The following is a 69,629-nucleotide window of genomic DNA, read 5'->3' as shown; positions in this document are numbered from 1 at the left end:
GGGAGAATAGGATCTGCTGTTTAAGGGGTCAACAAAATAAAAGGACTTTGAGGACACTAAAGAATCACTCACCAATGCACCTGAACTAGGACTCCCTGACCTCACAAAGCCTTGTTCCTGTATGTCCATGAATGGTATGGAATAGCTGTAGGGGTCCTGACTCAAATGCTGGGAACATGGCACATCCAGTGGCCTATCTATCTAATCAGCTGGACTCTGTATATAGACCAAGGCTGGCCACCTTGCTTATGGGACCTTGCAGCCATGGCCCTACTGGTGTTGGATGTTAATAAACTGGTTATGAAACAAGAATTAGGTGTCCATGTTCCTCATTAATTTTCACATTATCAGAGTAAAAAGGATAATATTGGCTGAATAATGGAAGAATGGTCAGATACCAGGGCGTGTTCTATGAAAATCCACATAGCCATGTGTAAGTTGTCTGGCACTCTAAACCCAGCAACTCTGATGCCTATCGGAGCAGGACAACCTATTACAACTGCACGGATGTCATGGGTGAAGTGTTCTCCAGCAGACCAGACCTGACAGACAAGAGCCTATTAACCATGATGCAGAATACTTCAGAATTGAAAGCAGATGGAGACAGCCCTGAGCTTATACTCAGAAACCTGTGGTGGCTCTGAGGACCAAGGACACATTGTGGAAGTCCCTGGCCACCACTGTGACAACGGGAATGTCCCATAAGTTCAATGACACACTGGGCAAGACACTAATCCCCACTGAGTCATTAATGAAGGCCGTTAGTTATCTAGAATACTGTAGAAGAATCTAAACCCCACCAGATATTTTGAAGAGTCCTTAAACCTGCTGAAATAGAAAGGAAGACCCTAGTTCTCACTATTACTCTTGGGAAGGTCCTGACATAAAATCAAATCCTGGAGAACAGCTGAGCACAACTGTGATGCTGGAAATGGCACTCAGATCCACAGAGACTCTAGGCAATTCCCTGGGATTCAATGAGAAACTCTGAAAAACCCTGAACCTACCGTTTGCTTGGGAAAGATTCAGAGACTAGCTCTGAGGCTGGGAGAAGCAGTGAGCATCACTGAGATCCCAAGAATAGCACTGAGCCTCATAGAGAAGGTGTTAAAGAGCCTTAAAGAGAAGGGGATTCTGAGAATGGTTCTCAAACTCAGTGAGCCCCTAGAGAAACCAATAGCACCTATTGAGAACCTTCAGGAAGGCCCAGAGCTCTTACAGACCTTGGGAATGGTGCTGTGCTTCACTGAGAATCTGGAAAGGCAATGAGACACTGAGATTTTGGGGAAGGCCATGCATACATCTGTCAACCTAAGGAAGACCCTGAGCCCCCTAATACTCTGAGTAGATTTTGAACACTATTGAGTCAATAGTAAATGAACTTCACCCCTCTGAGATTTTGTAGGACTTTAGCCTATTCTAAAACCTGGGCAATAATCTGAGTACCATGAAGACCATGAGGACCTTTCTAAACATGATTGAAATTCTGGAGAATTCCTTGGGTCCTCCTGAGGCTTTTGGATAGGCCCTGATCTACTTAAGTGCTAGGGTTGGCCATGAGACTCACTCATGCTGACAAAAGACCTAAGCTACTTAGATACCCTAAAGAAAAACCTGAGCATCATGAAGGGTCAGTGGCAGGCACTAAGCATGACTGTGAACGTGGCAATGTTGCTAAGCTCCAATGACTGTGTGAGAAGGCAAAGAAACCAGTAAAACAATGAAGAACCTGGTGCACACATCTATGAACTGCGAAAGGTCCTGAGACTTAAGGGAACAAAAGGAGAGGGAAGCAAGATGCAGAGGCAAAATGGCTGCTTGTCTAAGTAGCTGTCTTTATACTGATAGGTTACAGTAGCTCACTGCACCATTAGTACATTATTGTTCATTATATCATTAAGTCAGATACACTGGGTTATAATGGAAGATATTCTTGTTAATAATCAGATAAGAGTTCTGGCCAAGCATGCATTAGTTATGTTAATAGTGTCTGGGAGAAACTGCAGAATGTTCCAGCTGTGGGAAATAAGATACCTCTTATTCTCCCCGAGTTTGCTCACCAGAGACATTTGCTGCTTAGCACATTTCCACAGTCAGAACCTTTACACTCCTCCTTTTTTGTTTTGTGTGGCCTTTTGGATAGATAACATTTGGGGGTTTTGGGGGGGGGTGTTGTTGTTGTTTTGTTTTGTTTTGTTTAATATTGGTGAAGGTAAAAAATAGGTTAGGCATCAAATCAACAACAACAAACACAAAAGAATGATCCTAGTATTTGTAAACACTCACCTATGACTAGTTGTTTAAGCCAAGTAATATTGGGTAACCATGAGGTTAACCAATCTAATAAATCTAAACTTCCATAATCCTGTTGGACCTTTTAATGATGTCTTTAAGGTAATCTAACTCTTTTGAAATGGAGTTACTATTGTCACTTAAATTAAACCAACACATATTGTTAAGTTCATTATAGCCTTTATGATGTACTAATGATAAATAATCAACTTCAGCCCAATTAGCATATTGATTTCCATAGAGTTATGATTCATATTTTTCACCCTATCAGAGGCCAATTTCATACTTTGTTTGTAAGCTGTGACAGTCAATCAATGAGTACAAAATTATGCAAAAGCATAGGACATATATGAAGGGGCATATATTTTAAAAACGAATACATTTTTAAATGAGTAGGTTTGCCCATAGTGGCAAAGCAGAGTAATAAATGAGAAATGCAAACAGGTACCTTTTTACACCTATGGGCACTGGCTCAAATGAACCCAGAATGAGTCTTAATGGAAACATGGAGAAAGGAATAAGGATGAAAAGGAGGGAAATGGATAATGTCCATTTCCCAAAGTGCATTAGACTGTAGGCCCCGTGGATTTACAGATTCCCACATGGTGTCCCAGAAGGGCATACAGTGAGAACAGTTATTGACAATGGCACAGCCTGTTGGGGAAAAAAATGGAGTACATCTTCATTAGTGAGCAAGGGTTTTTATGAAAATATCCATGAGATTCTTCAGCATCTGAAAATAAAGAATAAAAGGATCTCACAACTGCATCTTGTGTGTTACCTTCCATCAGAGGTCCAGGAATTTGTCAATTTAATAAAAATAGACACTACCCACTTTGCTTACCTCCATCTGTATACAACATCAACCCAGGTACAAATCAAATGGTAGAAATCGAGAAAGAGGGGGAATGTGTAACCTGACATAATAAGACACTCACCCATCATGAGACATGTGAAAAGCAATCAGTGCTAAAAAAAAAAAAATCTGTTAATACAACTTGATAGTAGGAGAAAAATTGTAAGTATTGGGGATATAGAATTTTTCCATAAGTAAGATATAAAACATGAAAGTCCATGCCTGTTAAAGATAAAATTTTAGTGCAACCATCAGCAGTTAATTATGCATATATATCAGCAAAAGGCAGAACATTCCAGCCTGAAAACTGAGGAGAGTGTAACCATTCTGATATACACAATCCTTGATTATGAGTAGCAATTACTGCTATAAAGGCATAAAGTTTTCCAACAAAAATTACCAATGATAATGGCAATTAGATAAAGGAAATCAACTCACCATTACTGTCAACAATTTTCTTGTTAAATTTGTAGCTTGAAGAAGGCAGTGTAGTGTTGTTTCTTTAACAAGTAGGAAAAAGTGAGAGAGCATATCAATAGTTAATGAAATATAAGAACATGCCCAATTTAAATGTTCTAGAAATTTCTGTAAATGAACCAAGGAAAATTTAGCAAAAAGGGTCAAATTTGAGATGTAAAGAATTGAATATTTTTGAAGTAATGTATTTCTCAAGTATCTGAGAAGAAGTTAATGTTTAATTTTTTTCTGTTACAACATGGAGTCCTGATCATAATAACACTTCCTGTAATGCTTGTAGAATTTCATCTGTGATGTTTCATCCTATAAGCAATATATCATCCATATGATGATGATAAAGAAGTAAATGAGAAAATTTCTGACCACAAGAGAGCAAGGCTGTATTAACAAAATATTGACATCATGTTTGGCTATTTAGCATTCCTTGTGGGAGAACTTTCCAATGCAATCTATTAGTAGGCTTATGATGGTTAAAAATGGGGACAGTAAAAGCAAATTTTTTTCTGATCATCAGGAAATAGAGGAATAGTTTTAAAACATTGTTTTAAGTCAATGACATATAAAGAAAAATCCTGAGGAATTAAGTTTGTATTTGGTGATCCTCATTGGAGCAGACCCATGGGTTTATACATTTATTAATTTCTCTTAAATCTTGTAATAATCTCCATTTTCCTGATTTTAGTTTTATAACAAAAATTGGCATATTCCAAGGGCTAGTAGAAGGTTCAATATGTCCCAATTGTAGCAGTTCTTGAATAAGGGCCTCTGCAGCTCCACATTTTCCTTTGACAATGGCCATTATTCAACCCACAATGGAGTGGGGGATTTCCACTGTAGTGACAAGGCAGTCAGATCTGCAAAGATCCCAATAAAAAGGTGATTCTGCAGACATCTAGAGTTTACGTAGAATGTCTCTGCCCCATATAGGAAAAGGTATTGCCATCACATATGGCTGCACATGAGTGATGATTTGTGTTGGGTTGGAAGGGGCAGAGCATTGTGACCACAGGGAGCTCTTAGACACCCTTTCATTATTGCCTTCTATGCCCCAAACCAGAGTTGCCCTTTGAAGGGGCCATGTTTGAGGCCATACCAAAAAAGGTATGACAGTGACACTAGCACCTGTGTCCAATAATCCCATAATTGGTTGTTCATTTAAGTAAAGAGTCAATTTAGGTCTACTTTCAGTGACCAGTAAACATGCTCCCATGACAGTAGAGACAAACCTTGCATTTCCTCTTTTGTTTAAAGGTATTGAGCTGTAACATAAGGAATCACAATTAATTGAACAATAGAGGATCCTTTGGGGAGGCTTAAGAGCATATGGGACCACATTAGGACATATATTATACTGCTATAATCAGAATCAATTACCTCTGGGATAACAAATTTTCCTCTGTAACACTATGAGAATGAGGGGGGGGAAATCCAAAAGCATTTTTGGGTAAAGTCTTCTGAATTTTTTTAATTGCTTTTATTTTTTAAATACATGACAGTGGAATGCACCACAATTCTTATTACACACACACATAGAACACAATTTTTCATCTCTGTTTGTATATAACGTCTGTTCATACCAATTTATGTCTTCATACATGTATTTTGGATAATGATGTCCATCACTTTCTACCATCATTGCCAACCCCCTGTCTCCTCCCTGCCCCTCCCACCCCTCTGCCCTATCTAGAGTTTGTCTATTCCTCCCAAGCTCCCTCTCCCTACCCCACTATGAGTCAGTCACCTTATATAAGAGAAAACATTCGCCATATTTTTGGGGGGATTGGCTAAGTTCACTTATCATTATCTTCTCCAACTGCATCCATTTACCTGCAAATGCCATGATTTTATTCTCTTTTATTGCTGAGTGATATTCCATTGTGTATATATGCCACACTTTTTTAATTCATTCATCTACTGAAGTCTCCTGAATTTGAGTGGCAATTTTATATACTTCCTCAGGAAGCCACACTTGGACTTCTTCAGTAGTAATTAAATCTATGCCAGTGCTTCCTCTAGGGGCATGAAAGGATTTCTGGAAGGATGCTCTGTTTGAACTGGCAGAGACGGCTGTGTCTTGACTAGGGACTTTTGTGTCATGGGATCTTGAGGGGACTGGAAAAAATGGATTCCCCTCCTTTTGCCACTTTCCAAAACAATACATAAAAATTCTTATTTATTTATTTTTTAATTTATGTATTTTTAAATTTTTTTTATAAGTTGCTCAAAACATTACAACGATCTTGACATATCGTACATTTGATTCAAGTGGGGTATGAATTCTTTTTTTTCCACGTGTAAAGATTGCAGTATCACATTGGTTTTACAGCCACGTTTATACATACAGCCATATTAGTGTCTATTGTATTCTGCTACCCTTCCTATTCCCCCCTCCTCTCCCTTCCCCTCCCATCACCTCTCTCTACCCCACTCTATGACACTTTTCTCTCTCTCTCTCTCTCTCTTTTTTTCTTCCTCACACCATCTTATATGTAATTTTGCATAACAGTGGAGGTCTCCTTCCATCTTCCGTGCGATTCCCCTTCTCTCTCCCTTTCCCATGCATCTCTCATCCCTATTTAATGGTAATCTTCTTCTCATGCTCTTCCTCCTGCTCTGTTTTGAGTCGCCCCCCTTATGTTACATAAATATGAAAGCAGAATGCATTTTGATTCATTATACAGTACTGCAGCACAACTTCACATTTCTCTGGTTGTACACAATGTAGCATTGTACCGTATGTGCAGTCATACATGTACCTAGGGTAATGATGTCCATCTCATTCCACCAGCAATTCTTTTTTTTAATTTTTAAATTTGTTTTAATTAGTTATACATGACATCAGAATGCATTTATGTAGCAAAAGGCAATTGCTTATGCTCTGGCTGGCCAGTGGGATCTACCCTAATAGGACAAGCAGTTAAGGTATGAGTTTCTCTCTTCTCCTTCACTTGCTGTAAAAAATTTAACCAAACAAGATCTAACCAGTGGTGGTGGTAGAGGAGAAGGAGGTGGTGAAGGCAGAGGGAACACCTCCATAAAGAATGTCTGGATCACAAGTGGCAGGTGGGTGGTAGCAGACAGAGGAGGAGGTGTTTGCTGGGAGACAAATAGCACTGGACAAAGATGACAAGCATGTAATCGGAGCTCACACCTTCTCATGAGCTTCTTACCTACATCTTCCCAATCTTCTCCACTTAAATAACGACTTTCTGGGTACCAAGAGCAACAAGAACTTACTTCTGCCAGCAAAGCAGCAAGGTCAGCATTACATATGGCATGTCCAGCCTTGTAAAATAAATAGGAGAACTCAGCCCAGTGACATCGTTGAGCGTCAGATAGGTAATTTCCCATAGCTTACCAATGGGGATTAGTACCAGCTGATGAAAGTCATGCATCAGCCTGCTCCAGGTGATAAGCTACTCCCTTCCCCATTAACACGTCCAGAAGGGTCCCTGTTTCAGATGTTCAGACACCACATGGGCACCAGCTGTAAGAAAACAAATGAAAATGAAAGCAAGATGCAGATGCGAAATGGCTGCTTGTCTGGGCAGCTGTCTTTATTTATACCATTAGGTTACAGTAGCTCACTGCACCATTAGTACATTATTGTTCATTATATCACTAAGTCGGATACATTGGGTTATAATGTAAGATGTTCTTGTTAATGATCAGATAGGAGTTCTGGCATAAGACACCTAGTATTTTCTGGGAGTTTGCTCACCAGACAAATTTTCTGTCTTCTACATTTCCACAGTCAGAACCCTTACATGAGACTCAGCAAGAATCTTCAGAGGCACTAGGTCCCTAGGAAATGGCCTGAGACTCAGTAAGATGCTGAGGAGGCCCCAAGAAACACTGTGATCCTGGGAATGACACCAAACTCAACTGAGAACCTGGGAAAAGTGCTGAGAGTTATTGAGACTCAGTAACTGAATAGTGTGTCCTTGGGGAACTATCTGAGCCCTACTGAGACTCTGGCAATAGCACTGGACGTGACTGAGACACTGCAAAAGGCCCTGAGAAAAAGAGAAATCTTGGTAAAGGCCATTTCCACACCCATCCAGAGTGGAAGGCTGAACTAAGGTCATTTGAGTGAATTTGGGGTGATGTAAAATAAAACACAGACACAAATTACCTTTACACAAGCTTCAGTATAGCTTTCCCCAGCCCTCAGCCTCAAGCTCCCCAAAAAGGGAGAGCAAGAGAAAATTACAAGAGGCTGAAGAGAGAGAGGGAAGCAGGTTTGGAAGTGGACTTTTATATTTGGTGGGGATGCTGTTTTCAGAAAGTTCTGTCCAAAAAAGGGCAGAAGGGATAGGACTGCAAGGGAGCAGGTGAGTGTACCTCAACCCCAGCAGGTGCCACTACACCTGAAGCCACACCTTGCTCTCTGAGGAGGGACAACACCCAAGTCACTATGAAATGTGGTAACTGGTCAGAGCCCCCTGCCTCAGGACTGGAAGGTGTGTCCATTCGGAGTGACTTCCCACAGGCCATGAGTCCCACTGAGGCCCTGGGCAAAACCAGCAGCTTCTTGAAAACCTGGGGAATATCCTGAGCCACACTGAGATGCTGGGAATGTCCAAGAATTCCATCAAATGCCCAGGAAAAGAAAGGGTAACACTAAACTCATGGGAATCATATTTGTGAGACCAGAGGAGACCATGAAACTTATTGAGACGCTTGGGGAGGCCTCACAATCCATGAAATCAGAACAAGAGAGCTTGAGCCTCATTAGGGACCTGGAGAATCCCTGAAACCCAATGGTACACTGAAAAAAGAACAGAACACAACTTGGAAACCTTGGAAGCCCTGAAACCCAAGAGACACTTTTGAAGAACTTCACAGTATACAAACTCATGAAAATGATCTGAACACGCCTGAAATATGGTGGACAACCCTGAGCCACAGTGAAATCGTGGGAAAGGAGCTCCGAGACTTACTGATATCTTGGGGAAAGTACTGAGGCCCACAAAGAAAATACGGAAAAGCCACGAAACACACTATTGACTTGGAAAGCACTGGAACACAACATAAACTGGGAAATATCTACAGTTAACATAGACACTGGTGGAGGCCCTAAAACCCACTGAGGAGATACTGAAGACCTTTAGCCCAGCAGAAGCTCTCTGGGAGAATCTGAGACACAATCATACCTAAGAACCACCCCCCCGACCCCACCGCCCAAAAAAAAAAAGACCCTAGAGGATGCCCTGAGCCACTATAATCCAATTGGAAAAGCACTGAAGCAGACTAAGACCCTGGAGTAATCCCTGAGTTCACACTCAGAAACTTGGGGTGGCCCTGAGTGCTGCTGACACAGAAGGGAAGGCCCAGAGCTCCACTAGGACAATGGGAATATCCCTGAGTATCAATGACACACTGAGCAAGGTACTATTTCCCTTTGAGACACTAGAGAAGGCCATTATTTTCCCAGAATACTGTGGGAGAATCTAAGCACCACTGGGTATTTTGCAGAGTCCTTAAACCCACTGAAATAATAGGCTAGGCCCTAGGCCTATTCAAGTCTCTTGGGAAGACCCTGACATAAAATCACACTCTGGGGAAGATGCTGAGGAACACTGTGATGTGGGGAAGGACACTGAGCTCCACACAGACCCTGGGTGAGGCCTGGGATTCAGTGAGAAACCCTGAAAGGCCCTGAAACCACTATTTTGTTGGGAGCAACTCAGAGGCTAGCTCTGAGTCTAGGAGAAGTGGTGAGCATTACTGAGACCCTAAGAATAGCACTGAGCCTCATGGAGAGGCTGGAAAAGACCCTGAAAGAGAATGAGACTCTGAGGATGGATCTGAAACTCAGTGAGCCTCTGGAAAAAGTAAAGAGACCTGTTGAGAGCCTCAGGAAAGTCCAAGTACTTGCTGACCTTGGGAGTGGAGTGGAGATGCACAGCGATCCTGGGAATAAAATGAGACCACTAAGACTCTTGAGAATGTTGTGCAAACATTTGTCAACCTAAGGAAGGTCCTTGGATTTCTGAAGTCTCTGAAGAAGATTTTGAATATCATTGAGACAACTGTGAGTGAACTTAACCTCTCTGACACTGTTACTGAGGACTTTAGCCTCTTTTAAACACTGGGAAATATGTTGATGACCACAAACAGCATGTGGAACTTTCTAAACAAGACTGAAATTCTGGGAAAGCCTCTAGCCCTCCTGAGACTCTAAGGTAGGACTGAGTCCCACTGACACTGGGAAAAAACCCTGAAACCCTCTAATGCCCTGAAGAAGGCCTTCAGGATCACTAAGACTCTGGGGCAAGCCCTGATCACCAGCAGAACCCGGAAAGAATATAATTTCCCTGAGTGCCTAGGAAGGTTGTGAAGCCACTAAGATACTGGAGAAGGCCCTGGCACCATTGTGGCCCTGTGGAATGCCCTGAGACTCAGGGCATTGGCTCTTTGAAAAGCTGGGGAATATTCTGCACCTCATTGAGGTGCTGGGGATGTCCAAGAGCTCAACTGAATGCACGAGGAAGGGAAGGAAAACACCAGGACACTGGGGGATGACCCTGAGCACAACTGTGAGACAGGAGGAGACCATGAAACTCAGTGAGACCCTGGGCAAGGACCCACAATCCACTGAATCAGTACCACAGTTCATGAGCCTCCTTAGTGACCTACAAACCCCTGAATTCAAGCTATACACTGAGAAAGTCCCAAACACCAGTTAGACACCAGTGAAGTTCCTGAATGCCAACAGGCACTTTTGAAGACCTTTGAATCACACAAACTCCTGGAAGGCATCTGAACTCCAATGACATACTATGATCAGCCCTCAGCCACACTGAAACCCTGGAGCAGGTCCTGAGAACTGCAGATACACCCTGGAAGCACTGAGGCCCACGAGAGCCCATGGGAAATCCTTGAGGTCATTGTCAATCTGGAAAAGCTCTGAGACACCAGGATATTCAGGGAAGGGTCCACGATCCCGCCTAGACCCTGGTGGAAGACCCGAAACACACTGAGAAGCTTCTGAAGGTCTTCAGTCTCACCAAAGTTCTACAGAGAAGCCTGAGACCCAATCAAACCTGAGATTACAAAAAATAACCTAGAGAATTCCCTGAGACTCTGTAAGCCTTTGGGGAGAGCTCTGAGCCAGACTGCAACCCTGGAGAAAGCCCTGAGCTTACACTCAGAATCATGGGTTGGCCTTGACTGCTGCTGACACAGAGCACCACTGTGACAATAGGAATAACCCTGACTTTCTTTTTCTTTAAAGAGAGAGAGAGAGAGAGAGAGAGAAAGAGAGAGAGAGAGAGAGAATTTTTTAATATTTTTTTTTAGTTTTAGGCAGACACAACATCTTTTGTTTGTATGTGGTGCTGAGGATCGAACCCGGGCTGCACGCATGCCAGGCGAGCGTGCTACCACATCCCCAGCCCCCCTGAGTTTCAATGACAAGCTGTGCAAGGCACTATTTATTCCCCTTTGAGAATCTAGTGAAGGCCATTATTTTCCCAGAATATCGCAGGAGAATCTCAGCACCACCTGTAGAGTGCAGAGTTCTTAAACCCACTGAAATAGACAGGTAGAACCTAGGACGGACTAAGACTCTTGGGAAGTACCTGACACACAATCCAACTCTTGGGAAGATGCTGAGCATGGATGACCAGGAAAATCCCTGAGACCCAGCGAGATACTGGGAATGGCCTTGAACCCAATTTAGATCCCAGTAAAGGTCCTAAAACCCACTGAGACTCTAGTAAAGGCCTTCAGTGTCACAAAAACACTATGAGAAAATCTATGCCCAGTTTGGATTCCATAAAATCTCCGAGTCTGACTGAAAATATTGGGAAGGCTCTTGAGCCCCACTGATACTCAAAAAAAAAAATCCTCGTTACCAGTGAGACCCTAGGGAATGCCATGAGCCTCCAGAAGACTTATGAAAAGTCCAGAGCCAGCAGAGATCCTGGGGAATGCACTGAGCACCAGTAGATTTTAGTGAAGGCTTTAGCCCTCTAGATACACGGAGGAAGATTCTGACCCTTGCTAGATTTTGTAGAGAGCCCCAAGCTTACTGAAATTCTGGAGAAGGCCTTGAGACCCACTCATAAACTAGGAAGGCCTTGAACTGACTGAAAACCTTGGCTAAGAGCCCCACTGATGATCTAGAAAAGCCCTGAGACCCAGCGAGACACTGGGAAAGTACTAAACCCATTGAGAACTCAGTGAAGGCCATGAACACAACAGGCCCTCTAGTGAGTGCCTCTAGCTTTGTGGAAAAACTGGGATAAGAATTCCAGCCCCACTGACATCCTGTGGACAACCTGAGCCTCACAGAAATTATGCAAAATGTCCCCAGCCACAATGCTACTCTTGGGGGGAAGTCCTGTATTCAATGACAGTCCAGGGAATGTCCTGAGCCCCTGTGAGAACTTGGGGAAGGCCCTAAGCCCCACAGAGACAGAGGTTAGAAACATGAGCCCCACTTGAAACCTCTGGACACCATGATCTCCACTGAAAACCTAACTTAATGAGCTTCAGTGAGACCACAAGAAAGGCTACAAACTTCCTGAAATATGGAGAAAGCCCTGAGCACTAGAGAGACTATAGGCAAAGCCCACAGACTCACTGAGACCAATGAAGGTCCCGAGGCCACTGAGAGACTAGGCAAGCACCTGAGACCCACTGAAACCCTGGACAAGGAACTGAGCCACTCTGACACCCTGGAGTAGACTCAGAGCCACCACTGATGCCCTGCGGAAGGCACTGAGCGCCATCGCGACCTGGGAATGGTGCCGGGTGCCACTGAGAACCTGGGAATAGCCCTGAGCCTCACTGAGACACTAGGGAAGGCCCGAAACCCAGTGAGTGTTTGGCAAAGTTTCTGATCCTCCCTGAGATTCTGGTCATATCACTGAGCATCATTGAAAAACTGTAAAATTTCATGAGAAAATCTGAGACCCTGGGGATTGCTTGAGTCCCACTGAGACCCTGGGGAAGGCCATGAGATTCACTGAGACCCTGGCAATGTCCTGAACCCAGTGGTTCCTTGGGGAATATTCTGGATTCCACTGAGAAACTGGGAATAGCCCTGAGCCTCACCGAGACACTGGGGAAGGCCCTGATCTCCTCTGACAGGCTGGACAAGGTCACGTGACACACTGAGAACCTGGGGAAGTGGTTCAGCCTGAGGGAGATTCTGGGGAAGGCCCTGAATCCCGTAGACACTATTTCAGAATATGAGCCTCATGAAACTATGGAAAATATTCTGAGCTTCACTGAGACCTCGGGAAAGGCCATAAAACTTCCTGAGCTACTTCCAGTCTCACTGGTCCTGAGCACCAGTGAGACTCTGGGCAAGGCCCTTAGACCCAATGGGACATTAGGCAAGGCCGTAAGACCAACTGAGATGCTGGGCAAGGACATGAGCCACACTGAGGCCCTGGGGAGACAGAGAGCCACATGGGTACCCTGGGGAAGGCCCTGACACCCAGTCATATACTGGGGAAGGCCTTGAGCCCCCACTCTGACCTGAAATGGTGCTTGTCTCCAAAGCATACCTGGCCAAGGCCCTGGGATTCACTGAGACACTGAAAAAGGACCTGAACCCGGTACCGAGCCCACCTGAGATTCTGGGAAGAGCCCTGAGCCACGTTGAAACACTGAAAAATATCCTGAGGCAATCCAAGACTCTGTAGGTGGCTGCAAGTCTCACTGAGATCCTGGGCCAATCACTGAGACACTTTGAGGACCTAGGGAATGTTCTGAACCCCGGAAAGACACTGAGAATCACCATGAGCCTCACTGAGGTCCTATGGAAGACTGAGTCTACTCCAGTTCTAGAGAAGGCTCTGAGCACCATTGTCACCCTGGGGAAGACCATGAGTCCTGTGAAACACGTGTGGATACCATGAGAGGTCTTGTGTTCTGGAAAAGCTCTGAGACACAGTGAGACTCTGGGAAAGGCCTCGATCCCCATTTAGACACCAGTGAAGGCCCTGAACACCACTGAGAGTCTAGGTAAGGACTTTAGCCACACAGAAATTGTGGGGAAGAATCTCAGCCCAACTATGATGCTGAAAACATCCTGGAGCCTCTCTGATATTCCGCATAAGGCCCTGAACCACAATGTCACTCTGGAGAAATCCCTGCACTTAAAGACACCCTGGGGAAAGCCCTGAGCCTCTGTGAGACTTTGGAGAACTCCCTGAGCCCCAGCAAGTCCCTGTGGAAGGCCTGAGCACCACCGTGACTGGGAATGGTACTAGGCTCCACTGAGACCCACCAATGCTGGGCAAGGTTTGGAGCCCCCAACCGCCACTGGGTTTGGGGAAAAGCTTCTGAGTTCCCAGCGATTCTGAGACTAGCACCGAGCCCTATTGAAACAGTGCATAGTTTCCTGAGAGAACTGATATGTGGGGGAAGGGCATGAGTCCAATGGAGACTCTTGCCAAGGTTCTGAGGACCCTTGAGTACATATGGAATGTTCTAAGACCTCTTGAGACACTGAGAATGATCATGAGCCTCAGTGAGGGTCTGACTGCAGCTATGAGTCTACTATAACATAGAGAGGACCCTGAGCCTGATGGTGACCCTAGGGAAGGCTGTGAACCCCACTGAAACACCCACAAAGGGACCCACTGAGGATCTGGAGAAGCTCTAAGACGCACTGAGGAACTGGGAAAGGCCCTAAACCAAATTCAGACCCCAGTGAAAGGCCTGAAACCCCCTGAGACTCTAGTGAAGGCCTTTAGCCTCACAGAAGTACTGGGGAAGAAATCTCTGCCCCACTAAAATCCTGTGGGCACTCCGAACCCCACTGAAAACCTCGGATGGCCCTGAGCCCCAGTGATACCTAGCCAAAGGTCCTGATTCCCAGTGAGACCTTAGGAAAGACTTGAGCCCAACTGAGACCCTGGGGAAAGGCCTGAGCACCACTGTGACACTGGGAAAGACCTTGAGTCCCCCTGAAACACTCAGAACATCGATGAGTCCTGTTGATGTCCTTGAAAATCTCTGAGACAAAATGACATGCTGTGAAAGTCTCTGAACCCCATTTAGACCCCAGTTCAACCCCTGAATCCCATTGAGGTTCTAGTGAAGGCCATCAGCCAGACAAAAACACTGGGGAAGATTCTGACCCCTGCTAAGATTTTGCAGAAAGCCCTGATCCCTGCTGAAATTCTAGAGCAGGCCCTGAGCACCACTGTCACCATGGGGAAGATCATAAACCCATTGAAACACTCAGAAGGACCATGAGGGCCAGAGCATGGTGGTACATACCTGTAATTCCTGTGGCTCGGGAGGCTGAGATAGGAGAATCACAAGATCAAAGCCAGCCTCAGTGAGGCCCTGACTCTAAATAAAATACAAAAAAAAAAAAAAGGCTTAGGGTGTGTTTCAGTAGTTAAGTGCCCCTGGGTTCACTCCCCAGTACCAAAAAGGAACGAAGGGAGGGAGGGAGGGAGGAAGGGAGGGAGAGAATAAAAGACCATAAGGCCCACTGCTGTCCAGGAAAAGCTCTGACACGTGAGTCTGCGATCCTGGATAAGGCCCTGAGTCCCAGTGAGATTCTGGGGAAGTCTTGCGTCCCACAGAGATACTTCTTGAAAATATGAGCCCCACTGAGAACTTCTGGACACCTTCAGCCTCGTGAAACTATGGGGAATATCATGAGCTCCACTGAGACCACGGGGAAACTATAAAAACTCCAGAGATACAGGGAGAAAAGCTGAGCATCACTGATACCTGGGCAAGATCTAGGACCTACCCCAACCCCTGGAGGGCCCTGCGCCACCCTGAAATTTTGGAGAAGTAACTGAGCCCCAATGAGAACCTGGGCAAAACTCTGAGAAACTGTGATGTACTGTGAGAGACACTGAATCCTTACCAATAGCCTGGGGAAGGCCATGAGCCCCACTGTGAGCCTGGGGAAGGCCATGAGCCCCACTGAGGGCCTGGGGAAGGCCATGAGGCCCACTGTGAGCCTGGGGAAGGCCATGAGGCCCACTGTGAGCCTGGGGAAGGCCATGAGCCCCACTGTGAGCCTGGGGAAGGCCATGAGGCCCACTGTGAGCCTGGGTAAGACCATGAGCCCCACTGTGAGCCTGGGGAAGGCCATGAGGCCCACTGTGAGCCTGGGGAAGGCCATGAGGCCCACTGTGAGCCTGGGGAAGGCCATGAGGCCCACTGAGGGCCTGGGGAAGGCCATGAGGCCCACTGTGAGCCTGGGGAAGGCCATGAGGCCCACTGTGAGCCTGGGGAAGACCATGAGCCGTACTGAGGGCCTGGGGAAGGCCATGAGGCCCACTGTGAGCCTGGGGAAGGCCATGAGCCCCACAGTGAGCCTGGGGAAGGCCATGAGCCCCACAGTGAGCCTGGGGAAGGCCATGAGCCCCACAGTGAGCCTGGGGAAGGCCATGAGGCCCACTGTGAGCCTGGGGAAGGCCATGAGCCCCACAGTGAGCCTGGGGAAGGCCATGAGCCCCACAGTGAGCCTGGGGAAGGCCATGAGGCCCACTGAAAGACTTGGAAAATTCACAAGAAACATTGATGACCTGCAAGAGTCCTGAGACCCAGGGATACTGGGAAAGGCTCTAAACCCAAGGTACACCTCAGTGAAGTCCCCGAATACCACTGGGATGCTAGTGAAGGCCTTTTGCTTCCCAGAAACACTGGGGAAGGATCTGTGCCCAACTAAGATCTTGTAGGTAAACCAAGTCCCACTGAAAATGTGGGGAAGGTCCTGAATCCCAGTGATACTTAGAGGAAGGTCTTGATCTACAGTGAGAACCTAGGAATACCATGAACCCCTATGAGACCTTGTGGAAGACCCTGGAAAAGGCCCTGAGCACTGCTGTGACACTGGAGATGACCCTGACCCTCACTGAAACCCAGGAAACTCCATGACCCCAATGATATCCTGGAAAATCTCTGAGATCAATGAGATGCTGTGAAAAGCCCTGAAACCAATTTAGGTCCCAATGAAGGCCCCGAACCCCACCAAGACAATAGTGAAGGCCTTTAGCTGCACAGAACAACTGGGAAGATTCTGAGACTCTCAATAATTTTTTGGACAGCTCTGATATCTATTAAAATTCTGGGGAAGGTCTTAATCCTAATAATGGCCATGAGCCCCATTAATGACATAGAAAAGCCCTGAAACCCAATGAAAAACTGAGAAATGCCCTGAAATCCATTGAGACCCCAGTGAAGGCCAAACACAACTGACATGCTAGTGAAGACTTTAGCACAGAAACATTGGAAAATAATTGCAGCCCCATGAAAATCCTGTGGACAATAGTGAGCCTCATTAAAATTTCTCATAAACCCCCAAATCCCAGTAATAATTTGGGGAACATCTAGTACTTATTGACACTCTAGACAATGTTCTGATCCCCTATGAGAGCTGGGGCAAGGCTCAGAGCTCCAGTAAGACACTGGGCAAGATCCTGAGCTCAACTTAGACACTGTGCAAGGGAATGAGCCCCATTCAGACACTGAAAAAGGTCCTGGCATCACCGTAACACAGGGGATGGCCCTGAGTTCCAATAAGGCTCTGGGAAGGGGCGGGGATTTACTTAGACTCTGGCAAGCTTTGGAATCCAGTAGTTGCTTTGGGAATTTTATGAACCCTCTGACACTGAGAATAATACAGAGACCCTAGGAATGGCCTTGAGATACAATATGACACTGGGGAAGGACGTAAGCCCCATTAAGTTCCTGAAGAAGGTCATTAACCCCACTGACAAGCTGGACAAGGTTGTGAGACCTGCTGAGACCTTGAGGAAGGTCTGAGTTCCACAGAGACACTGGTTAAGAATATAAAGCCAACTGAGAACTTCTAGGCATCCTGAGTCCCACTGCAACTACGGGAAAGATCATGAGCTCCGCTGAGATCACGGGAAATGTTTAAAACTTGCTGAAATAATGGAGAAATCCCTGAGCATCAGTGAGACTTTAGGCAAGTCCTTGAGATTCCACTGAGAACCTAGGGAGGGCCTGAGCCCACCTGAAATGCTAGGGAAGGCTCAGAGTCTGCTGAAACCCTAGGCAAAGATCTGGGCCTCGCTGAGACTCTAGAAAAAAAAGAAAAGAAACCCTTTAGGAGACCTAGAGCCTTCAGTGAATTTCTGGGAAGTCCCTAGACCCCACCGATACCCTGAGGAAGGCCTAGAGCCTCACTAAGACTGTAAGGAAGACCCTGAGCTCAACTGTGACCCTGGGAATAGTGCTGGGCCCCACTGAGAAACTGGACAAGGTCCTGCATTCACGAATGCTAGCAAAGGTCTTGAATCCATGGGCTTGGGACAAAGCTTCTGGGCTTCCCTGAGATTCTGTGAAGCACTGAACCACATTGAAAGGCTAGAATATTTACTGAGAAAACTCGAGATTCTGAGGATGGCTGTGAATCCCACTGAGACCCTGGGAAAGGCTCTGAGCCCCCATAGAAGACCTAAGGAATGCCCTGAACTCCACTGAGACAGAATGGCCCTGAGCCCACTGAGTGCTCCTCAGAAGGCTAAGAGTCCACTAAGATGCTAGAGAAGGCCATGAGCACTACCGTCACCCTGGGGAAGGTCATGAACCCACTGAAACACTCAGAGAGGCCATGAAACTTACTGATGACATGGGAAAGCCCTCAGATCCAGTGAGACACTGGGAAAGGCCCCGATGTCCACTGAGAACACTGTGAAGTCCAGGAACACCACTGACCTTCTAGTGAAGGCCTTAGGCCTCACAGAAACACGAGAAGACAATCTTGACCCCACTAAAATCCTGTGGTCAGCTCCAAGCCTCACTCAATTCTGCATAAAGTCCTGAGCGATAGCGATACTCTGGGGAATATCCTCAGCTCTGTGACACTCTGGGGAAAGTCCTGAGATCATGAGAGTTCTTGGAGAAAGCCCTTAGCACCACTGAAACCCTGCGGAAGGCCCTGAGGTTTACTGAGACACTGGATAAGGGACTGGGCCCCACTCAGACCCTAAGAAAGACTGTGAGCCCCAATAAGACAATGGAGAATTTCCTGAGCCCCACCAAGGACCTGGAGGATGCTATGAATTTATAGGATTCTAGAGAAGGCCACTGTGGCCCTGGGGAAGATCCTGTGCCCCACTGAAACACTTGGAGAAGCTATGAGCCCCATTGAGACAATGGAGAACTTCTTCAGCCCCTCCTAGTACCTGGGGAAGACCATTAGTTTATAAGGTTCCAGAGAAGACCGTGACAACTGCTGTGACACCTGTGGGCCATTGACCCCCTGAATGGCCAAGAGCCCCAATGCTCACCTGAAAAAGCCGTGAGACACACTGATACACTGGTAAAGACCCTGAACCCATTTAGACCTCAGTGAAGGCCCTGAACCCAACTGAGACTCTAGTGAAGGCCTTTGGCCCACAGAAACACTTGGAAAGGATCTCAGCCGCTCTAAGATTCTGTGGTCAGTTCTGATTTCCACTGAAATTATGGGGATAGCCTTGAGCCCCACTGATACTCGGGGAAAGGCCATGAACCCCAGTGATGACCTGGGAAATCCCTGAGCCCCAGTGAGGCACTGGGGAATGATCTGGGTCTCACTAAAACACTGAGGAAGGCCCTGAGCCCCACCTTGACACTGGGACCATACCGAGTCTCACAAAGACCCTGGCAATGCTATGGGAATCAATGAGACCCTGGCGAAGACTACAAACCCAGTGGATCCTTGGGGGAAGTTTCTGAGCTCCACCAAGACACTGGAATAACACTGAGACCCATTGAGACCCTGGGAAAGGCCCCAAGTGCCAATGCGACCCTGAGGAAGATTCTGAGTCCCACTGAGACCCTATTGAAGACCCTGAGACCCACTGAGACTCTGGGAGAGGTATTAGGATCCATTAAGATCACGGGGAAGGCCCTGAGTCCCAGTGAGATTCTGGGGAATTCCCTGAGTCCAGAGACACTTCTTAAGAATATGAGGCCCACTAAGAACTTCTCGACTCCCTGAGCCCCACTGAAACTATGGAACTATCGTGAGCTCCACTGAAACCTTGAGAAAAGCTACATGGCTTTCTGATATGCAGGGGGAAAGCCTGGGCACCAGTGAGACTCCAAGCAAGGCTTAGGATCCACTAAGACCCTTGGAGGGCCCTACGCCCCACTATAATGTTTAGGCAGTTACTCATCCCCCACTGAAAACCTGGGCAAGGATCTGAGCAGCAGTGTGATGCTGCAGGAGACCCTGAGCCCCCTCTGATACACTGGGGAAAACTCTGAGCCCCATGGTAACCCTGGAGAAGGCCATGAGGCCCACTGTGGGCCTGGGGAACATCATGAGCCTCGCTGTGACCCTAGGGAAAACCATAAGGCTGACTATGACCCTGGAGAAGTCCAGGAGCCCCACTATGACCCTGGAGAAGGCCATGAGGCCCACTGTGACCCTGGAGAAGATCATTAGCCCCACTGTGGGCCTGGGGAAGGCCATAAGCCCTACTGTGGGCCTGGGGAAGGCCATAAGCCCTACTGTGGGCCTGGGGAAGGCCATGATCCTCACTGTGGGCCTAGGGAACTTGAAAAATCTGTGTCAACTATTGATGACCTGCAAGAGTACTAAGACCCAGTGAAATACTGGGAAAGGCCCTGAACCCAAGGTCTACCCCAGTGAAGACCTTGAAGCCCACCGAGGATCTAATGAAGGCCTTTAGTCTCACAGAAACACTGGGTAAGAAATACGTGTCCCACCAAGATCCTGTGGGAAACCAAGCCTTCCTGAAAATCTTGGGAAGGCCTGAGTCCAGCGAAACTCTTGGCAAGGTTCTGATCCCCAGTGAGACCCAAGAGGAAGCCTTGAGCCTCAAGGAGAACTTATGGAAGGCCCTGAGCCTGACTGAGACCTTGGAGAATGTTCTGGGACTACTTTGATCCTGGGTAAAGCCCCGAGCCACACAGAGCCACTTGGAAAGGCCATGAGCTGCAGTGATGACCTGAGAAAACCCTGAGACCCGGTGAGAAGCGGGGAAAGGCCCTGGACCCCATTCAGACCCCAGTGAAGGCCCTGAACACTGCTGAGAGTCCAGTGAGGGCCTTTACCTCACAGAAACGCTGGGAAAGGATTTCAGCCCCACCACGATCCTAGGGAAAACCCTGAACTTCTATGAGACCTTTGTGAGTTCCCAGAACCCAGGAAGACCCTGCAAAAGGCTTTTAGGTCAACTGAGATATTGGGGAAGGCCCTGAGCAGCACTGTGAAAGGGGTTAACCTGAACCATTCCCATCCTGGAGAAGACCCTGATCCTCACTGTGACTCTGGGAATGGCACTGAGCAACTCAGAACTTGGACAAGGCCCCTGAATTCACCAAGACCCTGGCATAGGCTTTGAACCCTCTGGGTCCTTGGGAAAGTTTCTGAACCCCACTGAGACTTTGGGAATAGCACTGAGCCCTACTGAGGTGCCGGGGAAAGTCCTGAGCACCCTGGGGAAGACGCTGAGTCCCTCTGAGACCCTTGGGAAGAACCTCAGCCACACTGAGATTCTGGGGAATGTCTTAGTCTGACTGACACCTGAGCAACACTGAGAAACTGGGGGTTCCCTAAGCTTCACTAGATCTTAGGGTGGGCTGTGTGAGCCATTGAGAGGTCCTGTGTCCCAACAAGTCCTGGAAAAAGGACATGAGCCCTACTGAAGTTTGGGGGCATGCTGTGAACTCCATGAGACCCTGGTGAAGGCTCTTAGGCCTAGGGAGACCCTGGGAATTTCTGTAAGCCCCACCGAGTCCCTGGGTCAGGCTTTGAGCCCTATTGGACCCAGAGGAAGAGGTGAATCTCACTGAAAATCTGGAGAAGACCCTGAGCAACACTGAGAATTTGCAAATGGCTGAGACCCTCACTGAGACTGTGGGAAATGCTGCAGGCACCAGTGAGAAAATTGCATCAGTTTTGTGCTACTCTAAAGCACTTGGGAAGAACGTGAGTTTCACTGAGGCCCTTGGGATGGCCAGGAGTCACAGTGAGGGCCTCAGGAGGGTCTAAAACCAACTAAAACCCCATGGCAAGGGCAAGAGAACCACTGGGACCCTGGAGTAGGATGTAAACCCCATTGAGACCCTAGGAAAGCCCTGAGCCCCAGAGAGGCCTGGGAAAGGCTCTGAGTTCCACTGTGTGGAGAGCAGTCTGCACTTTTTCTGAGTGACTCCATGGTGTGTACAACAGCAGTCCTCAGGCTGCGCCTGCCCTGAGTGACTCCATGGTGTGTAGAACAGCAGTCCTCAGGCTGTGCCTGCCCTAGTGACTCCATGGTGTAGAACAGCAGTCCTCAGGCTGTGCCTGCCCTGGTGACTCCATGGTGTGCAGAACAGCAGTCCTCAGGCTGTGCCTGCCCTGAGTGACTCCATGGTGTGTAGAACAGCCGTCCTCAGGCTGTGCCTGCCCTGAGTGACTCCATGGCATACAGGATAGCAGCTCTCAGGCTGTTTGTCCCCAGTCACTCCACATTGTAACGCAGTAATTTGCCTTGAGCTTCTCCACTTTGAGTTTAAGTGCTGAGGTGGATGATTCTACACCTTGTTTGTACAATTAAACAACCACCATCTGCCTGGCACAACTGTAAGGCACAAACTGATAAATAAATTAAGTGTGCTAATTAAAATGACCACCTGTGGACTTACCAAATTATCAGAAGCACGTGGTGGATGGATGGGCATATCCAACTGTGTCAGGAAAACTGGGCCCACACACTTATCAAACCCACCAGGCACTGAATGAAGCAACCTCCTCCCTTAAACCCCTCAAAGAAGGAGCATCATGACTGGACACAGTGGCACCCTGACCTTATCATCTAGTCACTTGTCACAATCCTTGCCCAAGAGAATCGCCCTAGGAACAAACCTCCAAATCCCTGTCCTTGGGCTTCACAGGAGCGGGGTTTCTCCTGTCCATGATGCCCACCCTGGGCCCCACTTCCAGCTGTCACCTGGAGTTGCCATTCCAGGCTGATGCTGTGAAATTGCGGACCCTGTGCTTTGACCACTCAGGACTGTGTACTCACCTACCTACTGGTCACCTCAGTGGCTGTGCTCCCATCCCTTTTTTCCTTGTGCTCCTGGCTCAGCACCTGAAACCCTGTGGCCGTCTTAGCTCTTTCTTCGTGTTCTGTGATCTCCTTCTATGTCACTGAGTGAAGTTTGACGTGTGACTTGAGCATTATCGATATGAGAAATTGATATTGGAATAAAAAACCCTGTGATTGTGTGACTTATGACTACCAGGTGTCCCACGAGTGAACTGCCACGGTGGAAGTGGGGCAGCCTGTGAATTTATTGTTATTCAATAAATTCTGACACTGCAGAAAGACACAGATGGGTTTGGTTCATGTTAAGGTCATAGCTCACTAACGAAACACTGGGATCCTGGGGATGGCCTTGAAGGAGATCTGAGGCCCACTGAGACCCTGATGATGTCCCTGAGCCCCACTTGACCCTGGGGATGGACCTGTGCCTCACTGACACACCAAGGAAGACCATGAACCCTATTGAGAAACTGGGAGCAGGTAATTCTTTTGGAGACTCCATGGTATACAGCAAACTGAACTGAGACCAAAAGCCTTAAGCTCCTCTGAGACCCTCAATAAGGCCTTCAGTGCCCTTGAGACCCTGGGATAGGGTCTGAGCTTCACTGAGAAAGCTATGCACCCCATTTAGACCCTTGGGAAAGCTCCAGGCTCCACTGAGCCCCTGGGGACAACCCGGAACCCTTAGGAGCTCCAGCCGACTGTGAGCCCAGTGAGGTCCTGGGCAAGGCTCGTGCTCCTCCTGCCTCCCTGGCCCTCCCTGTCTGAGGGCTCCTCTCCCCACTGCAGCAGGCACACTGAGCACCAAGTGTCCTCAGTGGCTAGGTCAGGAATGCCACAGCACTACAGAGCCCCCACAGAGAGCGCCACCTGGTGGAGGATGGGGCTCATGACCAGGGTGGGGCAGGGGCAGCAGGGTCAGGAGGTAGGACAAGGGATGCCCCAACTCTTTAGGCTGTGCAGGCTGTGAGGGAAAAGTGTGTCCTGCAGCAGAAGAGGTGTGCAGACAGCAGGCAGAGGGCCTCAGGGTCTGTACACCACCCAGTAGAGTCTGGCTGAGTCCTCTTTGGGGTTGAGCACTGCATGGGGGTGCACCACAAGGTCTCTGCCCAGCTGAGCTCCAAGGGAGCAATGGGGCAGTAGCCTGGCCTGAAGGGGAGGACAGGCAGGGGCTCTCGAAGGAGGGGGAGGGAGGAAAGGGGCCTGGGCTGGGCCGGCGGGGACTCTGTTGCCCTCACATTGAAGATGGACAACGGGCCCCACCCCAGGGCCATGCTGCTGGGTCCTAAGGGGCTGGGGGCCTTAGTCCTAGGGTGGGGTGAGGAGTAGGCAGGCAGCATGGAGTGGACACTCCTGGCTCCCCCATCCCCATGACCCTGGCCACCCACTGGGGACTAAACAGGAGTTCCAGGGCAAAGGCACAGGCCCTCAGCAGCTGCCAGCCCTGCTGAACTAGTGTGGAAAACACTCAGCCTGGTCCCCTGGGCTCTGCTCTCCTGGAGACCTCGGCCCCCAGCTGCGCGCAGGGCCAGCTGCGCCATCACGCCCTCGTTAAGACTAATGAACCCAGGGCCTGAGCGGAGGTGCTGGTGATCAAAGCGCTCTTCCTGCAGACCCAGCACCAGGGAAATGATCCAGAAGTTGCCACCTCAGCCCCCTCCCGGCCATCTGCCGACCTCCCTGCACCCCTAATGGGCCAGGTGGCAGGGGCAGGGGACGGGGGAGGTGAACTTGGGGCTATAAAGCAGGAAGGGAGCCAGCCATCCTCACCCCTGCAGGAGCAGCTGCATTCTGAGGCGGTCAGTACTCAGGTCCGTGTCCCCCATGCTGGGCCCAGAGCTGCCTAACTGGGGCTCCAGGGTGGCTAGGAGGATGAGGGGGGTCCCTTGGCCTGCCTTAACGTTGCCTGTCCCCCAGGTCATCGTCTCTCCACCATGGCCCTGTGGACACGCCTGCTGCCCCTGCTGACCCTGCTGGCCCTCTTGGGGCCTGACCCTGCCCGGGCCTTTGTCAACCAGCACCTCTGTGGCTCTCACCTGGTGGAGGCACTCTACCTGGTGTGCGGGGAGCGCGGCTTCTTCTACACACCCAAGTCCCGCCGGGAGGTGGAAGAACAGCAAGGTCAGCCCCCGTCGCACTCCTGTTGACCCTGCCCTGGTAGGACAGAGGTGGGCAGAAAGCTGCTGTCTAGGGGGTGTCCGTGGACTTGCTGGAAGGAAAAAGGAGGCTCTCCTGGTCACTTCCTAGGGGGAACCAGCTCGTTGCGGAAGGCTCAGGGTGGAGGAGTGCTGACCAAGGCCTTTGGGCCACACGTCTCCCCTGCTCCTCAGGTGAACGTGCACCCACAGCCCCTTGCTCGGCCCTTCTAAGACGATGTCAGCTCAGGGACAGATTTTATTGACTAGATCATATCCTGGGAGCTGAGGTCTCAGGGGCCCTGGAGGGTGTGGAGTGCCTGTCCACCTGTCTGCCAGCACCAACCCTTGGGCTCATACAGGAGTCCTGCCCCAGGGCCCCTGGGCTGTGGGGACTCAGGATGTGTGGGCAGGCCCTGGGCGGGAACCCAGGGGCAGGCCTGTGTGCCACTGCCCTGGGACCAGAGAACAGCTGCAGAATGTGTAGACTCCAGAACCCTGTGTCCATACCCAGAGGCCTGTCCCCATGGACAGTCCTTCTGCCTGGGCCCAGCTCAGGTGGGGATGGGGTGACCCAGGGGTGGGGCACGCTGCTGCTTCTGACTGGGTGGTCCCGTGTCTTTCTCACCTCGCTGCTGCCTCTGCTGCCCCTGACAGGAGGACAAATGGAGCTGGGCGGGGGTCCCGGGGCAGGCCTCCCACAACCCTTGGCGCTGGAGATGGCCCTGCAGAAGCGCGGCATCGTGGAGCAGTGCTGCACCAGCATCTGCTCCCTCTACCAGCTGGAGAACTACTGCAACTAGGGCCGCCGGCCGCCCGCCCGCTGCCCACATGCACCGTCCAATAAACCTGCACCGAGCCCTGAGTGTCCGTGGTGTGTCGGGGAGCCGGCTGGCGGGGTGGGTCCACGCGGCGTGCCTGGGCCGTGATGTCCCTCCCCCTGTGGCCTAGGTGTAGGAGGAGCACCCCTCCTCCCCTGTGGGATCTCTGGGAGGCCGAGGTGATAGGCAGCAAGGAGCTGCCTCCTCCGGCTATATAGCCTGGGACCTGGAGGTCCCCAGAGAGCATCTGGAAGACAGTGGACAAGGACATTCTGGCAACTGCTCCACCCAGCCCTCCCAGGCTATTTTCAGAGACATTTTGGATGAAGTCCCTGTGAAGGAAAGCAGTTGGGCCAGGGTTGGGGTCCTGCAGAGTGAGGATAGACAGGGTCAAAAAGCTATAGAGGCCAGGCCTGGTGGTGCACACCTGTAAGCCCAGGGCTCGGGAGGCTGAGGCAGGAGGATCGCGAATTCAGAGCCAGCTTCAGCAAAAGCAACTCAGTGAGACCCGGTCTCTAAACAAAATACAAAATAGGCCTGGGGCTGGGGTTCAGAGGTTACTGGCCCTGAGTTCCATCTTGACACCAAAAAAAAAAATAAGACGTTATAGAGGCTGGGCCTCCCTCTGGACACCATCAGACACCCTAAGGGAGACCCCAGAGCCTTGGAGGGAGCAGGGTAAGCCAGGTGGCCCCACGGGCAAAGGACAGACTGAAGGACCTCTTGGCACCAGGCAGGGCCTCAGAAGCCCACTCCTTGAGGTGCCCCCACTGCAAGGCCATGAGATCGCCTGCCCCTGGGCCCATGCTTCCCTCTGAGGACACAAGGTCATGCTGTCAGTGCACTCTCCACACTCCTTTTGCAAAGACCTGGCCGTCACCCCTAGAAGTACCCCCAGGCCCCAAGGACAAGGCCACACTGGTTCTAGGTTTTCTAGGGGCCCCTCCTCAGAACCCTCAGTACCACGGGCTCCATCAGACTTCCAGTCTGGGTGCCACCTATTGGTCAGATAAGAACCTAGGGGCTGCTGGGTCTGGCAGTGTCCTGGAAGGTCAGCTGGTGTCCCTGGCCACCCGAAGGCCTGGAGAGCCTGCCTGCCACCCAGGCCAAACCAATCTGTACCTGACCTGAGAGCTCCGCCCAGCAGGCTCAGATGGCTGGGCCTGGGCCTCTGGCTGCAGACCACCTGGGGGCCGGCCGCAGGGCTGGGAGCAGACCCCTCCAGGGTGCCAGGCCTGCTAGCTCCTCCCCCTGCAGCCCTGAGGATCCTTCCCAGGTGGTCCTTCTCTTCATGACCCCACCAGCACCCCCACCTAGAGGAGACATCCTGGGCCCCCAGCAAGCCCCGCCCCTGGAGTGGGAGCCAGGACTGGACAGGCGGGTGGACGGCTGGACACTGGACCCGGAAGAGGAGGGGAGGAGGAGGCTGGGATCTGTCCGTGGGAATACCCCGCTGTCCCTTTCGCACGGCTAGAGGCAGGGGCGTCCTGTGGAGTCGAGGTATGTGGGATGGCTGCTGGGGCGGGCAGCCAAAGCTGGACAGGAAGGGGGCTGGCTGAGTGTGCCTGCTCTCCAGCCAGCCCCTGGTCATGTTGGCCTGGACCTTGAGGGTTGATGGGCAGATGCCCCCCCCCCAGGTGCCAACAACCTCCCTAGAGGGGATATGAGTCAGGGTGCAGAGAACCCTTGAGGGTGCCAGGTCTCCTGGGGCCAGTCCAGCTCTGTGGGATACCTATTGTGGCCAGTCCCAGGTGGATGCAAGGCTCAGAAACCTGGTTTCAGGGCCCAGATGTCCTGCGACCTGGGTGCCACCTGGGGGAACTCTGGTCTGAGGCCTCAATTCCCATGTGGTGCGCGACCCTCAGCCCGGCCTGAGCTGGCCGTCGCCCTCTCCCTTCCCGAAACCTGCCCCATCTCCAAGACACAGGACCGTCCTCCCTGAGGCCTGCCACCCAGCCCCTTGCTCCCTGAGTGCGCCCTTGAAAAGGTCGGGGAGGGAGACCAGACAGATGAGCAGGCACCTCTCGACCCTGCCCTGGGCATGTATGAGAAATTTCTACCCAAGGTGACCCAGGGTCCAGGTGTTCAGAGGCAAGATCACACCACTCTCTTCAGCACCATCCTGGGGGCTGACCCAGACGTCCCATCTGGGGACAGGGGGTATGGACACTCCCTGGAGCCCCCAGGTCAATCCAACTAGGCCAAGCCCACAGACCTGGGCTTCACAATTCCCATGGGGCCTTGTGCCTCTGGGAACCTGGGCTCCTGGCAGGGGTGGTCAGCTGCGTCCAGCCTTAGCGTCAGCCTGGCTTTGGGGTTTGGGTCAGCCCAAATGCTCCTCAACTGGAGTCCCCACCCTGCTGGCCCCCTGACCCCCTAGCAGCCTCTTCCAGTGTCACCAAGAGCAGCCCACACACCTGCCCGGTACTCAGCCTGGTCTGATTGGTGTCCCACCTGCCCACACTCAGGTGGGAACTGTTGTACCATGCTGAGAGGGGAGACTGAGTCCTGGAGCTGCACAGGTGGCCCTGCGTGGGCACACAGCGCCGTCCTTCCCCACCAGGGGCCTTCCGTCAGTGAGGCTGCCTTCAAGCTGGCTCCCAGATTGCGTCTGCTCCTGGCACAGACTGGCTGGCACCTCTGCCTGGCCCTGGGGCAGTATTTGCCTTCTCCTGTCAGCAGTAAATATTTACTGTCCTCTCTGCTATCCAGGCCTGAGCAGACCCTGAGGGGCACAAGACATGGACACAGGGAGGCCAAGGTGGACCCCTTGTCCTGAGGTCCGTGTGCCCAATAAGGGTCCTGCCCAAGATCAAGGATCGAGTCAGGACCGGGCGGCCTTTGAACCTGGGCTTCCAGAAGAGGCTCGAATTCTTACCAGGGCCAAATGCTGGGCAAAAAAATCTTCAGACAGCCTGAGAGGGGAGGGGCGGGTGCTGCCCCCAGACCCTGCAGGGCCGCCCACACCCTGGTAGCTCTTCCCCTGCAGAAACCTGTGGGCTCTGGACAATGGGGCCAGGAGCAGTCATTGCAGACACAGCCAGCAGATGGCACCAAAGCCTCATTCTTGAGGTGCTCCCGTCTGCAGGTCCCACTTCTGTCCACTGAGTTTGGGGCTGCTTTCTGCCTGGACACCACCCCGCAAGGGGTTCCCTGGCAGGCTTGCCACCCTGGACTCTGGGCCATGAGGTAGAGCGGGGAGAGAGGCTTCTGTGCTGGCCGTCCAGAGGTACAGGGGGCAGCTGAGAAAATATCAGGCCTCCGATATTCTGAGGGTGCCTCCAGATAGAGTCTGGCCCCCGTTTCCTGCCCCCCAGAGTCTTGGAGACCTAGAGGAGACTTCAGGATGTCGCCTTCCACCCACACCCCCATGTCGAGGCTGAGTGAACCAGAGGGGTGGGGGGTGAACTGTGCACGCCCAGCTAGGACCTTGAGGAGGGTCTCCGGGGACCGGGGGAGGCTGAGGCTGGGGACTAGTGGGGGTTCCATGTCCCTGTCAGTCCACTGAAGCCTGAAGGCTGTGTCCTCGTGCACAGGGAGGTGGGGGCTTCAGGGACCCCAGGGTGTAGGAGGCCTCAAGCGGGGCCAGCTGGGTCAGGGCAGTCCCTTCCCATGTCCACATTCCGCCCAGTGCTGAGAGGAGAGGGAGGTCAACTCCGCAAAGAACGTTAGGGGGTGGGGGTGGCCGGGTCTGGGAAAGCAGAGAGGACAGCCAGACACAGTGCTGTCCCCTCCTGCTCCCACTATTGTTTCTGGCCTGGACTGCAGGAACAGCAAGGCAGAGTCCTTCGAAAGTGCAGCCGGCCGGAGGCGGCCTCCCCATCGTCCCCGTGTGGCCCAGTCACGCTGTGCTGGCGCCAGGCACCCTGCAGGCCCTCCCACCCGCTCCTGGGCGTCCTTGGCTCCCTCCCCTACTTCCAGGTGGCCCCTCACCCCACCCACCTCGGTGCAGACTCCCCACTTCCTCCATCTGTGCCTATGGGACCCTGTCCCTGTCACCAGGCTGCCCCTGGCAGTTGGGCCTAGTCTGAGTCAAAGGGGCCCCACAAGCTCCACTCAGCAAGGAAGGGTGAGAGAAGGGGTCTCAAGGTGCCCCTGTGCTTGCAACCTGTCCCCAGAGCTGAGTGCCCGCCAGTCAGGGGCCCTCAGGTGGCAGTGCAGACCCCTCCTTTCCCAGAGATGCTCAAACGTCTGGATCCAGGTGGCTGACCCCGGGCCAAGGTCACAAGAGCTGGCCAAGCCCCACGGCCACACCTGGCTCCCTGTCTTGTGCCCCTCTGAGGTGTCTTTCCCAGCCACAGGGAAAATCCCGAGGCTCCCCAGCCTGGAGGTCTGCAGACCCTCGGGCTTCTAGGAGGCCTGTGGCCCCTTCACCCAGTGGAGGCCTCGGAACCTGGCCCAGCACCGGCCCACATTCCACACAGCCTCCTCTGACCTCCACGGTCCATCTGTGTTTGTGGAAACAGCCGGAGCCGGCGGCCCAGGCGCCTGCGGCTATTCACGCTGAGAGTCAAGGCACAGCCCTCTGTTCTTCAAAGTCCACCCTCGCTCAGAACTCGGTCCCACTCCAGCCCAGCCTCCAGCCCCGACCTCCTGCCCACCCCAAGGCCCAGCATGGCCCGGGTACCTGAGGGACTCTGGGAAGTCCCCTTACCCTTTGTGGGCTTCAGGTCCTGGGCACCAGTCAGCCACATATGGGGGCCCAGCGGTGGGTCCTGGGTGGACTGAGTCCCCTGAATCTAGCTCTGGCAATGGCTGCCCAGCCCTCCCAAGGCCTGACCTTGAAGGAAAGCGTCACCTGGCAGAGATGGGAGCCGCAGAAGGCGGGTTTCCTCCGGCCACGGAGGGTCCCAGCCCAGGCCCTGCTGCGGGAATGTGGGACGGAGGCCATGCAGTGGGGGAACAGCTGGCCGAGAAACAGCTGGGCGCCAGCCGTGGATGCAGCGGAACTCAGGACCCAGGAGCAGAAGTGGGTAGGCTGGGAAGCTTCCCTGGTCCCACAGGTCCCATGGCCTTAGGAACGTGGGGCCACACGGCAGGCCTAGCCAGGGGTCCCCGAGGGTCACTGCAGCCAGGCCACCCTCACCAGGACATAACAGAGCAGGGCTTATGTGGAGCTGTGTCCTTCCCCATGGCTGGGCACAGCTGGACCTGACAAAAAGCAAGGGTGGCCACGGTCCAGGGTCTGCAATGGGCTGTGTCCTGGGGTGCCAAGTGACAGGCCTCACCTCCCAGTGCACCCCGACATTCCTGGAGCCAGTAGCGTGTCCCCACTGGGCCAGTGCAGGGCTGAAGGCTGCGAGCTGGGGCAGGCGGGTGGGGCTCTCGCCCTGGCTCTGCTGCTCATGGCTGTGTGGCCTTGGGAAAGTGACTGGGGTCAGAAGGGAACAAAAGGAGGCCCTGCCCCCTGGCTGGTCATGTCCAGGCTTGGGCATGGAGCCCCTGCAGGCCAGCACCATGGTTATCACAGGGCCCACCCTCTGTGCCCCTAGCATCCTCCTTGGGGGACCGGGGAGCCAAGCTTCAGCCCAGCCTCCCTTCCCTCCCAGGCAGGGACAGGAAGAGGCCACAGGGTAGGTCAGCTGGGTGTCCCCAGGAAGCTGGTTACCTTTCAGGTCTCGGCCTTGTCTCCAGAGCTAAGTGCCCCTCCCTCCTGGACCTACCCAGAGAGCCTCAGGCCAGGAAGGTCCCTGGCACGGGGCTGTCCTCCCCAACTAAGGCCACACAACACGGTCGTCCTGTGGGCCAGTCCACCTGGGTAGGAGGAGGGGCTTCACGTGTGTCTGAAGCGCAGGAGAGGGAGGCCGCCACCCTTGCATGCCCTGTCCGGGCTCTGTGCCCCTTTCCTGGGTGTCTCCAGCAAGCAGCCTTCCCTCTCTGGGCCTTTGCTGCGTGGGGACAGTGCCTCGAGTCTGGGTTCTGTCCGGCTTTGGCTTTGTCCATGCATCTTCCCTTCCGGGCAGCAGCAGTCCCCACGGCTCCCAGGGAAGGCCAAGGGCAGGTGGGAGGCCAAGGTGGCCAAGCATGGAGGCCTAGGCAGGTGCTCAGTGAGGGTGGGCGGCCACCTGGGAGGGGCCTTCATGGCTCTTCATGGCACCCCAGGCCAGGGGAGACTCCCAGGACTCCCCGCAGAGCCCGTGCCCCTGAGCCTCATCCACTCTCTGGCCTAGCTGTTCTTCCTTCAGAAAGCCCAGCACCCTCTCAGGTGTCGGGTTTTACCTGAGCAGGTTGAGGAGACTTTAAGACAGGTCCCCAGGGCATGTAGCTGTGGACGGTCCAGACTGTATTTCTGTCTTCTGATGCAGCAACCAGGGGAGACAGGACCAAAAACAGCCTCCCAGCGAGCAGGGTGTGAAGTGGAGCATTCACTAGCAGTCACTGGTGCCTGTGCTCCTCCCTGGGGCTCTCACACCTCATGCTGGACCTGGACGGCCAGCAGGGAAAGAAGGCCACTGCCCAAGGTTCATTGGCAGAGCAGGGACTTGAACCAGGCCAGCTCCCAGCCCCTGGTCTGAAGGCCTAGTGGTGTGAGCTGAACAGAACTGGCCCCTGGGCCCTGCAGGAGAGGGCTTCCCAAGTCCTGTGCTGCGTCCTTGTATACCTGAGGGGATAGCCTCACCCTGCCAGGATGCCACAGTGGAGGTCACTGGGCCATCTCGTACCCCAATGACTTGGGGCCCGAGGGAAAAAAAATGGTTCATGCAGGAAGTAAGTACGAACCACTCCTCCTCTTCTCTCAATTCCCAAGGCTTGGTGAAGGGCCCTGCGGTCACACCAAGGACAATACAAATTTGGGGGAAAGCAAGACATTTAATGAAGCTTTGGGTGCAATTTATCAAATGGCCACAAGGTGGCAGGCTTGTGCTAGATTTAGAAATTCCCACTTTGTGTTTTTAATTTTTTAAATTTGTTCTAATTAGTTATACATGACAGTAAAATGCATTTGGACACATTGTACACAAATAGAGCACAACTTCTCGTTCCTCTAGCTGTACATGGTGCAGAGTCACAGGAGTCTTGGAGCCATACACTTATAGAGGGTAACAATGTCTGTCTGTCTCATTCTACCACCCTCCCATGCCCCCAGTCCCTCCCCTCCCCTCACTCCCCTCTGTACAATCCCAACTTCCTTCATTCTTCCCTACCCACACCTCTCATATGGATCAGTATCTGCTCATCAGAAAAACATTCAGCCTTAGGTTTGGGGGAACTGGCTTATTATATGATGTCTTTAGTTCCCTCCATTTACTTGCAAATGACATAATTTCATTCTTCTTTAAGGCTGAATGATGTTACATTGTATGTGTACCACATTTCCTTTATCCATTCTTCTGTTAAAGGGCATCTAGATTGGCTCCATAGTTTAGCTCTTGTGAAATGGGGTGCTATAAACATTGATGGATCTATGTCACTGTAGTGTGCTGATTTTAAGTCCTTATAAACTGAGGAGTAGGATAACTGAGTCAAATTGTGGTTCCATTCCAAGTTTTCTGAAGAATCTCCATACAGCTTTCCAGAGTGGTTGCACCAGTTTGCAGTCCCACCAGCAATGTATCCCCAAATCCTTGCCAATGTTTATTATTGCCTGTATTCTTGATAAATGCTCTTCTGACTGGGTTGAGATGAAATTGTAGAGTAGTTTTGATTTTCATTTCTCTAATTGCTAGAGACGATGAACATTTTTTCATATGTTTGTTGATTGATTGTGTTTCTTCTTCTGTGAAGTGTCTGTTCAGTTCCTTGGCCCATTTGTTGATTTGTTGTTGTTGTTGTTGAGTTTTTTTGAGTTTGTTTGTTTTGGTTTTGAGGGGTTTTTTGTTTGTTTGTTTGTTTGTTTTTTGAAGGGGGGCTGTTTTTGTTTTTGTTTTTGGTACCAGGGATTGAACTCAGAGGAACTCAACCACTGAGCCATACCCCCAGCCCTATTTTGTATTTTATTTAGAGTCAGGGTCTCACCGAGTTGCTTAGTGGCTTGCGTTCACTGAGGCTGACTTTGAACTCGCAATCGTCCTGCCTCAGGCTCTCAAGCCGCGGGGATTAAGGTGTGCGCCACCACGCCCGGCTTGAGTTCTTTATATACCTGGAGATTAGTGTTCTATCTGTGGTGCATACAGTAAAGATTTTCTCCCATTCTCTAGGCTGTCCTTCATGTTATTGATTGTTTTCTTTGCTGAGAAGAAGCTTTTTACGTTGAATCCATCCCATTTATTGATTCTTAATTTTACTTCTTTCACTTTAGGGGTCTTTTAAGGAAGTCAGATCCTAGGCCAATAGGGTGAAGATTTGGACCTGTTTTTTTCTTCTATTAGGCACAAGGTCTCTGTTCTAGTGCCTAAGTCTTTGATCCATTTTGAGTTGATTTTTTGTGCAGGGTGAGAGTCAGAGGTTTAATTTCATTTTGCTACATATGGATTTCTAGTTTTGCCATTTGTTGAGTAGGATACCTTTTCTCTAATGATTGCTTTTGGTGCCTTTGTCTAGTATGACATAACCATATTTATGTGGGTTTGTCTGTGTTTTTGTTTTGTACCACTGGTCTATGTGTCTGTTTTGTATCAATACCACGCCATTTGTGTTACTGTAGCTCTGTAGCAGTTTAAGGTCTGGTACTGTGACGCTCCTGCTTCACTCTTCTTGCTGAGGACTGCCCTGGCTACTCTGGGTCATTCTCTTATTTTTCCAGATGAATTTCATGATGGCTTTTTCTAGTTCTATAAAGAATATCATTGGGATTATAATAGGAACTGTATTAAATCTGTTTAACAGTTTTGGTAGTATGGCCATTTTGACAATATGAATTCTGCCTATCCAAGAGCATGGGAGGACTTTCCGTCTTCTAAGGTCTTCTTCAATTTCTGCCCTTAATGTTCTGTAGTTTTCATTGAAGAGGTCTTTCACCTTTTCACCTCTTTTGTTAGATTAATTCCCAAGTTGTTTTTTTGTTTTTGTTTTTGTTTGTTTGTTTGTTGTTTTTGAGGCTACTGTGAATGGGGTAGTTTTTCTAATTTCTCTTGCAGTGGATTCCTCACTATGCATAGAAATGCATTTGATATGTGGATATTGATTTTATATTCTGCTATTTTGATGAATTCATTTATTAGTTCTAGAAATTTTCTGATGGAATTTTTGGGACTTTTCTAAATACAGAATCATGTCATCAGCAAATGGTGATAGTTTGAGTTCTTTTTTCCTATTTGTATCCTTTTAATTTCTTTCAACTGTCTAATTGCTCTGGCTAGAGTTTTAAGGATGATGTTGAATGGATGTGGTGAGAGAGGGCATCCCTGTCTTATTCCAATGTTTTCAATTTTTCTCCATTTGAAATGATGTTGGCCTTGGGTTTAGCATATACAGCTTTTACAATGTTGAGATATGTTCCTACTATCCCTAGTTTTTCTAGTGTTTTGGACATGAAGGGTTAGGGCAGGCTGCCACAGTGAAGGTTACTGAGCCATCTGGTACTCCAGTGATTTGGGGTCCTAGGGACAAAGTTGGTTAGTGCAGGAAGTGAGTATGGAGGACTCCTCCTCTTCTCTCAACTCCCAAGGCTTGTGTGGTGGAGATCCCTGCAGTTACACCAAGAACAATACAATTGGGGTGGGGGTGGAGCAAGATACTTCTATGCTAATGATGCAATTTCTGAAGTGTCCACAGGGTGACAGGCTTGTGCCAGATTTGGAAATTCCCATTTTGGAAATGGAACCTCACAAATGGGACCCTGCTTCTGAATGGAGGTTTCAACACTCAACTCCATGTCCTGTTGATAATTTATCAAATTTTATTTTTATATAAACATAATAGATTTACCTCCCTCAGAACAAAATGGATGCTTCAGGAAAGCATTTTAGTTTAATATGTGGCTCTGGGTGCCCATGATGCCACCCCTGGGATCAGAGAACACCAAAAGGGAGTTGTCCCCACCCAAGTTCTGTGACGCCAGGAGAGCAGCAGAAAAGAGCCTCAGACCCAACACAAGGTTTCGGACTCTAACCATACCACAACACTGCAGGGCCTCTCTCCTGTCAGGGGTAGGGTCCCAACTTCGCTCCCTGCCCACCAGCATCCTCCAAGAGCACTGTAACTTCCCACAAGGAAGAGTGTAAGAGCTTTGGGTTGTGCCACTGTAATTCTAAACAAGGCCACAAGGTGTCAGCATAAGGCCACTTAAACAGACAAATGGAGAAAATCTGGCACTGGGGATTTCTGGGCTACCTCAATTCTTTCCTGCATAAAAGAGGATCTGACCAGATTCCAGGATTGGCCTACTCTGCCAGGCCTGAGAGACGGAGACATAATGAGGTTTTGCCATGTCGTGTCCCTCAGCCCTGCATCCCAGTTTTTGTTCCTATGGTCCCTCCCACCTATGGGCCCTATAGACTTTGTCTCCTTGTGGAAGACCCGTGGAATGTAGGGCTGGAGATCCCAGTCCTCACACCCAGCTCACCAACGTCCAATGCCTCTAGTACTATCTAAGTGGCACCATGGCGTAGCTGGTTTCAATTGGAACCTTCCTACCCTGGCTTCCTTTCCTTGCCCCCCTCTTGCTTAAACACCCTGGGTTACAAGATGCTGATGGAATAGAATGACCTTGAACCTGTCCAGGTGTGGGAATATACTTCAGGGCACAGATGCACTCATTGGGGAGGCTCCATGTTTCCGGGGTTTTGATCTAAGGAATGTGGGCTCCTTTCCTTTCAAACCTTAGCAGCAGACCTCCTCAAACTGAGGGCATCCCCTTTGGCAGTCCTACCATGGAATCTTGACTGGTTTGGGGTAAGTCCTTCAACCTCTCTATTCCTACTTCAGCTTGGAAAGTCTCCGTCAATATCAGCAGATGACCCTGAAAGTAGCTCCTTGCAACTTTCAGCATTTTGCAGCAGACAGTAGGAGGAGGCACATGCTGCAGAGCCTCTAGCCCATAAAGTCCCAAAGCAGAGCAAGAGTCATCATGAAAAAATGCCTGTTACACCCTAATAAGTGTGGGATACTTCATGCACATCACATGGGAACCTGAGGCCTCTATGTGCCCCAGACCTGAATCAGAGTCACTAGCATCTCTGCAGCCCTCCTCATCCAAAACAATTCCCACCTGCCCTCCAACCATGGGATAGTTTGGCTCTAAAGAATCTATATCTTTTTGGGACCCCTTCCCTTCACTTTTGAGTTATCCTCAAGTCTGAGTCTCTTCCCTGCTGAAAGCCCCATTCTCTCCACATATGTACTCTATCCTTCCCATTTAAAAAGGAGTTCAGGCAAGGGCTTGGAAAGATAAAGGGAGAGGGGAGAATTAAATCCCAACATGAGCTAAAAAATCTGGGTAAAATAAATACCCAAGGAGCGAGGGGCTGGACTGTTGGAGTGTAGGGAGGGTGGACTGGTGGTTCTCTGGGGAGTGCATATGTCTTTACCTCTTTGGAAGTCTTTGCTCTGCTTCCTGCTCTCCATCAAGGCTATTAGCAGAGGTTTCAAGTTCCCACTGAGACTTAGTCTAATCAGGCAGAATATCTGCTGCCAGCTCTGAGTTGGTGCTGTGATTGGTGTTTCAGCCAGGCTTTAAAGACTGTGAGTCTGGCCAGTCATCCTACCCAGAAGTCCCTGTGAGTGGCCAGTGCTGACAGCATGTCACTTGCAGCCATGTGCTTAGTGCCTAGCACCATATATGGGGGGTAGGGGGTAGGTTAAATATGACCAGTGAATGTGAAAAAAAACTCCCATATGAGTCCTCTGCCAAAATAATATGAAAAAAAAATGACTACACTGTGCCACACGTGTGCTGGGAACGATTGAAAAGTCATTTTATTATCATTTTTTTAACCTTTTTTTTCCCCACTTAGGCCACGCCCCCTTTTTACCAGTGCCACGCCCACAGACATTCCAGGGTGTCAAGTGACTGCCAAGTGTCACTCCAGTCAAGCCACACCCCCTCCTCACCCCCTACACGCAGTCTCCACCTTCTAGCTAAAAAGGAGCACTTCCGGCTTATGCCCACACCCACATACGTCCTTCCGTCCTTCCACTGGGTCAGGGATGGGCCAAAGTCCCACCCCCCAATGCACCCATGCCCTAGTGTGGACAAGTGCCATAGTCAGCTGCCCCAATACTACTGAGCTGGCGCAAGGATTCCCAAATTTGGAGGGGCTTGGAGAAAGGCGTGGAGGGGACGAGGAGGTGAGGGCAAAGCCAGTTTCAGTTGAGCAGGCGCTGTGCTCAACAGTGGAGAGGCTACCCCACTTCTAGGGGCCCCTTTATCATGCACTCTCTAAAAAAGCGCTTCACCATTTCTCCAGCCTCAGCCTCGTCCCCTTCCACCTCCTCCTCCTCCACGTCGACCCGGCTGGAGGGTCTGGGCACCACAACCAGAGCACCCCCTGCTTTGGCGGCAACTGCTAATATTGGCCCAGCCAGCGGATCATCGTCCGGGCAGTTTCGGCAGAGAGTCTTGGGCACCAGTGATTCCCCGGTCCTCTTTATCCACCGTCCGGGAGCTGCGGGGACTACGCAGCGACTAGAGTACAGGTAACTGGCCTCCCCTCCCTTGTGCTGCACCCTCTGTGTGGGGGAAAGCTGCATTTGTAATGTGCAGGCCTGGGTGGGCTGGGGGCTTCAGACAGCCAGGAGCCTAGTCTCTAAAAGAGGGAAGACCTTCTTTTACTGGAGGGCCCAGCAGAGCAAGCTTCCTAAGAGTAGCCTCAACTTTGGAGAGGACAGGAAAAACAGTTGGAGAGGGGACCCTTATAAGGCTGCACAAAGGCACAGAGCCTTTTGCAGGAAAATAGGTTTTCCTTCTAATCTTCCAGGCCAAGCAGGAGGGGCAGGGGAGGAAGGCAGTGCTGCTCTTCCCAGCAGGGATGCACAACTGTTTCTCCAAGTGTAAAAGGCAGGGTTCTTCTGCCTGAGTTTTCTCTTGCTGAATCCTCCCACCCCACATGTAGTCCCAAAGACCACCAGGACACTGTGTGGAGGGGCCAGGTCCTGAGATTCGGAAGCTGTTTCTCTTTTTTATACCACTTTAAAATTAAGCTTCCCACTGCTTGCTCCCTACACCTCTGAACACCACCGAGAACTTGGAGTGAGAAGGACCCTGAAAGGACAATGCCCTCTATCTCCCCAAAAAGGGTTTTAAAAGGGAAAGCTGCTTTTATCCTGATGGCATGTCCAGCTCCCCTGCCACCCTCAGCCTCCCCTGTCCACAGAGTCAGTGTGGGGCATGTTCGTGTGTGAAGTCTTGCCCCTGTATGCTGGATCCCAGGAAACTCAATCCACCCAGTGTGGTGTTTATGGGAAGGGGGTCCATTTCCCCAGAGAAGCCCAGACCTCCCCCACCATGTCCTCCCCCCACCTTCCCAGAAGTCCCCTTCCCCCTCCCCTAGTGGCCCTCCAAATGCAGAGCCTTTGTCCTTCCATTTTTGCCCCCTCATGGGGTGGGGGTCTTCACTTCCATTCAAGTGGTTGTGTGGGAAGTGGAGGGGAGACCTTCATGTTTTGTGTTGTGGCCTCTAAGGCAGATCCTCTGTGTGCAACCCCCAGCCAGTGCCCAGGCAGAAGCCTACCCACAGCCAGGAACTGGGCTGCCCACCCAGCAGGGGGGTCTCCTGCTTTTCCATCACAGTTGACAGACTTGGCAAAGTTTCCTCTTGCCACTTTCTCCCTCCCTTGTGCTTTGAAAAGGGGGAGATAGACAGCCAAAGGGACAGGAGGGAGAGACAGTGATCAAACCCTCACAAGATGACCCTCAGCAACCCCCCACCCTACAGCAGCCAGGGCAGAAGAAGGGGCCCCATGCTCTGGCTAGAGAAAGATTTGCAAATATAAATAGTAAAAAGGGCTGGGGTATAGCTCAGAGGTACAGCATAACTGGGTTCACTACCTAGCACTTGGGGGGGAAAGTCATCTTAAAAATATCATTTTGCTTTTCTCTAGGGGCCGAATAATCACCACTGAGCTCGTGAAGGAGGAGGTGGATCCCAGTCCCCAGCCCCAGGATCCCAGTCCCCAGCCCCAGGAACCCGCATCTCCTCCGGCTGTGCCCCCTGCTCAGCCTACCCCTCAGCCTGAGCCCCAGCAGGTCAGGGCAGCCAGAGAGCCCAGTACAGAGGTGAGCTGCTGTGGCCTCTGGTCCAGGAGATCTCCTCACTCCCAGAACTGAAGCCAGCTGGCTGCCAGCACCAGCCCCTAAGAGGTAAGTGTGCTGGCATCTTGGGTAGGGCAGAGGCGTCCACTGGTACAGCTCTCCTTACATCAGGGGTCCCCTTGAAGAGCTGCACCCCCAGGCACAGATGTCAATCCCCCCATTTCACAGTCAGTCAAGGTTGGAAGGTCCATTCGAAGTCACACTGCTGGTGTCTGGAAGTCAGGTGGTGGTAGGCTCCAGGTGCCTCTCTGCCTTGGGAGCTCAGGTGTGGGCAAAGCAGGTTCCCCCGCAGTCTCTGAAGCAGGCTCTGCAGCACGGAGGTCCTTGGAGACTCCTGAGAGGAGAATGGCAAAAATGGGCAGGAGTCAGAGGGAGAGGGCAGGCAGCACAGGGGCAGGCAGTGTTCCAAGTGAGCCCAGATTTGAGAAGGGGGGAAGAAAACCGAAGGGGAAAAAGAAAAAAATCTCCAGCTGGGAGACACTGGGAGAGCCAAGGAAAGCTGGGGGGTGTGAGGCCGGTGTTCTGCCTCTTGGAGCTGCCAGGCTGTAGGGCCACCAGCAGTGGCTTGACCTCTCTCTACCCACTGGTCAAAGTATGCTTCCAGCCTCCTGGCTGCATGGTGAACAGCAAATGAGACAATGACCAGAGGCATTCTGAGCACCGTGAGGGGCCTTACAAGTGGCAGTGTCATGATTCCATTGTGTTCTGGAGGCCAGCAGGGCTTCCTGTGAGTGAGTGGGGGCTGGGGGGCGGGTGGCTAGAAACAGCCTGGGGCCAGAGCCGCCTGCCTCTGACTCTGCCGGAGCAAGCTGGGTGGTGGCCACCACTTCATTGTTCAGGTACTGGGGTGGGTGGTGGGGGAAGGGCCTGGGTCCTGGGCACCATTGGAGGTGGGGGGCACAAGGGTCTGTTTCCTTGTGTCTGACTGGCAAGGGACACAGGCCTCCTTCTCCTCTGACTCTGCCGGAGCAAGCTGGGTGGTGGCCACCACTTCATTGTTCAGGTACTGGGGGGGGGGGGGAAGGGCCTGGGTCCTGGGAATCATTGGAGGTGGGGGGCACAAGGGTCTGTGTCCTTGTGCCTGACTGGCAAGGGACACAGGCCTCTTTCCAGAGCCTGCAGGGAGGGACCCAGCCAGTGACCCCTTCCAGGCCGCTTTGCCCATCTCAGAGAGAAGCCAAGAATGTTCTTTTAAAGGTATCTTTTTAGTTCAGACACTACATGAAATAGTCACGAAGTGGTGTAGCAGGTCCTTCCCCACAGCACTGCTCCCTCCCCGGCAGCCCCAGCCCTGGCCACCCCACACAGATCCAGACCTACCCGACAGGGGCTTCAGCTTTTGTCTTGTAGATCAGCTGCTGGGTAGTTGGTCCCAGGTGTTGATGGTTCCAGTGGGCCTGGGTCCCTGGGCCAGGCTGGCGGGGGTGACACCTGGGTCCTTGGCTTCCCAGGCTGGCAGGGATGACACCAGCTGCGTCCTCTCAGAGCAGAAGGTCTGCGCCTGTGCCCCCTGTGCCAGTGCCCTGCAGGGATGAGGGAGGGCGCTCAGGGGACCCTTGAGATCCGAGCTGGGTTTGTAAAATGCTGGGCTTGGTCCCAGGGCGAAGGGGAGCAGGCACCTCAGAGCTTGAGCCGGGGAGTGAGAAAGGCCCACAGCAGGCCGGCAGGAGCGCGAGGCCGGGCAGCACTGAGCCAGTGGGGCCGCAGGCAGAGGACACCAGCCGGGCTCAGGCTTGGTGGGCTGAGTGGAATCTGTGAGCCCAGGAGACCAGCCCTGCTTTGGTGCCTGAGCAGTCGCAGGTGGGGGTCGCCTCCGGGGGGCTGAAGTTACTGCCGGCCACACTCTTCTGGCACCAGGATATTCTCAGGCTGCTGGTAGGACCCTTCCTACCTTGGGGAGCCGGAAGTAGGGGCAAGGAGAGGGCTGTAGGGGAGAACCCAGTCGCTGTCCTAGCTGGGGGCAGGGCTGGCGATCTTTTTGAGCTTCAGGGTGACCCGGCCTCCCGCCTGTCCCTTCAACCACACTTTTGACTAAATAAGGCTAGGCGGAGGCTCTCTGAGCAGTCCCGTGGGGGAGGGAGAACATGCGTGCCCCCCACTGGCCTGGCATGGCCCCAGGGCCCTGGTGGCTCTACAGTGGGCATCCCAAGGTGACCTCAGCTTCCTTCCTACCTCTGAAGAGTCCGAGCTGCGCGTTTGAGTGCGGTGGGTGGCTCCTCCAACAGGCACTTCTTTCTGCCAGGGCAGAAAGCAGAGGGTGGGTCTCCAAATGCACCACTGATGTGACTGTCCCCCAAGCATCCCCCAAAAGGAAGAAAGCCCACCTCTGAAATGGAGTTTCACCCCAGAGCCTTGCCTATTCCCAACTTGGGAAGCAGGCCTGAGGAATGGTGGAAAGCCCCTAGCGGAGCCAAAGGGAGCCCTGGGTTTGTCCTTAATAGAGACCCTCAGCAAGGATTTGAAATCCAGGCTGGTCTTGCAGGGATTGGGGAGTGCAAAGAGACTTTTTAAAAAATGCTCCCCATCCCCAAATTTACAAGTCTGTCTAGAGTGGGGAACTCTCCCGCATGCAGTACCGGGCATGCTCCTGTCTATAGGCACACCCGTGACAGGCCAGAAGGCCTGGGACAGGAGACAGCAGGAGGCTGGTGGGAAGGGGAAGGGGGGCAGTGGTGGGTGGGGGGAGACAGGCCAGATGTTCCTGGAATGGGACACAGGGGTGATTGATGTGGACTGGAATCTGAAAGGGGAACATTCCCCACGTGCCTCGTGCTCTGCGTGGAAATGGGCTGCCTTTCTTGGGGGTGGGGGCCTCCCTGTCTTGCCAAGCTTATGTGAAGATGCCTAGGCCCTGCCTGGGTCCCCACACCAGTCCGGTGTCATTGACCCCTGCCTCCCCCGAGTGTCAGGCTTGGGGATGCCCCCCTCTCTATTCCGGGTCTTTCAGCAGGGTGACAGTAGGGAGGAGAAATGCCTGCTGTTCTGGCACCCAGGATTCCTACATCCTGCTGCCCCCAGCAGTGCACCCACTCTGGCACCCCCACCAACAAGCCCCGCTAGGGTCTCTGCCCCTCACTTCCAACATGGCCCAGTGCTGAGGGGGTGGCCTTGTTCGCAGCAGCACCATGTACCTGCCTGTGGGTTCAATATTTGCCTGTAAGGAGCTGGACTCTTCCCAGCCGGGGTGAGAGGCTTGTGAAAATTCTCTTTGAGAAAACGAAAGGAGAGCTCTAGCTCTCCCAGCCACCATACAGTTCTGCGCCCCCCTGCTCTTCCCCCCATTTTCTCCTTTGCTTCCCCGTTTTCTCTCCTCTTTCTCGTTGACCAAACAAAGCTGGTTTCGCCCTGGTTTGGGGGCTGGCGAAGGCCGAACGGCGCGCGGGGAGCGCCGGGGCAGGAGGGGGGTGAACGCCTGGGGTGCTCCGGGCCCCCAAGCCGAGCCAGGGACGAGCCTGCCCCCGCGGCGGCCGGGCCGCGGCTTCGCCTAGGCTCGCAGCGCGGAAGCGCGTGGGGCGCAGTGGTGGCGGGGAGCCTGCAGGCCTCCTCCGCGGCGGCCGAGCCGGGAGCCGGGAGCCCTGGGAGCACGCGGGGAGCCGCGCCCCGGCCGCTCGTCCGCAGCCCTCGAGGTTCTCCGTTTCACACAGTCTCGGGCTCAGATCAGGCGCCACGGAAGCCCCCTCCGTGACGAGAAGCGAAAAGAACGAAAAGCTCATTCCCTCGGCCGTGCGTTCCAGAGCGCCCAGGGCTACCTGCCCGCGCCACCCGCGCCCGGGTTCCCGAGCCGCCGCGGTGCGGCCGGCGCTCGCGTCCCCCCCGGGAGGGCGCCACTGCTCCGCGCGCGCGTCCCTGGGCGCGGTGGGTCGGGCCGCGCTCCTTCCCGCGCCGCAGCTTGGCTTCTCAGATGCAGCCTCAGATCTCCAGGGTCCCAGTGCTCGGAACAATTTCCCTGCTTTCCCCGAACTCCACCATTACTTTTTCTGGGATCCTCCAAATTTAAACATTGCTCCCCGGGGCCTGTAGATTCAGCATTTTCACAGCTCACAATAATTTTTTGAACTTTAATTTCCAAACATTAAAAAAAAAAAAAAAAGACCCTGCTGGCTTCCCCAGAGGTACACTGCGTGGTTGAAGCCCCAAAATTTGTTTTCTCTGAGGTTCTTAACAATTTTACATACACCCGCCCCAAGATCCTAGAGCAACCCGGATCCCCCAAATTTCAACTGGAACCCCTTGGTCCTGTGGTAATGCTGACAAAATCTCCTGGCCCTCCAGGATGTGGACAGCATTCTCCCAAAACAAGTAGAATGTTTCCGTGTCCCTAAATTTTGAAATATTAATTCTAGGGTTTCCTAAATTGACTGTTCTGACTTCCCTGTATTTCAGCCCTATTCCTGATTCACTACCGTCTGGAACACTATCCACCGAATTCTACAATCTTTTGTCCCCAACCTTTTCCCCTAAATTTTACACGTGGAATCTCAGGTCTACTCAACCCTCTGAGCAATTTTCCTAAACCCCTCAAAGATTGAACATTGTTTCCTATGCCTTCTCCCAAGTTTAGGCATCATACCCAAAGCCCCTTCTGAATAATCTAATTCTGATTTCCTGATCTCCATAAAATTAAATAACTCTTTCACCAATAATCCCCCAGACTCATTGAGCAGCACCCTCCCACACACCACCACCATGGGCCACAAGGATTTGGGACCTTCATTTCCAAGGCTATACAAGCTTCCTGGCCACTAATCAGATTCTTTGCAATGTAGCCACTGTGACCCAGGCACCAAAAAACAGGCTGAATGATTACCTAAGATGTGATCAAGTGTGAAAGAGGGTCTTCCACCCTCTCCCAAATCCCAAATACGTGGAGGCCCACCTATTGTGGTCACAATGTGTATAAAATCAACCTTGAGCAGAGCCTATTTCTTGTTCTTCCAGGCTTTCTTGAATGTCCCCGTTTCCCCAAACATTCTGAGCTTTCTCTCTGCATCCACAACATTTTAAATATTAAAAAAACTCCCTGGGTCCTCCTAGTTTACTGACAAGAATCGGGTTTTCTAAAACTCCAATACCAATCCCAAATCCCAGGGTGACACTGGACCCTTTTCCTCATGTTTGCACATTCTGAGCTCCCTCAAATATTAGGTGATGCCCTCCAGCCCCCAAACACACTCAGTATTATCCTTGAGTTACAGGAAGGTATAGATCTCCCGGCAGAAAAGTATCCACATTTAAGCAATATTTTCAGCAAACGCACTGCACACTGCCTACAGATCACAAGTTTTGGACATCAACTCTCCAGGCTCTATAACTTAGAATTTCTTAATCCCTGTTCCTCAAATCAGATATTGACCCCCAAGTCGTCCAAGGATCCTGAGCAACTTCCATGAATTATTGGATTGAAAAATTATTTTCCAAAGATCTCCAAATTGAAGTACTTAAAACAAATTGAGATTTTTTTTTACCTTCACAGAACAACTGAGATTTTATTAAATTTTAATAAACTTTATGCCCCATGCCCTGAGTCCCCCTAAGTTTAAGCAATATTCCATGGGCCCCCGAAGCACACCAGAAAATATCCCTGGTCCCACAAATCCTAGAATTTAGAGGTCTGTGTTGTATAAGTTTTCTAACTACTAACTTGGTTACCTGAAATTTAGATATCAGGTAACCAAATTATCAGAATTTAGATAGTTTCCATTGGGTAATTTCCATGGATCCCCACATTTGGACTATTTTACTGGGGCTCCCCAAATGCAAACATGGTCAAGGAAAACATATAGCATTCCCCCACCTTGTTCAACAAAAATAAACTAAGTAAAGTCTATTTTGCAAATTAAAATATAAAATGACATTGATTCTCTGCATTTTTCAAATATACTGCTTACAACCCGGGTTCCCCAAAATTTAGAAAATGTTTCCCAAGTGGTTAAAGAACTTTGAGGATTTTCCACAAAGCCGCAGTAATTAGGAAGGTTATAGTGCTGTGAGTATCCAGGCCACTGACCTGCATTCTTAAAACGTGGACGTTAATCCCAGCTTTTTCCTCTGACCCATTAAGAATTTGCCCAGATCCCCAAAATGCATCTGTTTTTCATCCCTAAAATCTTAGGCAATGTGCCTCTTAGATTCCCCCAAATTTCATGTAGAGAAAGTTATTCCATTCAACCAAAAAACCTCGCCCCCTTCTATTGATCTGGGATTTCGTGGGTCCTCTAGTTGCTAAAATGCTGAGTTCCCCCATTTCAGACTCGGATCACTAAGACCCCCATTGCATGGAGGAATTTCCTTCACTCCCCAAACTTGGACGCTTTTTTTTTTTTTTTTTTGAGTCTCAAATTTAGCCATTAATCATGGTTCCCCCCACTAATGAGTCTCCTCTGGGTTCCTCTGCTTCTGGACACTCATTCTCTGGGCTGCAAATAAGACAGAGCTCTGATTTCCGATCCCCGAAATTTGGGCATTGTTCCCGGCCCCGCCAGTCGCCCTAGGCTTCCTCAATCCTTCAAGCAGTGGGCACTGGTTTCTGGCCTCTTCTCGGCTCCTACGGAATCCCCAGAGCAACTTCGGGTTTTGGAAATTTCTCTGTGTGTGCCGCAAACACACTTAGGACGGCCGTGCGACCTCCAGGACGTGGGCAGTGCTTCTCCCGCGTCCAGGAAAACGACTGGGCATTGCCCCCAGTTTCCCCCAAATTTGGGCATTGTCCCCGGGTCTTCCAACGGACTGGGCGTTGCCCCCGGACATTGGGGACTGCCCCCGGGGTCTTGCTCACCTTCAGCAGAGTCCACTGCTCGCCACAGAGCGCTCGCCCGCCTGCTGCCTCGGCTCCTCGTGCACCCGCGAACACAGCCTCCAGCTTCGCGGTGAGCTCCCCTCTGTGCTGGTCCCGCCGCTCTGCGGCCCCAGCCATTCTCCTACCCGCACCCGCTGCCCCTCCTGGTGCTTGTCTACGGCGGCAGCCCCAGGCTGATGAGAGGCGCGGGAACCCGCTGCGTGCTTCCCGCTCAGCGGCCGCAATCCCTCGGGCTGAGCGCCCCGAAACTGGCGCCACTTTTGTTGAAAGATCACAACTGTTGGAAAGCGGCGTGGATCCCCCGAACCGGTGTGGGCAGGGCGCTGGGTCGGTGGGATGCGGAGGAGAGGCGCTCCCCATCCGGGCGGCGCGGCGCCTCCAGGCCGCGGGGCCAAGGACTTGGGGAGGCGCGCGCGGAGCGCGGGCGCAGTGATTGATGGCGGAGCAAGGGGGCTAGCTGGCGCGCGGGTTTCCGCCGCCCGCGGCCCCTTCCTCTCGGCGAGGCGCGGGCAGCGCGGGCTGCGGGGGGCGGGCGGAGTGCAGGGGCTTGTGAATGGTTTTGACTTGGCAAAAATCACAATGCCTTCTTACATCGTCCAAACTCTCCAGGAGATGGTTTCCCCAGACCCCCAAATTATCGTGGTGGCCCCTGGGGCCGAACCCGAGTCTACGCAAGTCCAACGCACTGAGGACGGGGGAACCATTATCCGGATATTTTGGGTGGGTCCCAAAGGCGAGCTGCTTAGACGCACCCCGGTGAGCTCGGTCATGCAGGTAGGATTTGAGCTACTTTTCCCGCCCTGCTTTTTTCTCTCCTGACGGGCGCAGCCTCCGCAGACACGTTCCACGCCTGGCCCAGATTTGGCCGGGCCCAACTGGCCTGCACCGTGTCCCGCACCTTGCAGCCGCCTTGGCTGCTTGGGGCTCCCGCGCGGCACCGCGGCACCGGGGGGCGCTCCGGATCCGGCTGCGACTCGAGGTGCTTCAGAGCCCGCTCTGCCTGCTTGGGCAGGTGGCGGCTGTGCGCCCCACCCGAGCCTGGGGTTTCTCCCCTCTCCTGGCATCTCCCAGCTGGGACCCCAAACCCAGAGCTGGGCCACCTGCGCCGGGACTCTGATGGGACGCCCCACCACGTGGAACCCTGAGAAGGCACCGGGATCCCCACTACCTAGGGTCGGGGATGCTCGTCCCGCGCCCGCTCCGCACGAATGCAGGGTGCCCTAGCACCCCGGAAACCAGGGATGAGGCCCCAAATTCTGTCGAACGGGGATTCGCTATTTCGTTCAACTTCTGCGGCTCCCAGCCCCCCCACCCCGGCTTCGCGTCCGCGCACCCCACGACCCCCCCAACCGTCGCCCCCCGGGCCCGTGGCCCCCAGCCCGCGTTCCCTCCGGTGGCTCGAGTTGCGGGGGCGGTCCCGGGGCGGGGCAAGGGCCCTGCGGGCGCCCATTGGCGCGGGCGCTTGGCCAGCGGGGCCCGAGCGGGCGCCGAGCCGCGGGGTGGCGCGGCTATAAGAGCCGGCGTTGGCGCCCGCAGTTCGCCTGCTCTCCGGCGGAGCTGCGTGAGGCCAGGCCGGCCCCCGGCCCCCCCCTTCCGGCCGCCCCCGCCTCCTGGCCCACGCCCGCCCGCGCTCGGCCCGCCAGCGCCTCCATCCGGGCTGGCGGCCCCGCGTCGACGCCGTCCGTCGCCTCGCTGCTAACTCCCGTACCGGGCGCCGTCGGCGGGGCCGCGCTCCGTCGGGCCTGCGGATTCCCCGCCGCCTCCTCCTCCATCTACCTCAACACCCCGTCCCCGCTTCGCCGGAGGAGGCGGTCCCCCCCGCAGGCAGTCCGGCCTGCAGGCCGCCGGCGTTGTCATCCCCCGCGCTCCCCCCCAGCCCTCCCCCGGCGCGCAGCCCGGCCGCTCCCCCTTCCGCGCTGCGTCCCGAGCGGCCCCCGGCGCCGCCACCGCCTGCCCCCCGCCCAGAGGCCCGGGCTTGCGACGGCCGAGGGCTCCGTCGGCCCATACCGAGCTGGGCGCCCGCGGCCTGGGTGACGCCTCCTCTCCGCCCTGTTCAGCACCGTCCCCGGCCCTCGACGTTGCGCTCTTCCCTTGGCTTCTCCGCCCCGCTCTCTCTCCGCGCCTGGCGCGGCCCCGCTCTCCCACCGCCACCTTTCCCGGGCTCCCTCCCGCCCCCCCCCCAGATCCTTGCCTCCAACTCCCTCCCCCCTCAAGCCCGCCCTCTGCCTTCGCCTACCAAAGTGGATTAATTATACGCTTTCTGTTTCTCTCCGTGCTGTTCTCTCCCGCTGCGAGCCTGCCCGCCTCTCGCTGTCCTCTCTCCCTCTCGCCCTCTCTCTGCCCCCCCCCTTTCACGTTCACTCTGTCTCTCTGACTATCTCTGCCCCCCTCTATCCTTGGTACAACAGCTGACCTCATTTCCCGATACCCTTTCCCCCCCGAAAGTACAACATCTGGCCCGCCCCAGCCCGAAGACAGCCCGTCCTCCCTAAAGAAGCAGAAGAGTCCCCCCCCCAAAAAAAAGCCATCCCCCCGTTCTGCCCCGTCGCACATTCGGCCCCAGCGACTCGGCCAGAGCGGCGCTGGCAGAGGAGTGTCCGGCAGGAGGGCCTTCGCCCGCTGTTCGGCTTGCGCTAAAGCAGCAGGGAGGTGGGCGGCAGCTTCGCGGCTTCCAGGTAAGCGCGGGCCGCGGCCGGGAGGGCAGGCGCGGGCGCGCGGGACGCCTGGCCCTTCCTCCCGCGGGGTTCGGCGGGGAATGGCCCGCCAGGGACAGAGGTGGGGCGGGGGTCCCGTTCGCTCTCCGTCGCGCTGCTGAGTGGGGGAGGGGGAAGGGGCGTCGGGCTGCGCCGGGGAGGTGTGAGCCGTCTGCTCAGGCGACTTCCTGGTTGGCCTGTGGGTCCAGGGGGTTGCTGCAAATGTGCTATTTGTGCCGTGCGGGACCCTGTTGCTTCAGGGTGCTGGGTAATGAGGAGGGGGGCAACGTCCCAGAAGCCCACCCTGGCGTGTTGACTTGGTGCCAGCAAGACAGAGAGGAAAACTGGGTGGGTGGGGCCAGGAGGGGCGCCGAGTTGGCAAAACAGTCATGCCAGGCGCCACATTTGCAAAAGATTCTCCCGACACCCCCTATCTCTGCCCTCAACATTTCCAGTGGAGAATCTGGGGAGAGGGGCCGGTTTGAATCTCAGAAGGACAGGGGTGTCCTGCTCAGAGAGGGATAACTTGTCCTACCCTTGGGCAGCATGGAAGTTTCCATACAAGGAGGTGGAAAGGAGCCCCCCGCCCCCATTGCCCTGTGCAGAAATGGTCTGGGGGTGCAGACTGAGCCCCCCTCGTGGTACTCTGAGGAGGGATGGACCAGGGCTGGCGTTGGGGGGGGGGGTGCAGGAGAGATGGGACTGGCTGGAAGGAGGGAGGGGGCGGGTGCAAAGGGGGCGGGGGGAGTGGTCAGCAGGGAGGGGGTGGGATAGGGTGGAGCCGGGGCTGGGCGGAGCCGACTCAGACATAAAAGCCGAGGCACTGACCAGCTTGCAAACTGGACATTAGCTTCTCCTGAGAGAGACTTCCAGCCTCCTCCTCTTCCTCCTCCAGCTTCGGCGAGCCCTGTCCAGAAGCAGGTAACAGGCCTGTGGAAGAGGCCCTGCTGCCATCCTGCTCTGCCTGCTTGGCGGCCCAGGGTACTGCCCAGCCTCAGGCCTGGGCCCTGCAGCGGGCCTGCTGCTCTCACAGGCCCTCCTCTCCCCAGCCTCTGCCCTGCGCTCCCACCTGTTTCCCTGCCTCCTCACCTGCTCCTTTCTCTTCCTTCCTTCCCCTCTGCTTCCCTTCTCCAACAACTTTGGGGCTTTTTCCCCCGGCCCTCACCTGTCTAGCACCTCCACATGCCTCTTGGCCAGTCCCCTGCTTTCTGCTGATTCCCTGGGCTGGACCTGGATCTAGAGTGGTCGGGTGTGCGGAGGGGTCTTCACGGGCAGCAGGTTGGAGCTGCCCCTCGACTCACTGCAGCCGAGTGGCCAGCCACTGTTTGCTGCTAGAATTTAGAAGGGGCGGTAGAGGGAGGCTGGCCGGGGGTCCTGTGGAGGAGGTGGGCAAGGTGACTTTTAGATCCTCCTGCAGAACTGGCTAGTGCTCCTCAGGGAGCTTAAAGAGATGGTTTCTTATTTCCCGCTCCGTCCTGCATATGATTTATTGCATCAAGAAACCCCTGGGCCTGCGGAGAGAGGGCTGGGGCTGCCGGCCTGGAGGGCTCCACCTTCCGCAGGGGCAAGGGCAGCTTGCGTGTTTTCCCAGCCTCCCACCAGTAACCCTTGCCCTCAAAGCCTTGGGCTTGGAGGGGGTGTGTCCTGCAATGAGCCGCCCCTTCCAGGTTGGGCCTGGAGGGTCCTGGTGTCTGGCCTCCCAAGTGGCCTGACCCGCTCCCTCCAGCTCCCTCCGTGGAGTTTGTATTCCAGTCGGGAGATGCTCTGATGGTTCTGGAGGGACTCGGGTCCCTGGCACTGGGTGGTGTGAGTAGAGACCTGGAAAGGGGATTTTTGGCTTTCTCGTGAGTTTGGGGGCACCCGTGATGGGCTGCATTTGGGCTGTGTGATCTGAGAGCAGTGCTCTCTGAGTGTGGGCGGCATGGTGGCTCTAACCATTGGGTCCTTGACCTGAGCTTTGCTAGTGCAGCCTGGAAGGGAGAGGGCAGGAGGGGCTAGCCCAGCACGACATGCCGACATGCCCGCGGCTAGGGAGGGATGGTCCGCCTGGATCCCCCTGTCCTGCTGGGGGGTGGGGAAGACAGGGACCAGTCAGTCCTCTTGGAGGCACGTGCTCCACAGTGGGGTGGAGCCATCTGCCATCTTGGCAGGCCTGGGAAAGGAGCAGTGGTGACGTGACCTTGGTTTGGCCCCACCCCCACGATGTCACAGGACGGAGGCCAGGGTCCAGCACAGCCCCTGTGGCTGTGGGTGTGGCTCAGCTCCTGCAATTCTGACCTCAGTCTGGGGGTCCCCACACAAATTTGCTGCCATTTCCTGCAACTCAGAGCCGTGGAGCGCTTGCGTGGCTCCCAGAGTCTCTCCCTTTTCCAGGCGGCCTAACCCTTCAAGCATGTGTGTTGTTTTTGAAGTTAAAATAATGGCATCAAGAAAGCTGGGCTTTTGGATTTCTATGACTTTCAGATTGAGGAGGGGGGGCACCTCTGGCGGGGAGGGGCCTGGACCCCGGGTGTGGCCGGCGCTCACTGTGGTCTCTCCCGCAGATACCAATGGGGATCCCAGTGGGGAAGTCGATGCTGGTGCTTCTCACCTTCTTGGCCTTCGCCTCGTGCTGCATTGCTGCTTACCGCCCCAGTGAGACCCTGTGTGGCGGGGAGCTGGTGGATACCCTCCAGTTTGTCTGTGGGGACCGCGGCTTTTACTTCAGTAAGTAGCTCCAAGGGGTGGGGCGGGTGGGGGGTGTCCACAGCAGGCACTTAATCAGTCCATGGGATACAGCCCCCTCCCCCTGGCCTGGGATGGAGGCCCCCCCCCCCCGCCCTGACTCTGGCCCCTCTAGCAGGTACTGAGCCACAGTGCAAGCAGGGGCCCCCCTGGGGAGGTGGCTGGGGGTCCAGGCTCATGCGGGCAATGGGGGGCGCTTGCCTTTTTCCCTGCACCATTTTAATGGGGCACATGGGCTTGTGGATGATCAGATGTCAAATCTGACAGATTTCAAATCAATAAGAATGAAGCAAACGTGGTTGGGGGCAGGGCTGTTTGTCCTCAGCTTGGGAGTAGGGAAAACAGCTGCACTCCCGGGGACACTGGGGCTCTAGGGCTGCACTGTGGGGTGCCCACCTGCCTCGACTACTGCTCACTCATGCTTCTCTCTCTTCATTTTCCAGCCTTGGGGAACTGGGGGACACTTGGGTGGGGCTGGAGGGGAGGGGCCTCAGGAATGTGACTCCTCTTGCCGGCATGGACTGCCTGTCTACCCCCTGGCACTGGCCAGGTGGTCTCTTCCTCTGCAGCCTCTGCTTACCTCCTTGTGAAACGGGCTCACAGAATGTACCTGCATTTCAAAGCTTCTCTCTGAAAGGCCCTGCTGCTGCTGGATACCCTTGAAGCCCCTGCTGCCTGGCCCCTCTCTTGCGCTCCCTCTCGCCTGCCTCCTTGGGGGGGCAGGATGTGGCACTGCGGGGGGCCTAGGTCCTTGCTCTGGGAGTTGCTTCCCTGCACTGGGCTTTCCTAGGCAGAGAGCTGGGCCGAGCCCCTCGTGGGTCCCCGAGATGGGGCTCCCTGTCCCTACCCCCACAGATGACGCCTGCCCTTTGGCGCTCCAAGGTGAAGTCCCCAGCGAGCCTCGGACCTGAGTGCCGTGGGGGAGAGGGGGAAGACGGGAGATGAGAAGAGAGCGGTTATGCGGCTCCTCACTCCTCCCCTCCTGTCTTGTTCTCTCCTGCCCGATCCTCCTGGTCTCAGCGCTTGGGGGACTCCAGGCTCTGAGGCCAAGCCTGGCCAGAGCCCCGAGACCTGGGGCCACACTCATGTGCACCCTGTGGGACTGTGCCCCTCGCTGGGCTCACACCCCACCTGCACGTGGGCTGTGCCTGATTCAGACAGGAGGCAGGAGGCACCAGAGGCCAGGGGCTGGTCCTGCAGCAGCCTCTTTTATCTCTCCTTTCTGGGCTCTTCTTCCTGCCCGACTCTCGCTTTTCTCCCCCCTCCCCGCAGGGTGATGGAATGTCCGGGCCTAGCCTGAGGACAGGGGTGGCTGCCTCTCTCTGCAGCCTTCTCTGGGGGGGGGGGGTTCTGATGGGTGTTAACCTCCACTCTTTGTCCTGTGGGTCTTCCAGGCAGGCCCGCAAGCCGTGTGAACCGCCGCAGCCGTGGCATCGTCGAGGAGTGCTGCTTTCGCAGCTGTGACCTGGCCCTCCTGGAGACCTACTGTGCCACCCCCGCCAAGTCCGAGAGGGACGTGTCTACCTCTACGACCGTGCTTCCGGTGAGCCTGGCACCTCTGCTTACCCAGAGACAGGGACAGGACGTTAGGTATTTGTTTTAGCAGCTGGGACTTTTTAGCCAAGGGACAGGGGTGCAAGGGACAGGGGTGGGGCAGGGGCATGGATAGGTCAGGGGGAGCCAAGTCTGGAGCTGACACCCACCACCAGCCCTTTCCTTCTCAGGACAACTTCCCCAGATACCCCGTGGGCAAGTTTTTCCAATATGACACCTGGAGACAGTCCGCCCAACGCCTGCGCAGAGGCCTGCCTGCCCTCCTGCGTGCCCGCCGGGGTCGCATGCTAGCCAAGGAGCTTGAAGCGTTCAGAGAGGCCAAGCGTCACCGTCCCCTGATCGCCATGTCCTCCAAAGATCCGGCCCACGGGGGTGCCTCTTCGGAGATGTCCAGCAATCAGAAGTGAGCCAAATTGTTGTGATTCTGCAGTGTGTACCATCAGCTCTGTGACCTCCTCTTGACCAGGACATTTCCATCACGTCCCACCACTCAGATCTCTGTTCCATTTCTGCCCTAGGGTTTCTCCCACCCAGCCCCCATGCCCCGCCTCCCCACATCAGGCGACTCCTCAGCCCCCCTCCACCGGGCTGAGGGAATGACACCACCTTCAAAAAACGAAACCAATTGGCTTTAAACATCTTCCACAGAGACCCTTCCCCCAAATTATACATCCACAACTAAAAGTTGAAAATTCAAACCCCTAAATTGTTATCTCACACACACTATATAGCCCCACTTAAAATTCAATTGACTTGTTCAGAAACATCAGAAACACTAATTACCTTTTTTTTTAAAAAAAAAAAAAACTACTAAAAAGAATCAATTGGCTGAAAAAATACTAAAAAATTAATTGGCTTAGAAACAATTGGCAAAATAAAGGAATTTGGCACGCCCCCCCCCCCCCTTCCTTCTCTTCCCCTTTGGACCTTGAGTCAAATTGGCTTGGACTTGGGTCCCTAAACCATCCAGAGAAAGGAAGGGGCCCTGCTGCACCATCTCCCACAGCAACTCCCAGGCTCGTCCTTCACTCGACTTACCATCATGGGTCAACGGGGAACTGGGCGGGGGACCCAGTGAGACCACAGCACGGGAAGGGAGCATGAAAACCTCAACCTCACAAATAAATTTTAATTGGCACAACCCCCTCCCCCAAAATCTCACATCTCATCCCCTGCCTCAGAAGGCACACAGCAGCCCCCCGCCACACACACTGAACACTACCCTCAGCACATTGCATACACACACACACACACCCCCTCACTCACACACACACCCTCACACACACTCACACACACTCACTCACACATAAAACCAGATGAAGCAGTGAGAATCCCTCACCAGCGCCCCTTGCACAGATCAGGCCTAGGTCCATCCCAAATTCTCTGAACTGTTTTCATGGTCCGAGCTCCCTTCCTGCCCACGGCTTTCGGGGCCAGTGCTGTGGGGCATTACATCTGCCTGGGGCGCACTGTAGGGTGGGAGATGGTGCAGCCCAGGCCCAGGCAAACGGTTCCATCTTTCCCCATGAGGGAGGTGCCTGTCCCCACGGCCCTGCTGCAGCGTGAGCCATCGTGGTCCCCAGACCCCACCAACGTCCATGCCCTGTCCTTGTGTGTCAGCCTGGCCGGAGTGAGGGACGAATCTGGCCAGATGGAGATGTGGAAGTCAGCAGTCATGCTCCCAGAGTAGCCAGGCCTGGGTGTGCATCTGGAGAGACCTGGGGGGACCCCCCCGGCATGCCCAGGAGACTGGCCCTGATGTGGGGAGTGTGGGAAGTCTGGCGGTTGGAGGGGTGGGTGGGGGGCAGTGGGGGCTGGGTGGGGGGAGCTCTGGGGTAAGAAGTGGTCCCGGGAGGTTTTGGCTGGATGTCAGGAGGAAAAGCAGTTGAACTTGCAGAATTACCAAGAGAAATTAGATCCCAAATTTTACGTCAATTGATCTTTTCCCCCCTTTGTTTCTTGGGGCATATTTTCCTTTTTTTTTTTGATCCCTCCTTAGCTTTTCATGCGCTCGTCAATTAAATTACACCCTTTCCCCATAACAGGGGAGCAGTGACAAAGTATGGAGCCCTACCACTGGCACCGACACCTCCTGCTCCCCGCCATTTATCACCCTTGATTTGATTTTTTTTTTTTTTTCAATCTATCCCTTTTGCTTGGGTTGAGTTGGGAGTGGAGCCTTCATGGGGTTCCGGCCACTGTGCCCCATGGAGAAGCCAGAGGGGAATTGAGAAGGCCGCTTCCCGGCCTGGCATCCGGGGACTGTGGCTGGTCCCTGGAGGTTCTGAGGGGCGGAGGAGGGCTGGGGCAGTGTCTCCTCAGGTGTCAGGAGGGTGCTCGGAGGCCACAGGGATGGGGCCCCCGGCTGGCCTGTGGCTGGCTGGGGGGGAAGGGGCTGCAGGTGTGTAAGCAGAAGGGCTCCATCCGGCGGGAGCAGGTGGCCGCCTTCCGCACACTTGGGGAACACTCCCCTCCCTCTGTGACACCATACCCGCTCCTCAGCGCCCCACCTTGTCCACAGGAGGTCCAGAGCTCCGTGGAATCTCCTTTGGTCAGGGTGGGGTGAGGCCAGGAAGCAGGGGAGGTCAGGAGGCTCTGAGCCCGCAGAGCAGGAGAGCTGGCCATCAATGGGGTCACTTGGGCCCTGAGGCCCGCGGGTCTGGCAGTGCTGTGGCAGCCACCCACAGCGCCTAGGACTGTGGCAGGGACCTCGGGCGGCTGGAGGCCTACCTCACCCCCACTCCTGCCTCCAGTGCAGTCCCCCTGCACAGCAGTCCGACTAGCAATCTAGGGGCCTGAGGCTTCTGGGCCCTAGCGACAGGACTGGCATGACCCTGGGGGCGGTCCGTGCCAGCCCGACCTCAGCACAGAGGGTCCCTCAGCTAGTGCCTGGAGAATGGGCCATTCGGAACATTGGACAGAAACCAAAGCGCAAAGTTGTTTTGATTGAAGAGTCGGATTGGCCTGAGATCCAAAACACTGCGAGGCACCCTAAATTCCCTGCCCGTTCAGTGGGACACCCACCCACAAACAGTGTTATGTTTCGCCTCGCTGGGATGGGTGCTCCTGGGGTACTTGCACTCTGCCCTCTGTGTCCCCTAATGTATGGCTCTCCCTGGGTCGCTGGCCATCCTGACCCGGGCACCCACCTGGCCTCCCGTGCCCTAGTGTGGTCCTCCATCTTGTCTCTTCCCCCACATCCCCCCCCCCAACTGTCTTCAGCAGGACCCCCTCTTGGGTCCCTCCCTTTGCCATCACCTGAAGACCCCCCCACGCGACGAACACCTGTGTCACCTTGCCGCCTGTGTTGGTCCATCGTGCAGCGGCCCTGTGTTTGCCTCAACTTGACCCCTTTAACATGCTAATATTTCTGGCAAAATCCAGTGCTTGGGTTTTGTCTCTAACCTGTTATCGCTCGCAATCCCAATAAAGCATTTAAAATTATTTTCTGAGTTCTTCCCATTTTTACTGGGGAGGGGAGGGAAGGGAAGGGCGAGGATGGTTGGGGAGGAACAGGGCAGGGGGTTTGGAGGGGAGGGAAGGCCTCAGAGGTGTGGACCTCTTGGTCCCCCCAAATCACATAAGGACGACTGGGTGGGACTCCCCCTGAAGCTGGGGGCTGGGACAGTGTCAGGCACCCACTGTGAAGTGGGGGAGGGCTGTGGGCTTTTCCAAGGGAAGAGTCAAGGGTTATCATGCGAACCCCAGGGTTGGGGACGGGGCTAATCACCTGGAAGGGCTTCCCTGCCTATTCCTCTCCTGGACCCCATCCCACCACACAAAAGGGGGGCAGGTCCCCAAGCTCAGGAGGAGGTTGTAGCTGGCACCAGATGCTTGAAGGCTGGTCTGGCCTCTACCCCCCATGGTGGGAGAGGGGCTGGGCAGCCTTGAGAGGGGGTTCCACAGTGAGAAGGAGCCTCCCTATTCTCAGAGTGTCTGGTTGGTGTGGCCTCACACCCTGGCCCTGGGGACTCCACTCGTCTGCTTTTCTTACTGACTGGGTGCTGAGCTGGCACCCAGCTGTGAGGGTTTGCAATGGCATGCACACTGCCCAGGAACTCCTCTCAGACCCCCTTGGGGTGAGCAGTGGTCAGAGGGGGCTGCTGGAGGGGTCAGGGTCAGCCTTGAGGGTGGGGAGGACTGGGGGTTGGATCTAGAAGGCAGCAGGCCCCTCTTGAGGCAGCCCCAACCAGGCAGAGGAGAAGCTGGCGTGGGACCCTGCTCCGTGGGCCGAGGTGGTATTAGCCCAGCTCCCACAGTTGCCTCTGAGACCCTTCTGGGTCTGGTGGGGTGGAGGCCCAGCCCTGAGCTGCCCTGAAGCCACTTGCAGATTTTCCCCACTAGCCCCACACCAGAATCTCCTGAGGCCCACCTTAGTCCTGACTAGACCATCGTCCTCGGCCCCTGAGCTGCCTAGGCCTGAGTGGAACGGGGGTCAGGGTCTCTGGGCTCCAACCCCTGGCCATTTTCCCCCAGGCCTGCTTCTCCCGGACCTGCGGCCCTGGGTCAACTCAATATTGGCATTTGCTGCACCCCATGCCCTCTCTAGCTGCCCCTTCTCCATCCCCAGGGGCTCTCCTGGCAGCTTCCTCACTCCTTCCCCCACCCCTGTTGGCACTGACTTCCTCGAGACCCCATGACGTCCCCTGACCTCCCCCAAATCCTAGGGATAACCCACCCCTCTGCCCAATTCCCTGGGTCAGTCCCGTCTCTCAGCAGCGTCCTCTAGGCTCCCCCTGCCCTCACCGACTGGGCTTGGCCCAGCCCCTCCCAGGGTGTCTAGGACTGCCTAGGGCCCTCTCTTCTCTGTCTCTTCTCTGCAAATTCTTGGTTTTATCCAGAATCTGCACCCACCATCCATTCATTCACCCACCCACCCCCCACCTGCCTATCTCTCCATTCACTCACCACCCACTCACCCATCTACATATCCACCTATCCACCCACCCATGCACCCACCATCCATTCATTCACCCCCCATCCACCAAACCATCCACACCGCCAGTCACCTATCTACTGTCTTCCCTCCCTCCCTCCCTCCTTCTGTCTGTCCCTCCACCCTTCCATCCAACCAGCCATCCAGGCATCTAGCTAGCTAACCATGGTCCACCCATCCACACCAACAGATGGGCACCCCTCTATGCAGGACGCTCCAGGCTGGGAGATGAGCAGCTGCTGTGGAGGGGCCAGGAGGCTCTTTGGAGCTGGGCAGGCCCTGAGGAGAAGCTGACCCTGGAGAAGAGACCTGAAGAGGCGAGGAGGTGTGTGCAGTGTGGGAGGGTGTGACGTGGGTGGGTCCGGACTGTCAGAGCAGCACTGGGGCAGGGTGGGGCTGCAGCAGAGGAGGGGTCCAGTGTAGGTGGTGAGGTCCAGTTGGAACAGGGGCCAGGGGCCAATGCCATTAACCCAGCAAACACAGACCACTCCCACAGTGAGATGTCTGGTAGCCCTCAGAAAGACACACACACATCCTGACTCTGAGTCCCATGAAGGTGACCTTATTTAGAGAAAGGGTCTTTGCAGAAGGATCTTGTGATTAGGTCTTCTTGGATTTAGAGAGGGCCTAACTCAAATGACAGGCATCCTTGGGCCAGAAGAGGGAAAGTTCACACAGGAGCATGGTCACATGAAGCCAGAGGCAAAGGCTGGAGTAATTCTGCCCCAGCCAAGGGATGCCTGGGGTCCCACAAGCTCAGAGAGGCAGCAAAGACCTAGAGCCTTCCAAGGGAGGAAGTCCCTGCTGACACCTTGGCCTCAGACTTCTGGTTTCCAGACTGTGAGAGGAGGCATTTGTGTAGCCGTAATCCCCCAGCTTGTGGTCATTTGGGAAAATAATTATACTAGGCGAGATACACCTACTCTGTCCTAGCCCTGTCCCAGGCACCAAGGATTCAACCATGAGCTCCTGAGCAGCTTCTGGGTCCAGGATGTCCACAGACCCAGTGTCCCCAAGCCTACACCCCACCTGCTCTGGGGTCCTCTGCCCTCCTCCTCACTCCGCACTGAGCTGGTCAACAAGGCTCCACCAGCCAGTCTGGCTGTGCTCCACCTGGGACCAGAGTGATATGTCCAGAGCCTGCCACTCTCCCCTTGGAACTCTCCATAGCTCCGGTGGGCCCCTGGGTGAAGGCCCTCTGGCTCACAGGAGCCCGCCCGCCTCATTCCTCAGCTACATCCCATTCTCCCCTCCACCTCTGGCCCCTCACGGCCCTCGCATCCCCACCCCCCTGCGTCACAGGCTGCACTCTCTCCAGGCCCTCTGGACGGTCCTCACCCTGCTAACTCCACACACCCTCTGCTGCTCTGGAAGTTCTGCTCCCTGCCAGGCATCTGGCATTTACCCCCTGCCCCTGTCCCCCAGAGATGCTGGTACCCATGGGCAAAGGAAACCTGCTGTCAGGTGGTCCCTGAAATGTTGGAGCTCTCCCTGCAGCCCCCAAAGTAGAGCTGGTCAGAGAGGGTGCCTCCAGGAACCCCGGTACCAGCCCCTGAGCTTGCTCACTCGGGGTCCTCCTGCTGCCGCTCTCCCGACACCTCCTCTGTGAATGCTCTCCTGGCCTCAGGCACCAGGCCTCATCCTCAAGCCACCTGTGTGTGTCCACCTGTCTGACTGACCCCGGCTCTCAGGGTCCCCACTCTCTCCAGCTGCCCAGGCCTGCCAACCAGGCTGGTACTTCTGCACAGGTGCACCCAGGCTGGGGGGCATCTGGGCCTGGCGTGTGGGCCACCGTCCAGCAGCTCCCTTGATCCTGGCCTCTACCTGCTCCATAGGGCTCTGGCCCTGCCCAGCCCCCTCCTGGCCCAGAGGCCACAGCCTCAGGCCTCATTAGTGCAGCCTCCAGCCTCTCTCCCCTCCCAGCCCAGCCAGCCCAGGCCTCCACCGGCCAGAAACCAAAGAGAAAATGCCTGTTTATGCCAGCTATGCCGAAAGCAAAACAGTTGTGGTTTGTGACCCAAATTTTTTGCCTTTTTTTCAGAACATAACAAAGCCCAAGACAACTCCCTCCCCGCCCCCGCCCTCCCCCAGGCAGACAGAAGCGATCTGTTTACACTGGCTGCAGCACATTCCCGGCCAGCCCTCTCCTCAGTGCAGTGCCCTCGCACTGGGCGCTGGGCACCCGGTGGAAGCGTTGCTGGGCCTGGCCGAAGTGGAGGAGGAGGGGCTGGCAGGGGGATGCCTGCTTCTTCTGGAGACCCAGAAGCAAACTGGGGTCCACATCCACCTAGAAGCATGAGCAGGAACTCAACCCACCCTGGACAGGGAAGGACAGCCGGACCTCCACGGTCCCCCGTTGTCCTCCACCAAGGGACCCCCTTCACAGGTCTGCTTGGCCCAAGCAGCTACCTCCACTTTACAAGGACAGGTGCCTAGAGCCATGGGGTGATGGGATGCCTCCCCACTGAATGGCCTCTCTCCTCTGCCCCCTCACCCCTTTCTCCCCTCCTGGTCACCCTAAGCTGAAATACCCACTCAGTCCAGCATGGAGCCCAGAGTGGGCACCTCCTCTGCCAGGGGGCTGGCAGCTCCAGAAGATCTTGGGTCCGTGCTGCAGCTTGGCCCGGGGGAAGCCAGTGCCAGGAGCTGGGTGCCGTGGGGGACTTGGACCCTGTTGGAGTCCAGTGGGGGGGGGGCAGGCAGGACCCCAAGGTGCCCTGGACAGTGAGAGGGGCTGGGCAGCCTCCCCATCTGCAGACTACCTGTGCGGCCAGCCCTCCAGGGAGGTTGGAACATGGAGAAAACCTTGCCTTCCTGCTGGCCTCACTCGGTGCAGGGCCTCTCCCCTGCCAGCCCCTGTGCCTTCTCTTCCCGGCCTCTCCCTGTGTCCTCCCCTCCATCACTTCCCCTGCTGCCTGGGATGCTGAGAACCCAGGACCTCAGAAGAAGGGCCTCCTGGGCCAAGGGGCCCGAGGCGTCATGGGGGCGAGAAGTGGGTGGGCCTGGGTCCGAAGGGTGTGCAGGGGTTCGTGAGACACAGGGCAGAAGAGCGTCTTAGCAGAGGAAGTACCTGGAGGGCCAAGGGCCCCAGTGCGGAGCCAAGAGGCAGAGCTTGACCCTTCGAGGACTCTGAGCAACGGGCAAGGGTTTTCAGGGGCCGAGTGAACCGCTCAGAGGCAAGTTCTAGGAAGGTGTTTGGGTGCCGGGCACAACAGAGCTAAGAAGACTGGGGGTGTTGGTGGGTGGAGGAGGGGTGCGAGGTGGGAGCAGGGGGGCTCTCCTGGGGGGAGGTGCTCCTGTGGCCAGCATCACTGCAGGCCTGCAGTGGGGGGTCTCTCCAGCCCCCCCCCCCCGACCCAGAAGGGCAGGCCTGGCTCCCAGCTGGGGGAGGGGCAGAGAGGCAGCGCTCCTGCCTTGGGCCCTGGAGGCCGTCCGGGCAGCCCACTGCCAGGCTGGTAGCCCCCTGCGCTTGGCGCTTGGCGGGGAGCACCATTTGGGAAAGGTCTGGCCGCACCTCTGCTCCCCCTCCCCTGCCTTGTCATCCCTGGCCTCCCCTCGATCAGGAACAGATGTGCCTCGGAGCTGGAATTCTAGCTATTTGGTTAGCCAGCCACTCACTGGGAGTTTCTGATAAGGCAAATTGGTTCTCTGCAGAGTTGGTGGAGGGGGAGGAGAAAGGACAGTGGTGCCCACCCCCACCTTTCTCCTGCCTAGAATTCCCCCCAGCTAGGCCCCTGGCCAGCTCCAGAGGCTTCCGGTGTAGCCCCTGGAATGACCCAGGGTCTGCTGGTGCCCAGCAGGTATGGACAGGCTGAGGCTGGACCCGGGTGTAGAGCTTGGTGGGAGAGAAAAAACTTAGACCAGAGCCCTGTGAGAAGCCAGCCATGCTGCCCTCCCCAGCCCTCCCCAGCCGTCAGCCTCTCCATTCTGTGTCCAGTTTGGTGTGGGCACTCCCCACAACATCCAGGACTGGAAGCTCATTGCTTCCTAACCATGGGTCTGTCCTTCTCTCATCCCTTATCCAGGTCAGGTCCTACAGGAACCCCTAGGACCATGAAAAGGAATCAAGTTCCACTGTGGCCCTTGGGGCACCCATAGTGAACTCAGAGATGGTTCATCAGCACAATGAGGAGGTTCCCAGGCCAACACTCACAGAGTCCTGCCCTGGGCCTCTCCCCCGAGGTCTTTCCACTCCAGGCTCTTCTCCTAGCTGAGCACCCACTGCTGCTTGGGTGAGCTCTCCGTGGGCATCCCTGCTTGGAGCTTGGGGGCACACCTAAGAATTATTCACTCAGACCTGCCAGTATGGATGCCTGGTTCACTGGATCCAGAACAGCATCTTCTGTTCTTTTCTGTCAATGGTTTTAGTCTGCTGGGGCATTGGTTCTCTGCAGAGTTGGTGGAGGGGGAGGAGAAAGGACAGTGGTGCCCACCCCCACCTTTCTCCTGCCTAGAATTCCCTCCAGCTAGGCCCCTGGCCAGCTCCAGAGGCTTCCGGTGTAGCCCCTGGAATGAGCTTCCCCACCCCTGGACCAAATCTCAATTTGGTCTTTAGAACTTGGCTTATAGCTCCCAGACTTGGATCCTCAATAGGTAGAATAGAACCTAGTACAGAGACTTCCACGAATGGATGGGTGGGAAGAGGGAGGATGGATGTGTGAATGTGTGAATGAATGGACAGATGGGTGGATAAATGTGTGGACTGATGGGTGAGTCAATGGCTAGGTGGATGAGTGGAGGGACGAATGGAAAGAGTTTGGGTAGGTGATGGGTGTGTGTTAACTGTACATCAGCCAATATCTACCTGGGTTCTCATTGGAGATAGTCCTAGTGGGGAATGAGGGAAGAAAGCAAAATGACCATAACTTATTGAGTGCTCATTCTCATAGAAAGACCATATGCTAATTCAGGTTGTAGTATTTCCTGTTTCTAAGGTCTGGCACATTTGAAAGATATTTGTTGATTAAATGGAATTTAAAGTGAATATCTAACTGGAACTTGTCTCCAGAGGACCTAGAAGATAATATGTTAATATCCAGGTTGTCAACTGAAATTTATCAAATCCTGCCCCACAAAAGGCACAGAGTCCAGAGAATTTTCTGGGAAAGTTTTTTAAACTCTCCTGATCATTCCTATATTGTGCCAAATGTTTCAAGCACAGAAGAAGGACACAATTCTAATGGATTTTATGTTAGCATAATCCTGATACCAAAACCTAATAATGATAGCACAAAGGCAGAAAATCCTCAGTCCCAGGTCACACGTAAAGATAGATGCAAAAATTGTCAATAAAGGAATTAGCAAATTAAATCCAGCAGTGTATTGAATGAAAGCAATAATACACTGTGACCAAGTAGAAACTTTGTCTCCAAGAATGCAAGAGTGACTCAACATTAAGAAATCCATTAATATCATCACGTTAATAGGCCAAAGGAAGAAAAGCCATATGATAATATTGACAACAAACCTAACAAAATCTAAAATGCACTCCCAGTTATAATGCTATTTAATAGTGTAGGAGTAAAAAGAGACTCTCCTTAACCCAAGAGAAGATTTTGGTCCTCAGTCTCCCATCACCCCCTGAGAAAACATCCCTCATGTCTACCACCATACTTCTTATAGCCAAATTCAAGGGACACTCGTTTTCTTTCCCAGACTTGACTTCTCAGCAGCATTTGCTGCTATTGATGCCCCCACTCCACCCAGAAATTTCTCTGGGTTTCACTTCCAGTATGAGCTAGTCAACTTCTAACAAAACAGCACTCCTGCAGATAGTGATGATAAACAAGCAAACAAAAAGCTACCCAAGGACTCTAGAAAACAAGCAAAGCAGGTTGATTTTAAGGATGAGTCAGGGTTTCTATTGGGAATTCAACGTGGGTATCAGATTTCCTATAGAAATCCTGCCATTTTTCTTCTGGCAACAGAAACCAGAAAAAGGATCCTGGGGCAATCAAAGTGGTTGGAGAGTGAGATGAGAATCCCAAACTTGGCCAGAGAAGGGGGACATCCCAAGTTCCTGGCATGGGATGGTCTGAGAGCAGTCTGAGCTGAGGTGGCACAGTTTGCAGTTGGAGCCTGACCAAGTCCACTTGCGGGCTGAAGCAAAACTCCAGTGCCTGCCAGAGAAGAGCCGCACATGCGACAGTCTCAGCAACATGACCGTCACACGTGCAGGAGATATCCCACACCACACAGCATATGTGAGGGCCAGAACGTATACTTTATTCTCAAGGGAAAAGACAACTGAGGCCAACTGTGATGCTGGAATTATCAAAAAAGGATCTTAAGACAACCCTTATGACTATGTTCATGAAGATAAAGGAAAACATATTTACAATGAATGAAAAGACAGGGCATTTCAGTAGACAAGTAAGACACAGTACACATATCTAAATGGATGTTTAGAAGTGAAAATACAATTTATGAAATTAAGAACTTAGTAGGAGGGATTAGCCACAGAATGAAGGCAGAAGGAAGGGTCTCTGAATGTGAAGTTCAATATAATGTGCCCAATGTGAAGAAAGGGGAAAATATTCTAAAAACATGAACAGAGACTCCGGGACATATAGAATAATTTAGCATTTGGGTAACTGGAGGAAAGAGAAGGAAGCAAAAAAACATTAAAGATGTAATGACCAAAAACTTCCCAATTTGGTTAAAAACACACACTTACAGATTCAAGTAGTTCATTGAAATTAAAGTAGGGTCAGTTTGAAGAAAATCGTGGCTGAGCGAATCAAAGTCAAACGGATGAAATGAAAATTCAAAAGGAAAATCTTGGAGGAAGAAAATGGCCCATGACATAATGGGAAGGATGACTCAGTGATCACAGACTTCTCCTCGGGGACCGTGGGGACCAGGAGACGGTGGCACACACCTGCTGGAGCCTAGAACTTGCTTTCCCTCCTCGGTTGTGGCCAGGGTTCAGTTTCCCTGTCCCGTCCTCTCGAGTTTCCTTTTGGTTCCCCCTTTCCCTAAGGGCCAGTGGGCCTCATATGGACCAGGCACCCTCTACCTTTCCCGTTCCCTGAGTTGGCCTCTGGGTGAGGTCACCCGCTCCCACAGCTTCAGTGATGGAATGCACCCTGGAAACCCCAAGTGCAGGCCTCCTGCTCCATGGTTGTGCGTTTGTGCAGTGACCCCTGCCTGCTCACCGTGCCGACAGTACCTGAGGCTTTCTGCCTTGGCACCTGCTCTTCCTCCAGGGCTCCCGCTCAGGGAGTGACTGTCCAGCAGCCCACTTGACGGAGCCAGGATTCTGGGAGTCAGTGCTCTCCTTCTCTCTCGCCTCCCGTCACATCCATCCATCCGGCCAACCTTACTGACCACCAACAAGCCCTCTTCACCTGGAAGCTTCCATGGATGGAGAGCCACCCTGTGCTACCTGCTGCACATCTGTTCAGTCACTTCGTCCCCAAACAGAGCTAATCCTCCCCATTTTGTTGATGGTCAACTGAGAAAGTGACTTGTCAACGGTCACTTCGTTGTTCTTGAGCACCCCGGGTCAGGCACTGGGCTGGGCATCAGTCCCGTAGAGGAGGACAGGCGGGCAGGCTGCCTGCCCCTGCAAACACCGTCTGGAGGGAGACGCTGGCAGCTAACAAGGACTTTAATGAGCTGATTACATAATTATGGGCTGCAGAGAATAACAGGGCCATGGATCTGCCGACTGCAACGCTCCCCACTCCTCCTGTGGTTGAGGGGTGGTGCCCAAATCCTCTTGCCTCCCAAGGCCAAGGCCAGAGATGTTTGTGGACCTGTGCTGTCCAGGCCGTCCTCTCCTTGGCTCCTAGGCATCTCCTCCCCGCCTCCTCCACCAGCTGTGGCTCCCAGTTACAGGTGGAGTGGGGCGGGCAACCCCGCTGGCCGGGCAGCCTCAGAAAGGTGCTCTGAGGGGGATTCCGGGGACCGGCACCAGATTCTCGTGTGTTGACCTAAAGCCAAGGGAGAGCTGTTCTAAGGCTTGGGAGCTCAGGCTCCTGCTCCAGAACCGCCCTTGGGTCTCCAGAGGGCTTTGGGGGTGGGGGTCCAGCCCCATGCTCCCTTTTGGGCAATGTCCCCACCATGAACATAGAGGTGACCACACCTGTTGCCTAGTTCCCCAGGCCCTCCCAGACTCCTGTGTGAGGAGGATTTATCATCACATTTTCCCAGGGGATCCCGGGTGAAAAGCCCTCCGTGTACACCCCCACAATGCTCTGGACACTCCTGGGGCAGGCCCCGTGCCCACCAGCCCCATCCCCCAGGTGAGAAGACTGAGGCTCCCGCGGGACACGGGCAAGCTTAGGGTCCCTCAGGGCGCCTGCCAGCTGCTGGCTCTCCTCCCCTCTTCTCTGACCCTGGTGCCCCCCACCCCCCGCCACCAGGCAGCTCCTAGACTCGGGCCCAGGAGACACTGCCTCCAGTGAGAAGTGCTGCAGGAAGGGAAGGGAGGCTGGGAGGAGAGCAGCTGTGCCTGTGTCGGCTCCGTCCTCAGGAGTCGCTGCTGGCAGCCTCCCCCACGGGGCAGAAGGGTGAAAGAAGAGGTTCTGAGAAAGGGGTGCTTGGTGGCCCGAATGCCTGCCCTGCGCAGGCCGCAGGCCCACGTCTTCTCTCCTCTTAGCTGGACAAGGCCCTCCCACCAGGTCTGGGGCCCCATCTGGACCCTCATAGGGGTCAGGCCTTGTGCGCCCAAGGTGCCTGGGGTCCCCTGAGCTCAGCAGGTGTCAGGCCCTGTGTGCATCCTCTTGGGGGTGAGGATGAGAGGAACTTTTGGCTGCACAGTCCTAGGCTGGAGCCCCTTCTGCTCCTGGGCTTGACTCTGGCAGCACAGGCCAGCAGGACGGGAGAAGCTGCTCAGTGGGACCTGGCCTGGGACACAGCGTCCCCTGCCATGCTGTGCTCCCTGGAGAGCACAGAAAGGAGAGAGGAAGCTCAGGGGCTGCCCCCCCTATTCCTGGTAACTCTTGCCCACTGCAGGCTCCAGGGGACGCCTTGCAGCAGCACTGGGATCTGGAGGCTGATTCCCTGTGGCGGTCCAGGGAGCTGGAGGCCACCGCTGAGAGCTGCTCCCCAGAAAGCGCCTGGGCAGCCCCCGCAGCTAGGGTTGTGGCTCCTGCTGGCTCTGCTGGCCATCGGCAGGGCATCAGGTTTGCACGCGGGTGGGCAGTGCTCTGGACCCAGATCTGGGGAAGAGAGGGACCTGGCACAGGAACAGGCACGTGAGATGGGCTGCCGGGGGACCTGCAGCCTGGGTGAACAGGAGACAAACAGCTTCCAGGTAAAAGGGTGAACCCTGGAGTAGGGGCTCTGCTGCAGAGAAATGCACACCCTGACTGGAGGGGTCCAGACAGGGAAGAGAGAGCTGGCGAGCCCCCTGAGAGAGGTGGAGTTCAACCTGGAGAAGTGGGGAGGGGTGCAGAGAGCACAGGTCCCTGGGGCAGGACAATGTTCCCACCAAGGCCACCTGACAAATGGCAGTGGCTGTGTGGGGGTCCAGGAGCAGGTGTGGCAGTCTCCAGGCCTGTGGGGTTCACCCTGAGAAGCAGGGCCAACGCATTGGCTGGCCTCACTGGTGGAGCATCGAACGATCAATCCCTTGAAACCTGGACCCTGCGGTGCGTTTTTTCCATATTGTGTGTGGGGAGGCTCCCCTGTGCAGGGAGCGTGTGGAGGCTTGAGTTACAAGCTCAACCGACCCACGCAACACTTGGATTGCAAGGACGACCGAACAGCCGTCTCCCTGGAGAAGGGCGGACTCCCCAGCTCCTGCAAGACGAGGGGCCATGGAGTCGGCCCGTGGTGGTAGTTTCTGAGATTTCGAGCAGAACTCATGCACTCCCCTGCCCCACCCCGATCCAGGCGATTCCCCAGTCCCTGCAGACCTTTCTGAGAAGTTGGTGTCGAGATGGTGACGAAGGGGAGTTTTCCATGGACTCTGCGCATCGTTGGAGGGATATTATTTCCCAAACCCTCAGAACGGGGTGCCACCCACGGAAAAGACCCTTCGGATGTGCCGCGGGAGCAGCGTGTTTCCACGATGACCCTTTCATGTGGCCATCATTTCAGACTTACAGACAAGCTGTCCCCACCCGAGCCTGGAGCTCCTGGGCCTCCTCACCCGGGTCTCCACTGGTAGCACCTTGCATGGCCGTCCTAAGTTTCTGGCAGCTGAGACCCTTGACCATGAGGAAAAGCCCAGGCTGCAGGTGGTCGGCACCTCAGCCTCTGTCCCTGTCCTCTTGCCACCTAGGACCCTGCCAGCGCCAGGTGCATTCAGGCATCTTTGTTCTCTCTTGAACAGGTGGATCTTAACATCACAGAGTCTGAGAAGAGGGCCCAGGGCCCGCAGTGCGGCTCATCTTTACGAGATCACTGCTGCGCTGTGGGGCAGCGAGTGAAGAGAACCTACCAAAGCCTCCCTCCCACTGCCGCCCGCAGAATTTCCCACGTCCTCACGTGCGTTCTCCTACAGGCCGAGCGCACACCGCCAGCCACCACCCGAATACAGAGGCAGCATAGGCATCTGGGCGCCCAGCAAGCCACAGAGACCCGCAGAACGTGGAGCGATGCCACCGTCCCCTGCACTTGTTTGGTTTCGAAAAGCCTCGTTATTTCTATCAAGATATGTCACTCTGCAGTGGGTTTTTGTTTTGAATTTAAATGAGTCCATTTATCCTGCTTTAAGTTTTTCTTTAAAAGTCTGACTTAAAGGTCCCGATTGCGACTTCTAACACGGTATACACTAACGGGTACAATCTCACATCAACAAAAGACCTCTTTCTGGATCCTCAGTAGATTCTAGGACTGTAAAGGGGTCCCGAGGCCAGAATATCTGAGAGCTGAGGCCTCAGAGCCTGGGCTCCAGGGCCACCGCTGTGCCGCGGGGCCGGCTTTCACTGTTCTCAGTCCTGGCGTGCTGCCCGGCTTCCCCATGCCTCGGCGTTCCTCGTGTGACAGAGACCCCAGGAGCACAGGGTCACGCAGGACGAGCAGTGGGAAGAGCCTGGGGCCACGCCATCCGAGAGCAGCAGGACAGTCCTCAGGCAAGGGCAGGAGCTCGTGAGGGCCACAGAACACTGCCCAGAAAGTGCAGAGCTCCCAGGACCCCCTCCTCGCCCAGGCCCAGCTTCCTGTGGCCACTGTGCCCCTAGGTGGGAACCAGTGGGTGGGTGCCGCTGACTGAAGCCCAGAGTCCCCAAGGGCATGTTCTGTGCACAGGACAG

General features: G+C 54.1%; 3 protein-coding genes across 6 annotated transcripts; all 3 read left to right on the top strand.

Moving 5' to 3' along the window:
- Window positions 1-24,308: 24,308 nt before the first annotated feature.
- On the top strand, window positions 24,309-25,627 carry Ins (insulin). Of its 2 annotated transcripts, none has more exons than XM_046444842.2 (3): window positions 24,309-24,431; window positions 24,550-24,753; window positions 25,425-25,627. In XM_046444842.2, exons 2-3 carry the CDS (start codon window positions 24,567-24,569, stop codon window positions 25,568-25,570), a joined length of 333 nt encoding a protein of 110 aa, XP_046300798.1. In that variant the 5' UTR covers window positions 24,309-24,431; window positions 24,550-24,566; the 3' UTR covers window positions 25,571-25,627. The 2 variants fall into 2 exon arrangements, with proteins under 2 accessions (XP_046300798.1, XP_046300796.1); XM_046444840.2 differs by having other exon boundaries at window positions 24,344-24,443.
- Window positions 25,628-26,883: 1,256 nt separating this feature from the next.
- Window positions 26,884-39,767, top strand: LOC131424213 (insulin-like; the record flags this gene model as incomplete). The annotated part of the gene is made up of 3 exons (XM_058579631.1): window positions 26,884-27,088; window positions 37,876-38,104; window positions 39,509-39,767. Coding segments are annotated over 3 exons (660 nt in total), but the record flags the coding sequence as incomplete, so codon positions are not given.
- Window positions 39,768-48,776: 9,009 nt separating this feature from the next.
- Window positions 48,777-56,930, top strand: Igf2 (insulin like growth factor 2). 3 transcript variants are annotated; one of them, XM_058579370.1, is made up of 4 exons: window positions 48,777-49,190; window positions 51,752-51,916; window positions 53,320-53,475; window positions 53,657-56,930. In XM_058579370.1, the coding sequence occupies exons 2-4, from the start codon at window positions 51,758-51,760 to the stop codon at window positions 53,891-53,893; spliced, it is 552 nt and encodes a 183-aa protein (XP_058435353.1). In that variant the 5' UTR covers window positions 48,777-49,190; window positions 51,752-51,757; the 3' UTR covers window positions 53,894-56,930. The 3 variants fall into 3 exon arrangements, with proteins under 3 accessions (XP_058435353.1, XP_046300794.1, XP_058435352.1); XM_046444838.2 differs by having other exon boundaries at window positions 49,057-49,190; window positions 51,752-51,914; window positions 53,327-53,475; XM_058579369.1 differs by lacking the exon at window positions 48,777-49,190 and adding an exon at window positions 50,016-50,129.
- Window positions 56,931-69,629: the final 12,699 nt, after the last annotated feature.

This window comes from Marmota monax, unplaced genomic scaffold, assembly GCF_021218885.2.
Source record: "Marmota monax isolate L192 unplaced genomic scaffold, Marmota_monax_Labrador192_F-V1.1 WCK01_AAM20220418_F8-fsc00038, whole genome shotgun sequence".
NCBI classification, from domain to species: domain Eukaryota; kingdom Metazoa; phylum Chordata; class Mammalia; order Rodentia; family Sciuridae; genus Marmota; species Marmota monax.
The sequence above is the reverse complement of the archived record's forward strand: the minus strand, read 5'-3'. Positions and strand labels throughout refer to the sequence as shown.

Bases quoted from the DNA above. Each gene is read 5' to 3' on its own strand.
- Ins (XM_046444842.2), top strand. From the start codon at position 24,567: ATGGCCCTGTGGACACGCCTGCTGCCCCTGCTGACCCTGCTGGCCCTC. The intron at 24,754-25,424 runs GTCAGCCCCCGT...TGCCCCTGACAG, and splicing joins GGAGGTGGAAGAACAGCAAG to GAGGACAAATGGAGCTGGGC.
- Igf2 (XM_058579370.1), top strand. From the start codon at position 51,758: ATGGGGATCCCAGTGGGGAAGTCGATGCTGGTGCTTCTCACCTTCTTG. The intron at 51,917-53,319 runs AAGTAGCTCCAA...TGTCCTGTGGGT, and splicing joins ACCGCGGCTTTTACTTCAGT to CTTCCAGGCAGGCCCGCAAG. The intron at 53,476-53,656 runs GTGAGCCTGGCA...TTTCCTTCTCAG, and splicing joins CCTCTACGACCGTGCTTCCG to GACAACTTCCCCAGATACCC.